This window comes from Benincasa hispida, chromosome 1 (assembly GCF_027475165.1).
Source record: "Benincasa hispida cultivar pf3 chromosome 1, pf3_genome.v1.1, whole genome shotgun sequence".
NCBI classification, from domain to species: Eukaryota; Viridiplantae; Streptophyta; class Magnoliopsida; order Cucurbitales; family Cucurbitaceae; genus Benincasa; species Benincasa hispida.
The window spans coordinates 74,944,660-75,016,748 of record NC_143478.1 but is presented as its reverse complement, the minus strand read 5'-3'; the positions used below and the strand labels follow the sequence as shown (position 1 = coordinate 75,016,748).

Sequence of the window (72,089 nt, the reverse complement as noted above, 5' to 3'; positions counted from 1 at the left end):
TCTCATGACGATAAATAATTGTCAACAATGAACAATTACCGACAATCATAAATTGTCATTGTCAAGCTTACTATGACATGTTATCAATATCATCAATTGGCTCAAAATTGGTTAATTGGTGTAGCATTATGGGTATTGATGATAGTTATAAAATGTCAAAAAAGAATATACTGTGACATTTTTTTTCTTGTCAAGAATGCCTTAACCATGACACTTTTTGTCAAAAATATTTGAACCATGAGAAACACTTTATGATCACAAATGTTATATCACAACACATTTTTATTGTCAAATAATTTCATATTGATTACATTTTATATTGTCAATAAAATAAATGTCTTAATAATTTATTATTTCTTTAAACCTTGTCATTACACACATAATTTCCATCGTCAACTAATATTATTTTAATAGAAAATTGGTACAAACATAAATAAAAACTTTCATATATAAGAATAAAGTCGATAAAGTTTTTATAAAGAAAATATTAAATGTCTCTAAAGAGATCAATACAAGCAAACACAAAAATTTTACAAAGAAACTAAATACTACAAGATATTATCACAAGTAACTACATTTTAACAAATTTTATCACTAACCTACCATCAATCACTTGCTTGGTAGCTTCACCACTTCAGTGGATTTGTGCAAAACCTAGTAAAAACACAACATTAGAAAGAGTTTGAAATGATCTAAGTGAAGCTTGAGCACCAAAAACTAACAAAATAATCTTACAATGTTAAATAATTGAAACCCAATTACCTGAGTTCTTATCTGATAATCCATAGTTCTGTTCCACGTCAACAATAACAAGTGAAATCTGTTATCTCCCAAAAAAATCAAAAAATCAAAATATTATGTTATGAAAAAAAAGGCGTTTAAAATTTGTGTAAAAAGAGAGAGCAAAAATAGACGAATGAGGGCATGAGCTGATTTTTCTATTCTGCGAATTAAGAAGAAGAAACAGAGCAAGAGAGTTAGAATTTGAAAGAACTGATATTGTATTTTGCCTCCATAGATTCTTCTTCCGTTGAAATGAAATTCTTCCCTAGCTGTTTTCAAAGTGGATGTAGGCACTAATGGCCGAACCACTATATTTCTATTGTTTATTTTTCTTCCTCCCTCTTCTTCATTATCATTTTCATCCGATTCTTGGTTACAGTTCTATTCTCGATTGATTTATGAAGAAATCGCTTGAGAACTTGAAGTATCTTCATCATGGTTTTGCATGTTACAGAACAAAGAAAGTAAAGCAAGAAGGAAGTTTGCCTTTACAAGTGCTCTGATGAAGCACCACGTGGAGTGAATTGTTGTCATCTATCAGATACTATCCTTACCGCACAAAAGGAATTGAAAGCTTTGGAGGATCCAAAAATCTTGCCTACTACAATTACTGATGAAGAGAAACAGTCAATGGATGAAATTGCTACTACAACATTGATCCTCAACATTTCAGATATTGTGCTCAGACAGGTAATCAATGAAACTTCAACCTTTGAAATTTGGAAGAAACTACAATCACTGTTCGATAAGAAAGATTTACCCAATAAGCTTTACATTCGAGAGAGATTATTTTCTTTCAAAATCAGTCCTGTGAAATTGTTAAAAGAAAATCTAGATGAATTTAAGAAACTTACAAATAGTTTCAATCAATCTGGAGAAAAGTTGGGGACTGAAAAGTGAGGTTGCTATGTTGATTAACTTGATTCATGACTCCTACAAAGAAGTAAAATCAGCAATGAAGTATGGTAGGGAGAATGTCACAGTAGATACAGTAATAAATGCACTTAGATGCAAGGAACTAGAACTAAAAATGAGCAGAAAGGTTCTGAAAATGGCGAATTACTCTATTCTAAAACAAAGAACTCATCTAAAAGAAATAGATCCTCTAGAGGACAGAGACAAACCAGGGAGAGAAGTGTTTTAAAATGCTTCTAAAGAAGGACATTTCAAGAGAAATTGTCTAGAGAAGGGAAAACCTTATAACAAAGACCAAAGAAGGTATAGAGACCAGAAGAGAGCGTAGCAATAATGATTTTAATAAGTACCAAAGCAATGGAAGAGAAGATCCAAGGAAGAATAGAGATTATGGTAGAGGAGATGCCACTGTTGGGGTGGATATGTATGAATTCATTGAAGTTCTCACAGCCTTAAGTCACAAAACCATGGAATCTAAAACTGAGGAAAAGGAAGACTCGGTCTTGGACTCAGCATGTACGTACCATATGGCTTCCCAAAAGAAATGATTTATAGACTACAAACCATGGGAATGAGGCTCAGTTTACATGGGAGATGACCGTGACTGTAAAGTTATGGGGATAGGACAAATGAGGCTAAAGCTCCAAGACAACGGAGAAGTGATTCTTACAGAAGTGAATGTTTCTAAGCTGAGAAGGAACTTAATTTCCCCGGGGATGCTAGCTGATCGGGGATGTGTGTTCATTAAGAATGAAAACAATGTTCAAATATGAAAGTTTAAGGAAACACACAGTTGAAGAAAACAAGATCATAAAACATTCTAATTCATCAATTTTGGGTTTGAATTAAGCATGTTCATGAGATATAAAGAGGGTTTCACACATACCTTTGAAGATCTTCTTCAAACTTGAAATTTAGCTGTAATTCTCGCTTCTTCTGGCTGTAGACCACCACTAGAGCTTCCTTATTATTCTCTAGAGCCTTAGATTGAGTCGTGAGACTCAAAACAAGCTGGAATAAAGAGAATCAAAGAGAAAAGTACTATTTTTTTAAGCTGGTTTAAGAACTTTTTTTCAACTTCAAACCTGAGGTAATCCACTAGTTTACATCATTTATCAGCTGAAAACTTTGTGTGTTTTATGTTGGTACATTATGCAATCAAATTGCCTCAACAAAACACAGCTTCTGCTTCAAATTTGAGGTGGAATTGGTTAATGAAAGATGACTAAGTAGCTCGCTTGAAAGTGGAAAAATCCCACTTTTTGGGTTTTTCCAATTTCCTTTTTAATTTTGAAAACAATTTTCAAAATTAAAACAAATTTCAGTTTTAATTCTTTTAATAAAACTGAAATTTTATTAATTTTTTACAAATTACTTCAATAATTATTTTTCTAATAAAATTAATAATTAATTAAACAATTTAATTAATTCTAATTAATTTAATATCAAATATTAAATTAATTTAACACCAATTCCACTATCATGAATCTATTCATGAAATTAAAATTTAAATCATATCTAAATATTTAATTGATTCTCCGATTTTGTTTAATTTCAAAATTAAACGTGTAATTATATCACATATAATTACTAATTCTCTTAATTCAAATTTGAATGTTTCAAATCAACTTATCATGCTATTCTAAGGCTTATTTCGTTTGTGAGCTAGTAGAGAAACCTAATGGACATACAGATCATGGGCTAACAATCCGAGATTAATTGGCTAAACTCTTTAAATAGAATTAACCCCAATTCGTTAACTACCGGGTCACTCCACTAAAACCTAGTAGTTGCACTCCTCTCTCTATAGATATATTGTGTCCACTCGATATAATCATGATTAGTACGTTAACATTTCACAGGCCAATGAGAGGGTGGGCCCTTGTTTAAGACCTAGACTCAGCATTTAAGGGAACGACCTCTCTACTATCCCTAAAAGCAGGTAGGAGTGAATTTTTTCTTACACCCTATGTCCCCAGTTATCTACCCGGTCTTACCCGTGAAATGGGAGGTTTATTAAGCTGGCGCTGTTGAGTCAATCCTCACCTATGCAAATCTAAGGATAATCCCGAATAAACAGGAGTTCATAGTTAGCTAGGTCATCATTATGAAATAGACAATCTTAAATAGTAAACAACATTATAAAGTAAGAGTGACTTATTTCTTGGTCCGATCTTATGCAAACTCATTGCACAGGACACTTCTACTCCTTATGTCACCACATGAACGAATCAGGATCACTTCGTTTGTAGCACTTTACAACTTCTTGTAACAACTACAGAGCGGGCTGCATCCAATAGTATTACCAGAATAAGGTATCCAACCTTATTCGTATATTACAGATCATTTTGACTATTTACTCGAACATGATCCACTCTTATGTCTCCACATAAAGTTCAAGTACTCATATAATAATCATGGATATTTTAGTTTATTGGATTTAGTCTTTACAATTGTAATTCAACTTTATCGAATAAATGTTGAATAACACCTTTATTAATAATAAAAAAATGTTTAACTTTACAAACTGCGAGTTTTAGGACATACAACCCAACAAAATCAACAAAGAAGGAAGAATCATTATGATAAGTGACAAAGCACATGGCTTATACCTCCTGAAAAATGTTGAACTTCCAAAATTTACTCTACTGTATTAGTCTAGAAAAGAAGAAGATATTGAAGTTTGGCATAGAAGGCTGTCTTACAAAAGTGAAAGAGGACTTTGTGAATTAATAAAACAAGGGCTCATTCAATCTAGAGGCACCAAGAGGCTTAACTTCTGCGAACATCTTGTCTATAAATTCTCAAAGGGAGAACATACTTCGAAGGAGATACTCAACTATATACATGCTGACCTTTGAGGTTCCTCAAGAACACCTTTATGAAGTGGTTCAGGTATTTTCTTTCTTTGTGGGATGATTATTCAAAGAAAGATTGAAATTATTTTCTTTTGAAAAAAAGATCAAACACGAGATAAATTTAGAGAATGGAAGAATAAAGTAGAAACTCAAACAAGAAGAAAAGTAAAATATTTGAGATCTGACAATGGAATTGAATTTCTTTCAAGTTCCTTTAACTCTTTTTGTGTTGAGTAAGGAATAACTAGGCACAAGATAGTCACCTACACCTCCTAACAAAATGGAATAGTAAAGAGAATAAACAGAACCTTTAAGGAAAGAGTTAGATGTATGATTTTCAAAGCAAATCTGAATGAAATCTTTTAGGCAGAGGCTCTGGCTACAACAACCTTCATAGTAAATAGAAGTCCTTGCACATCTATTAATCTAACCCCTGAAGAACTATGGACGAGTTTTGGAGCCCATGATCTGTAGGTCCGCTAGGCCTCCCTATTAGCTCGTAAATGGACGAGTTTTGGAGCCCATGATCTGTAGGTCCGCTAGGCCTCCCTATTAGCTCGTAAATGGACGAGTTTTGGAGCCCATGATCTGTAGGTCCGTTAGGCCTCTCTATTAGCTCGTAAATGGATTAGCTTTAGAGTAATGTGATAAGTTAATTTGAAACGTTTAAATTAGAATTAAAAGAATTAGTAATTATATGAAATATAATTACACGTATAATTTTAAGAATTAAACGGAATAGGAGAATTAATATTTAAATATGATTTAAATATATGAAGGTAGACTTGTGTAAAATTAATTTAATATTTGATATTGAATTAATTCAAATTAATTCAAATTATTTATTTAATTAATTATTATTAATTTTATTAGAAAAATTAATTATTGAATTAATTTTGTAAAATTAATAAAGATTTCATTTTTGAAAAGAAAATTAATTTTGGAAATTAATTTTGAAAATCAAATTTGAAAAAGAATAGAAAATGGAAAATCCCAAAAAGTGGGATTTTTCCACTTTCTATTCAAGTAGTATATTCATGGTTCCACCATGAATTTGAGTCAATCTTCCAAGCATGAGCTACAATACATGTAGCAATGGTGTTTGCATGATAGTCATGCAATAAATTAAAAAGATTGGGCTGAGAATCAGTGATGCCATTGATAGTTTTTTTTACTGAAAAAGCTTGAGGTTGAAGAAGGTCTTTAACTATGGTGATGCAATAACCTAATCTCCAAATTCCCTAAATCCAAGCTTATTTTGAGTCCCACAACTCAATCTAAAGTTCCAAGAGAATAGTGGAAAAAATCTTGAGGTGGCCCACAACAAGATTTGGAGAAGTTTATAGCTAAGAATCAAAATTTAAAGAAGTTCTACAAAGGTATGGCTTGAAACCCTCTTGTTATTGTATGAACATGCTTTAGTTACTGCCAAAGTTAGTGAATTAGAGCGCTTATTGATCCTTGTTTCTTCCGCTGCTTGCTGATATACTCCAAAAATTAGTATCAGAGCATTATTTATGCATTCAATTTGGTTTAATTTTGGTATGGTGGGCGTATTTCATGAGTTATATGAAAATGATGCACTTATATGGTTTTTTAAGTTTTTGCATTTAATTTCTCTTTGATTTCTTGATTAAATTTGTAATTGGCTCTTGATTGACGAGCTTATATATTTCTTAAGAGTTTGTAATTTATTTGGAGTCATTAGAGTTAAAATTAAGATGTAATTAAAGAAACAAGTGAAGAAGGCCGAGTTGCAGTTTCCAGTTCTTCAGCCTCTGCTCAAATCTCGTCGTTGAAGTGTTATGCGTTAGACGATCATGTAGCTACGAGTGCTGAACAATGTGAAGAGGTGCTAGAAGATCATGTAGCTACGAGTGCTGAATGATGTGAAGAGGTGCTAGACGATGCACTACATGATCGGTATAAATGCTAGGTGATCGTGTAGCTTCATGCGGACGCTGAATGATATGAAAAGGTGTTAGATGATAGCACTACAAGATCGGTATAAATGCTAGGCGATCGTGTAGCTTCATGCGGGCGCTGAACGATGTGAAGAGGTACTATATTATAGCACTACACGATCAATATAAATGCTAGGCGATCTTGTAGCTTCATGTGGGTGCTGAACGATGTGAATAGGCGCTAGACGATAGCACTACAGGATCGGTATAAATGCTAGGCAATCGTGTAGCTTTGTGTGACACTGAATGATGTGCAGAGGTATTAGATGATGGCACTACACGATAGTTGGAAGACGCAAGGGATGGTGCTACACGATAGTTGGAAGACGCTAGACGATCGCGCTAGACGATAGACATCAGCGCTACACGATGAACATGGAGCTGGCGAGAGTTGAACCAAACGACACCAGAGCTAGCGAGATCAGTTTTCTTGAGGTCTTGTCCGGTTCAGCCTCAAAAGGTTTTTGGCTAGTTCGGTTCAAGCTATTCTGGTTCGGTTCAAGTTTTTTGGGTTCGGTTTGGAGCGGTTTTGAAGCTGTTACTGGTTGTTTTGTAATAATTAGGCTTTTGTTTACTTGTTTATGCCAAAACTAAAACCATATCAGTTTGTGTTTAATTGTTTATGCATGTGATATATGTAATAATTAAATAAATCTTATATGAGCATACAGTATGCCATGTAGATTTAAAATCCTACCATAGGAAGCATGTTACATGCATTGAAAATATGTTATAATGTATAGAATGCACGTCTAGGGTTTGTGTTATTTAATATAACTGTTATATTAAGTTTGAATGCCTTTAAATGCATGTTGTGGATGTAAAACATGTCTATTTTTTATAGGTTGTTATAAAATTGGATTAGACATTAAAATCCATAACAAAGATAATCTGCATGCTCACGTAGGTCAAATAATTATTTTAATAGTTAAAATAGGTAGCTATCTTATAAATCAAAGTTACAAACTCAACTGGTATATAATCCTATCTAAGGTTGGGGGTATTTAAGTTGACGGTCTATGGAACATCTCTTACATGGGGATTATGGCCAAATAATTGAGTGTTGTTAAACGGTTTTATAAGTGTACGTGAGCGGCGTAAGTTAATAAAACAGTTTAATAAAACACCTAGACATTGTAGGTTAAAATCCAGTTATAAGCGTTATACTTGGATAAACCATTTAGACTTAGGGTTGTCTTGTTTAGCCAAATTGAACCTAAGTTTACCCAATTAATAAAACACTTTAGTGGGAGTTTAATAACTTCTATATGATAAAGTTATTAGAATACTTCAGTGGGAGATTAATAACATATACAATACATTATTCTTAGCTCTCACGTCCCTAAGAGTTCACAATCCAGATTTAAGCGGTACTTCGTGTTACCCTGGGAGTGACCTCCATATGGAAAGTATTTTTTAGCATAAATCTAGATTTCGGTGAATAAGGGAAGTTGTTCAAACATAAATCAATTATATCACATATATAGATTTCAACTGGCACCTCTTCACATAGTTTACACTGTGAGATTCATATGACGCTTCGTGTCACCTTGGGAGTGACCTACATATGGAAATTGTTTGTATGAGTCAATAAAAAGGTGAACGGGGGAGGTTGTTTATAGTAAGTGGGTGAAGGATATGTGTCAACATATCTAACGGTCTCTTTCATTAGTTTGAATCGTGAGATTCCTATGTTGCATCTGCTGGTTTGCTTTAAGCGACCCTTGCTAGTCGTTTAATGACGGCTATCCCCACGGAGGGTTGTAACATAGGATTCGGAACAACTCAAACTCTATAAATGGATAGGATTGAAGGATCTCATACCGAGAGTTCCATGAGCATGTTCGGATCGCTCCGATCCCACCGTGACCGAAATATAACATTATACATTCAACACATACAGTTATGCAATTAAAATTTAATTAACGGAATGCTACGAACAACAAAAACATAAGGAAAAAAGTTCCATACTAGTTAAATACTATCTTCAAACTTCAGAACTCCTACGCAGCGGAAACCTTCAACAGATCTACCAACACCCGACGGGAACGTCGATTGCAGCAGCACGATCAATGCGAACACGAACGTCGCAACGGGGACGACACCACCACTAATGAGCCATGAGTATTCTCGGAGTAAAAACCCAAAAGGTGGGCTTTGGTGAATTTGGTAGAGGACGGAGGAAAAACGAGTCGTGTAGGCGATAAGCAAGTGGGAGGGTGAAGGCGTTATCGCATAGTAGAAGTGCTTATCGCATAGAGGAGCTACATGATCGTGTAGGATTTGCTGAACGATCGTTTAGGAAAAAGTATATGATCGTTTAGCTAAATCGGCACACTATATGATCGTTTAGAGAAGCTATTCGATCGTCTAGGCGACAGTCCAATTATATCATATATAATCAAACTTCCTCTTGTCAATTTGAACATTTCAAATTAACCCAAATACTGGTTCCGAATTTATCCAAGCTACCTAGAGGACCTAATGGACCTGTGGCTCGAAGCTCCAACGGTACATGAATAGTTGACTAAAATCTTTAGCCACGAGATTCACCATCCGTTAACTGTCAGACATTCCACTAAAGACCAACAGTTGAACACTTTTTACCACAGATATATTTCTATGTCCATCGGATATAACCAATCATGAGTACGATGACCTTTTACAGATGCTCGTAAGTACAGCTGGGCCAATTTATCGTTTTGCCTCTGTATACATCTCACTTCTTAAGTACCATTGATTCCTCTAATGAACAATACAACATAGTTCAACTATGTGTGAACACTTCTCGGGCCAGGAGAAGGTATGTGGCGCCACATCGTTCAAACCCTGAAATCAGCCCTTAAGGGAGCCATCTATCTACTTACCCCTGCCTCATAGAAGGAGTGAATTTCATCTTGTGCAGTTGAGTTCCCAGCTCCCAAATCAGACGAATCCCCAAAATGGTAGGTTTGAATTGGCAACCTGGCCACTTGCACCCATACAAATTAAAGGATCACCCTCAATGGTAGGAGTTTCTAACTCACTCAGGATTGAGATCATGTTATCTATGGCCATCCTAGTGAAGTGAAGTCTCTGTCATGAACGGTGTTATATAACGAGACGTTAACACTTCGTGGTCAGGTTTTATACAAACTCTTTGTATAGAACACCCCACTCGCATGTCCCCAACATGAATGATTAGGATCAGATCATCTGTGATAAGTCACAACACTTGTGACCATTCCACAAAGCGAGCCGCATCCGTTGGTTACCAGGATAAGGTTTCCCTCCTATATCCATATACTACAGACCATTTTGGTTATCACTCAAGACATGATCCACTTGTATGTCACCACATATATGCTTAAGTCACATACAGATAACCAGAGATTTTATGTTTATTGGTTTGTGGTAAAACAAATAAAACAAGTAAATGAGCAAAAATTCAAGATGTAAAGTAAATATCATATATTAACAACACAAGTGTTCGTACAAACTGTTTACAAACTACAGGACACGAGACTTTAGGACATCAATCCCAACAATCTCCCACTTGTCCTAAAGCGAAGTGGGGTGTACAAGAAACTAATACAGAACAATAAACTAGCGCATAAAAGTCTAGTACAATAAAATCTCCCACTTGCCCTAGCCCAACCGTGGGCTATCCTGTAGACCCATGCTCCGTAGGTGACCTTCAAACACTGTAGTCGTGAGAGCCTTCGTAAGTGGGTCAACGACATTAAAATGACTTGGGTTAGACTAAATCGTCTCATCTCCTCAACCTCTTGAGGCGTCTTAGGACACATTTCCTTAGACAAAGTGACTCCATGCCTGAACAGCAGTAGGCCCCTCTTGGAGTCCTGCATCGAGTACTTGAGCAACATCTTGTCAATGTAAGATGCCTGAGACAATGCTAGTATTTTGTTCTTACGATCTTGAAAGATCTGTATACCTAGAACAAACTAAGTCTCTCCTAAATCTTTCATTTGGAATTGGGTCACTAGCCAGTTCTTAACTGCAGTTAGTAGACCTACATCATTCCCAATTAGCAGGATATTGTCTACATACAACACTAAGAAGACTACTGAAGCGTTGATGATCATCTTGTAGCCACAAAGTTCATCAATGTTTTGGTCAAAGCCATACGACATTATCGCAGTATCAAATCGTATGTTCCAAGATCGAGACGCTTATTTCAGTCCATAAATGGACTGGTTCAGTTTGCAAACCTTTTGCTCTTGACCTTGGGCTATGAATCCCTCAGGCTGCACCATATAAATGGTCCCTTCAAGATTGCCATTCAGAAAGGCCGTCTTGACGTCCATTTGCCAGATCTCATAATTATAATAAGCTGCAATGGACAGGAGGATGCATATCGACTTTAACATGGCAACAGGAGAGAAAGTCTCCTCATAGTCCACTCCCTCTACCTGGGTATAACCCTTTGCCACAAGTCGAGCCTTGAAGGTCTGTACCTTCTCATCGTTTGCCTTATAGATCCATTTACAACCTATAGGGCGAACCCCATTAGGTTGATCTACAAGATCCCATACTGAGTTGAAGTACATCGACTCCATCTTGAGCCCATGATCTGTAGGTCCGCAGATCCCCCTACTAGCTCGTAAATCGATTAGCTTTAGAGTAGCGTGATAAGTTAATTTGAAACGTTCAAATTAGAATTAAAAGAATTAGTAATTATATGAGATATAATTACATGTTTAATTTTAAAATTAAACGGAATAGGAGAATTAATATTTAAATATGATTTAAATATATGAAGGTGGATTTGTGTAAAATTAATTTAGTATTTGATATTGAATTAATTAGAATTAATAAAATTGTTCAATTAATTATTAATTATTAATTTTATTAGAAAAATTAATTATTGAATTAATTTTGCAAAATTAATAAAGATTTCATTTTTGAAAAGAAAATTAATTTTGGAAATTAATTTTGAAAATCAAATTTGAAAAAAATAGAAAATGAAAAATCCCAAAAAGTGGAATTTTTCCACTTTCTATTCAAGTAGTATATTCATGGTTCCACCATGAATTTGAGTCAATCTTCCAAGCATGAGCTACAATACATGTAGCAATGGTATTTGCATGATAGTCATGCAATAAATTAAGAAGATTGGGCTGAGAATCAGTGATGCCATTGATAGTTTTTTTTACTGAAAAAGCTTGAGGTTGAAGAAGGTCTTTAACTATGGTGATGCAATAACCTAATCTCCAAATTCCCTAATCCAAGCTTATTTTGAGTCCCACAACTCAATCTAAAGTTCCAAGAGAATAGTGGAAAAGATCTTGAGGTGATCTACAGCAAGATTTGGAGAAGTTTACAGCTGAGAATCAAGATTTAAAGAAGTTCTACAAAGGTATGACTTGAAACCCTCTTGTTATTGTATGAGCATGCTTTAGTTACTGCCAAAGTTAATGAATTTGAGTACTTATTGATCCTTGTTTCTTTTGCTGCTTGCTGATATACTTCAACATTACATTGAGATTTTCTCACCTGTTGTAAAATACACCTCCATCAAATTACTCCTAACAATTGTTGCTTGTGAAGATATGGAGCTAGAACATATGAGCGTGACCATAACATTCCTACATAGAACTAGAAGAAGAAATCTATGTGGAACAACTAAGAGGATTTGAAAATAAAAATAAAGTCCTTGTTTGCAAACTTAAACGATCTCTATATGAGCCGAAGCAATCTCAAGGTGTTGTTATAAGCGCTTTGATGATTTTATGAACATAATCAAGTTTAAAAGGAGCCTTTGTGATGCTTGTGTTTACTACAAAGAATCGAAAGATGGGTAGTATAGGTATATTATACTATGCATAGATGATATGCTTATAATAGGAAGAAACAAAAAAGATTTGAAGAATATTAAAGAACTACTCAACTCTAAATCGAGATGAAGGACTTAGGTCCAGCAAGAAGAATCTTAGGAATTGAAACTACAAGAAGAAGATTTGAAAATGAGTTATTTCTAACCTAAGAAGCTTATACTCAAAGAATCCTAGCAAAATTCAATATGAATAATGCAAAATCAGTAAGTATTCCACTTGCTCAACACTTCAAGCTCTCATCCAAAGACTCACCCAAAGATGATACTAAGAAACAACTAATGAGCAAAATCCCCTACTCAAATGCCACAGGTAGTTTGATGTATCTAATGATATGTACTCGTTCAGACTTAGCTCATTGTTCAAGTTTGTTAAGTAGTTATATGGGAAATCTGGGTAAAGCTCATTGGGAAGCTACAAAATGGACCTTCATATAATATAGTTGGCAGTTCTAATCGAAGACTCTTATACAAACCACCAAAACAACCAAAACCTATGCTAAAAGGTTTTGTTGACTTTGATTTCACTAGAGATCTAGACAAAAGAAGGTCTTTAACCAGATACACTTTCATATTTGGAGGAAATAAAATATGTTGGAAATGAAACCTACTGTCAGTCGTTGCTCTCTCAACCATTGAAACCGAATTCATAGTCACTGCAGAAGCTGTCAAGAAGCCTTAAGGCTACATGGAATAACTAGTTAGCTCGAATATCCACAAGAAAATGTTGAATGAATGTGTGATAATTAGAGTACTATACATCTTAAAAAAAAATAGCAAATTCATGTGAGATCCAAACACATTGTATGTAGAGTAACACTTAAGAGACATAGTTGAAAAAGGTAAAGTAAGTTTACAGAAAGTTAAATCTGACAATGTTGCCGATTTCCTAACAAAAGCAATGACTAAAGCTAAATTTGATCATTGCTTAGGTCTACTCGAAGTAGTTGACCAACTGAAGAAAGACTAGAAGAAAGTTGAAGACAACTAAGGTAGATTTGGTTCAAAGAGGGAGGGAGATTTGTTTAATAACTGAAACCAAACTACCTGAGTTCTTACCTGAAAATCCAAGGCTCTGCTTCACATCAACAATATCAAGTGAAATTTGTTATCTTCAAAACAAGCCCCCAAAAAAAAAAAAAAAATGTTATGAAATAAAAGAGTTTAAAATTTGTGTAAAAAAAGAGCTTAGACAAATGAGGGCATGAACTGTTTTTAGTATTTTATGAATTAAGAGGAAGAAATAGAGCGAGAGAGTTAGAAATTGAGAGAACTCATCTTGTATTTGGCCTCCATGGATTCTTCAGCCGTCGAACCACTATATTTCTGTTATTAAGTTTTCTTCCTCCCGTCTTCTTCATTATCATTTTCATCTAATTCTTGGTTACAATTTTGTTCTTGATTGATTTATGAAGAAATCGCCTGAGAACTTGAAGTATCTTCATCAAGGTTTTGCATGTTACATAACAAAGAAAGTAAAGCAAAAGAGAAGTTTTCCTTTACAAGTGCTATGATGAAGCACCACGTAGAGTGAGTTGTTGTCATCTATCAGATATTATTTCATTTTTTGCATACACCTTAATTCAAATGCTCTAATCAATTCCAAACTATAAGGAGAGAGTAAGAGTTGAACAACATACCACATTTGTACTGTGAAAGAAATTTTCACGTCTGAAAATCATATTATAAAGAATACTTGTATTGAAAAATTTAACACAGAAAGCCAAGTTTAATAAATTAGTCTTAAAAGAATGTGAAACAAAACAAAGAATAAGTATATAACACAGTGCAAAAATAGTCTCCTATATTAACATTACACTTGTGACAAACCTTGACAACTTGAAACTTATCAAATCCAAACCCTTAATAGAGCAAACTCATCTTAGAGTTCAACCCAACACATCACAAAAAAGGAGTTTAAAGTAGTTAACAACACAAAACAATCTTAAACCTCAATTCAAACACTTTGAATCAATCTCGAACTACAAACATAGAGAAACTACGATACAACCCTTACTCAGAAATATTACATCAACTCCAATATACTCACTGATAAACAGAGAAAAGGATATTGTTTACTTTCACCTTCATGAAGAAATATTTTCTAAGGTTTTGCATAAGTGCAAGGTGTAAAAAGATAATATGGCTTCATTTTTTAAAACATTCATCACATTGAGTCTTTCTAGAAATCAACAAAAATGATGAAAGAGATTATATCTCAATATTTTTCTAACCCTAGCCAAAAGAAGAGAGAAATCTAATCTACTTCAATAAATGATTAGTGCATAATATATAACTCAATACATCACAACAAAGTAACAAATATAACACACTATATTGAATGTTCAAAACCCTTTTGTTGCACTCAAACAAACATATAGAAGTTTAAAGAACCACGGCATAACATTCTTCACCATCAAATGTCAAGTTCACATGCATGTCATTTTCAAACCAATTTAGCTTGATTAGTTGATGATTTGTTTAATTAACCATCCATACTCATTAAAAAATTCATACTATTATATTAATTACCAAATAAATAGAGTGAACAATCTCAAAATTCTAACTCAGCTAAGTGTAAAATAAGTAAGAAAAACTAGAAATAAACAAAAATGGTATAATCATAAATATGACAAAGTTTACTCGAGGTTCTTACTACCCTAGCCAAAAAAAAAAAAAAAAAGAAAAGATGACATGTTTACTAAGAGACTCCACTGAAGACCAACGTCAGTGGAGAAGGTTACATCAAGAACTTCCTAAAGATATTCAACATCTAAACACATCTCAACTCATATTTTTTTAGCAACCAACAAGCATAGACATACTACGCAGATATTCATTCATAAATGAATCAAGCATTATAATTCAAGAGCCATAATATTCACAGTAAGATAAAATTTACAAATGCGCAAACAAATCAATATAATTAACATCCTTCTCGATGTCATTCTTAAAAATAAAAGTTAAGCACTCACTCAATCTACTATCTAAAAACAACTTAAGTCTACCAAAATAAGTTGAAAACTAATAGCTTACTTATAAATTCTAATAACATAAAACGAAATAATAACAAAGATTCGATAGCCAAACATTAGAAATAAAAGGAAATGGAAAAAATATATAACTTAACAAAGCTAATGATATATTAAAAAAATACATAATACATAAAAGTGCTTAAGCTCTATTTTGACTCTCAACGCCACATAAAATGTTTAAAAGGTGTCTAAGTGACATTTTAAGTATGAAAACAACATAAAATTCTTAAAAAGTATCTAAGATCAACAACTGCACTCTTCGAACTATAAATATATTTCTGAGTCTATTGGATATAATGAATCAATAGTAGTTGACCCTTCACAAATTACTTGTTGGATCAAAATCACCATTTTACTCCTGTAATTATATCTAACTCTTTAAGTACCACTGCCTTTAATCAACAATTACTTATAGTCCAATTATAAACTAGACCCCTCTCTAGGCAGTGAGAGGGTGAGGCGCCTCATTGTTCAAGACTCAGAATCAACCGTTAAGGGAACAATTTATCTACTTACCATAACAACGGGAAGGAATGAATTTCATATTATATAACTGTGTTCCCAGTTCCCCACTCGGACGAATCCCTAAAATGGTAGGCATATTGAGTCGGTGAATCTGATTACTCTCACCCATACAGATCAAAGGACCACCCTTATAGGCAGGAGTTTACAACTCACTCAAGATTAAGGTTAAGTCACCTATGGTCATCTAGTAAAATGTAAGTCTCTTCAAGTAATAGTTAGAGATGTCCACGGGGTGGGCTGGGGACGGGGAAGCCCTCCCCGTCCTCACTCCCGCCCCTTATTCCATTCACCGTCCCCACGAATTTCCCAGCAGGGAATGGGGCGAGGATTCCTCGAGGGAATTTTGCGAGAATCAGGTTCCCTGTGAGAAAAATTTCTCCACCATCTTTTTTCTAACATTTTTTTTATTTCAATTAAATATATACTTTTAACAATTCCTTAAACATATCCAATACAACTTTCATTTAAATAAAATATTATCAATTTTGGTAATAAAAAACAATAATACACGTTCAATTTAAAATGCTAAATTCTCATAATTTTTATAAATTAAAATTTAACAATTATAATATCCTATCTTAAATATTATAACATCTAAGGAATTAAAGTAATAAAGTCTTAAACGTAAATAATTAAACCTCCATAATTATCCTAACAAAGTCTACAATATTAATATATATATATATATATATATATATATATATATATATATTATAAATTTATAATTTATATACAAAAGTCAGGGTGGGGCAAGGACACGAGTAGGGGTCGGGGTCGAAGAATATATTCCCCGTTCTCAACCTTGAATTGCAAACGAGGAAAGAAAATTCCCCACTCGCTCCTGCATTCACTGCCCTCTTTGAGGAGGGTCCCCGCGGGGTCCCGACCCTATGGGTTTTATGGACATCTCTAGTAATAATGTTATAAAGAAAGACTAATAATTTCATGATCCGCTCTTATACAAACTCTTTGTATAGGATATTCCCACTCACATATTTCTATATGAACGATCATGATAAGATCATTTTCAACATGTTACAACAATTGTTACAATTACAAACTGGGTCCGTATCCATAGTGTTAATAGGATAAAGTACCCAGCCTTATCAATCTACTATAGACCATTCAAGTTATTAGTTAAATATGATCCACTTATATATTACCACATACATGTTTAAGCTACATTAAATAATCTTGGATCTTAGTTATTGGTTTTGGGTTGATGCAAACTGAATGTCAAATAAAATAACACTTTATTTTATTAAATAGATGATTTATTGTACAAATAATTTACAAATAACGAAACCACGAGATTTAGGGCATCAACCTCAACAATCTCCCACTTGTTCGAAAGGTATACAAATACAAAATATAAACAAAGTACAGTACACAAAAAATAAACTAACGTATACAATACACCCCCAGTAACATATCTCTCACTTGCCCTCGACTAGATAATGCATGCCTTATAGATGTAGACTCTCTAGCCTCAAACATTTTAGTTGTGAGAGTTTTTGTAAATGGATCAGCAACATTGTGCTCTGAAGTGATCTTCATGACAATCATGTCCCCTCGATGCATAGTCTCATGAGATGATATTTGTGCTTAGTGTGCTTCTCTCTCTTGTGGTTCCTAGGCTCCTTTGCATTAGCCACAACATCACTATTATCACAATAAAGAGTTTTGACATGTCAAGAACTACTTCTAGATTTGTCAAAAATTACTTGAGCCATACAACCTCATTGGAAACTTCACAAGTTACTACATACTCTGCCTCCATGGTAAAATGAGCAATGCAACCTTGCTTTATGCTTCACCAAACTATATTTCCTTCATTAAGAGTGAACACTGATCTTGATATGAATTTTCTAGAATCTTTATCAGTCTGAAAATAAGAGTCAGTGTATCCTATAAGGATCAGATCCTTAGCTTTATACACAAGCATGTAGTTCCCCATTCTCCGAAGATACTTGAGGATGGTCTTAATAGCTGTCCAGTGATCTAATCCTAGATGAGACTGATATCTACTGACAATCCCTACTGCATAGCAAATGTCAGATCTAGTACATAACATTGCATATATAAGGTTTCCAACAGCCAATGCATAGAAGATCCTAAAGGAACTTTAATGATGAGAGAACCTTGAGTGGAAGTGGATTGACCAAATTCCACTTGACCTAAAACTAGTGAAGTGTACAATATAATCAAAATACAAAGTACACAAATAATAAAATAGGGCATAACAACACCTAATACAATATCTCCCACTTACCCTAGTCTAGACATGACCTGTCCCATAGACCCATACTCTGCATGTGACCCTCAAACACTGTAGCCATAAGGGCCTTTGTAAACGAATCAGCAACGTTGTGCTTCGAAGCTATCTACGTGACAATCATGTCCCCTCGATGCACAATCTCTTGGATGAGATGATATTTCCGCGCTATATGCTTGCCGCGCTTGTGACTCCTAGGCTCTCGGCAATTAGCCACAACACCACTATTATCATAATAAAGTGTGAGGGGCTTTGACATGTTTGGAACCACTTCTAGATCAGTCAAGAATTTTCTGAGCCAAACGACTTCCTTAGCAGCTTCACAAGCTACATACTCAGCCTCCATAGTGGAGTCATCGATACACTCTTCCTTGGTGCTTCATCATACTATTGTCCCTCTGTTAAGAGTGAATACTGATCCTGATGTGGATTTTCTAGAATCCTTATCAGTTTGAAAATTAGAGTTCGTGTATCCTGTAAGGATCAAATCCTTAGAACTATATACAAACATGTAGTTCCTTATTCTCTATAAATACATGAGGATGTTTTAAATGATTGTTCAGTGATCTAATCTTGGATTATATTGATATCTATTGACTATCCCTACTGCATAGCAGATGTCAAGTTTAGTATATAACATCGCATACATCAATCTACCCACAACAGATGCATAGGGGATCTGTCTCATCTCCTTAACCTTTTGAGGTGTCTTAGAACACTGTTCCTTAGACAATGTAACTTCGTGCTTGAAAGGCAATAAGCCCCTCTTAGAGTTCTACATTGAATATTTAACAAACATCTTGTTAATATACAATGCCTGAGGTAGTGTTAGCATTTTATTCTTTCAATCTCTAAAGATCTGAATACCCAAAACAAACTGAGTCTCGCCCAAATCTTTCATTTGGAATTAGGTCGCTAGCTAGTTCTTAACTGTAGTCAGTAAACCTATATCATTCCCAATGAGTACAATATAATCTACATATAACACTAGAAAAACTACTGAATTGTTGATGATCTTCTTGTACACACAAGGCTCATCAACATTTTGATCAAAGCCATAAGATTTGATCGCAGTATCAAACCTTATGTTCCAAGATCGAGAAGTTTGTTTCAGTCCATAAATGGATCGATTAAGCTTGCAAACCTTTTGCTCTTGACCTTGGTTTATGAATCCCTTGGGCTACACCATGTAAATGGTCTCCTTAAGATTGTCATTTAAAAAAGCAGTATTGACATCCATTTGCAAAATCTGATAGTCATAATATGAGGCAATGGATAGGAGGATCCGAATAGACTTAAGCATGGCAACAAGCGAGAAAGTCTCCTTATAGTCAATTCCTTCAACTTGGGTATAACCCTTTGCCACCAGTCTAGGCTTGAAAGTTTACACCTTCCCATCAGCACCCCATTTTCTCTTGTAGATCCATTTACAACCTTTGGGTTTAACCCCATAGGTTGATCTACAAGATCCCGTACAGAATCGAAATACATAGACTCCATTTCGAGATCCATCGCTTTGATCCATTCGTCTTTGTCAATATCCTCCATTGCCTTATTGTAAGACAATGGATCCTTAACTTCACCATTAACTACCATAGCCAAGATTTTAGTTAAACCCATATAGCGAATAGGTGGGTTCACAACCCTCCCACTACGTCGAGATTCCCTCAACACTTGAGATAGATTTGACCTACTAGATGGACCTACTTTAACAACTCTTGTTAAGGTACTAGGTTTTTCAACAACTCTTGTTGAAGATTCAGTAGTTTCATTGGAAATGTCATTCAACACAATCCACCTCTCGTTCTTTTGAAGTAGCCTACAAATAGGCACAACCTTTAACGTGGTTCCAATTTCTTAGGATTAACTTCAAGTACATGTGTTGGGAAACCCCCAAATTCTGAAATGACGTAAACTAGCTTTACGACCATTCCATAACTCCAAAGATTTTCTGGCAACACTCTTGGATGGAACACAGTTCAGGATGTATGTTGCAGTTTCTACTGCATAACCCCAAAACGAGCCAGGTAAGGAAGCATAACTCATCATAAACCGAACTATGTCAAATAGAGTTTGATTTCTCATTTCTGATACACCATTTTACTGAGGTGTACCAGGTGCTGAGAGTTGGGATACAATTCCATGATTCATCATATAGTGCTGGAATGTTAAATCCATAAACTCTACACCTCGATCAGATCGAAATGTTTTAATCGTTCTATTTAATGCATTTTCAACTTCAGCCTTGAATTTTTTGAACTTTTCTAAAGATTTAAACTTATGTTGCATTAAATAAAATGCCCATATCTTGAATAATCATCATTAAAAGTGATGAAATATTCATAACCTCCCATAGCTTTTACATTCATCGGACCATAGATGTTTGAATGTACTAGCTCTAAAGATTCTTTGTGTTAGGGTTGATGCCCTAAAGTCTCGTGTCTTGTAGTTTGTAAACTGTTTGTACGAACGCTTGTGTTGTATAATATATGATATTTACTTCACATTTTGATTTTGCTTAGTTGTATGTTTTATTTGCTTTACCACAAACCAATAAACATAAAATCCCTGGTTATCTGTACGTAACTTAAACATGTATGTGGTAACATACAGGTGGATCATGTCTTGAGTGATAACCAAAATGGTCTGTAGTATATGGATATAGAAGAGAAACCTTATCCTAGTAATGCTACGGATGTGGCCCGCGTTGTGGAATGGTCACAATTGTTGTGACTTGTCACAGATAGTCTGATCCTGATTATTCGTGTAGGGGACATGCGAGCGGGGACATCCTATACAAAGAGTTTGTATAAGCCCTGACCACAAAGTGTTAACGTCTCGTTATATAACACCGATCATGACGAAGACTTCACTTTACTAGAATGACTATAGATAACATGACCTCAATCCTAAGTGAGTTGGGAACTCTTGCCATTGAGGGCAATCCTTTGATTTGTATGTGTGCGAGTGGCCAGGTCTCTGATTCAAACCTACCATTTTAGGGATTTGTCTGATTTGGGAGCTTCGAACTTAGTTACACAGGAATTCACTCCTTCCCCGAAGCAGGGATAAGTAGATAGATAGCTCTCTTAAGGGCTGATTCCAGGGCTTGAACGATGTGGCGCCACATATCTTCTCTTAGCCCGAGAGGTGTTCACACATAGTTAGACTATGTTGTATTGTTCATTAGAGGATTCAGTGGTACTTAAGGAGTGAGATGTAACTACATGGGCAAAACGGTAAATTGGCCCAGTTGTACTTACGAGTATCTGTGAAGGGTCATCGTACTCATGATTAGTTATATCCGATGGACACAGAAATATATCTGTGGTAAGAAGAGTTCAGCTGTTGATCTTTACTGGAATGCCTAACAGTTAACGGATGGTTGATCTCGTGGCTAAAGAGTTTAGTCAGCTATTCACGTACCGATGGAGCTTCGAGCTACATGTCTATTAGGTCCCCTGGGTAGCTTGGATAAAATTGAGAATCGATGTTTGGGTTAGATTGAAATGTTCAAATTGACAAGAGGGAGTTCGATTATATATGATATAATTGGACTAGTTAATTATATATGATATAATTGACTAAATGTATGAGATACATTATTTTGGAGAAAATTAGATATAAATATAATTTATATCAAGTGGAGGAGAAATTACTATAGTAGATATGTGATATCAAACTATAGGGTAAGAATATAATATGATTCTATTAATTAATTATTAAATTGGTTAATTATATGATAATTGGCCGAAAACTTCTCTCGATCGTGCGTAGTGGGAGAATCCAAAGTCGGTCATTGTAACCAAAGAATAAAATGAAAATTTGTTTCATTTTGCAAAAAGTTCGGAAAAATTTGCAATCGATGTGAAAACGTAAGATCGCCTAGCTTGAAAGTCTATACGATAGTAGCTCATTGTCTAAATGATCGCACACCAGCGCCTAAACGATCGAACGCCTGCCCCTAAATGATCACTTAACTTTCTTAAATGATAGCATAACGTGTTTTGTTTTCTAAACGATCGTCTACCTTTTATTAAACGATCGCTTAGTAAAATCTACACAATCATGTAGCTTCTTCTAAACGATAAGCATCCTTGCTATACGATAGCTCTTTCTCTCCCATTTGCTGATCGTCTACACGATTTGTCTTTTCTCTGACCTCTACCAAATTCACCAAAGACCACACTTTGGATTCTCACTCCGAGAATACCAAGGGCTCCAATTGATGGTGTCGTCCATGCTGTTTACTTGTTCGTGCTTGTTCGAGTTTCTGTCGTTCGTGTAGACGATCGTGCTGCTATAGCCGACTGGTTTGCTGGGCGATAGAGTTCGCGTAGAGGTGCTTCCGCTGCTTCTAAGTTCGATGTTTGAAGAAAGTCTTCAACTGGTATGAGAACTCTTTCCCTTATATTTTTATTGTCTGAAGCATGCCGTTAATTAGTGTTAATTTGCATAACAATCTATGTTGTATTTCGATCACAATGAAATCGGAAAGATCCGAACGCGCTCATGGATGCTCTTCGTTAAGAGTTCCTTTACTTTGGCCCTGTGACCTTTTCTAGTAAAAGGTCTCTTAGTCATCTTCCCTTTAAGGCATGACTCACATATAGGTAAAGAACTTTCTTCTAACTTGCTTAGAAGTCCATTCTTCACTAACCTCTCAATCCTATTGAGATTGATGTTTCCTAGTCTTAGGTGCCAAAGTTGGACATTTTCCTTAGGAGAAATTTTAAGTCTTTTATGTGAGTTACTGCAGTTTTAAACAACTCAGTGTTATGGAGGCATTTGTTGCTATCGGTCTTAGCACATACAAATTATTTTCTAGTTATGCAGAACAAATATCAATCCCATTCTTAGTAATAAACACTTTATTGGCAAGAAAGTTGATATTATAAAAATGTTCAAACAAACACTTTACAGAAACTAAGTTCCTTTTTAAGTCAGGAACTACATATACATCTTTTAATACAAGAAATCTATTATGTAAAGTCAATCGGAGACCTCCCACTGCCACAGCTGAGACAACATGGCCCCAACTCATATCATCATCTCACCAACATCTAGTTATCGCCAGGAACTAATTCCCTAAAATGAAGAACAAACATGGTTAGTGGCCTCAGAGTCAATAATCCAGGCAGAATCATCATTCTCCACTAAACAAATTTCCAATACAAGCAAATCATATTTACCTTGTTTGGCCTTCTTTCTTTCTGCCAATTATTTGGGGTAGTTCTTCTTTCAGTGCCTATCTTGGTTGCAATGGATACATTTTCCTTTGTCAGCCTTGACGGGTTGTCTACCTCTACTTGCAACAACTATGGAGTTAGCCTTTCTCTTTCCACCCTTCTTCTTCTTCCACTTTTTGGTGCCAGAGGAAGAAGGTACAGACTTAATTCTAGAGGTCGAACCTTTGTGGAACGTTTTAGAAGATGAAGCAACATTTGCTTCACCCTTCTCCTCCTTGCTTTTCAACAAAGATTGGAAGTCTGTAGCTCGTTAAGCAAGGTGGTCAGGTTGTAATCAATCCTATTCAAAACAGAATTGTTACGAAAATGTAGGAAACTTTCAGGTAAAGATTTCAGTATGATGCTAACCTGACTGGCTTCATTGATGCTTGATCCATTCATCTCCGCCACATTGAAGTGGATCATTATGTTGAGAACATGTTCTCGAACAGATGCCCTTTCTTGCATACGGGCATTGAAGATGTATTCTAGAGTGTCATGCTTGAGCTGAGCAGACGGTTGTTCGAACATTCCCTTCGAGGACTCCATGATCTCACGTGCTGTGAGCATGGGCTCATGCTTCTTGGCCAAGATTTCATTAAGGCTTGCCAAGATATACGCTCGAGCCTTTTCGTTTGCCCTTGTCCAACGCTCATATGCTTCCCGAACATTTCGAGGAGCATTGGCAGGTGGAATGGGAGGACGATCCTCCATCAGGACAAATCGAAGATTATAATAGTATTGATTGTGTTTTTCCAACTAGTGTAGTTTTTTCCCATTAACTTATCGGCGACTAGTAAACTTAAAGTTGCGGTAGCCATTTTAATGATTTTGCTGAAAAAGAAAAAACTATTTTAGTCTACTCTAATTAAATCACTTAAGAAAACCAATCAGTAGCAAAATAGTCTAATGTACCCTAAGTGACATCTATTTTGCAATGATGTTTCAGTTAGGCAGGACAAAAGTCACCGTAGGGTGATCAAGTGCCCCTTCACTGAAATGAGACATTCTCAACCATTAGACAGAAACAATACCTTGTCACTGTAACTAACAATCACCATTGTTCGGTCCAAAATTTCTTAACATCCTTAACAATTATGTGGAAGTATAACCCCTTATTTTAGGTTCTAGAGTTCTGCCTTAATGAGTCAACCGTAGGAAAAAATCGATTGGGACATGAAACTAAAGCAATCCTATCCATTTTTAAAGATCAAATGAAGCGTCATACAATACAACCATCCTTTATGGGGACACTTGTGATGCCACGAGGTGATGCATGAAACTTTATTTAACCTAATGAGAGAGAGCGAAGGATGTGCTGTCACACGTCCCACTCCCACTTACTATAAACACTCTCTCCATTCACCTTGTTATTGACCTACCCAAATGCCACCGATATGGGGACACCCATAGTACCTCGTGGTCGAGAGTACATCTCATGGTGTGAACTTTTAAGGAGAAATGTATAGAGGCTAAAATGAAGTATTAATACTCCATTTTCCTCTCACTGAGTGTTTTACCTAGGGTTAATTAACTTAGGAAAAATCCGGCTACTGATTTTATCTAAGTGTTTGTTTAATTTGCTAAAAAATAACTTTTGTCTTTGATGATTAAACAATTTTGATTGAAGTCTCATTAAACTCTTTAATAGACTTTGATCAAACTTGCATGCATGTAATAAATCTATCTAATTCACCTTTCCAGATAGGTTCCCAGGTATGGGTGTGACGTTTCCATCGATTTAAGTAACCCAACCTAGCCAAAACCCGCCTTAGACAAAATGTCTCTTATAGATACATTTGTTACATATTTAATATTTTATCAAGAATCAATTTAATCCTATTAAATCGATTAAAAGGTTAAACTTAAATTTTTAATCTCATTAGGATTGTGATCTTAGGTCTATCTCAATCATATTTTAAAATAATTTTAAAAAATGATTATAGCCTAAGGTTTGCATGCAACTCTTAATTATTGATTTTAATTCTAATTTCATTTAGTTATAACAATTATAAATAAATAAAACAATTAAAAACAACCATTGCATGCTAGACATACTTTAGTTAATTATAACATTTATAAATTAACCTAAGGTAATGTCATGCTTCATGTCATACTCATTCATTACTAATATATAATAATTATATAACTAAGTAATGAATCGTGCTATAACATACTTTCCATACATACATTCAACCATATATTATAATAATTATAATATAAATGATGCATGGATATGCTATAATGCATGTATACATATACTATAACATTTATACTATATGATGCATGAGCATGCTAAGTGCAATCTAAATCATGCATATTCATATGTTATAATATAAAATGATGCATGAATATAAATGCATAACCTATGGTGGGTTTAAAACTATATGACATACATTATCACATATAATATAAATCATACATCACATGTATAATTACACTAATAGTTGATGGACGAAGAAAGGACCTCTAAAAAGAAAAAAATAAAATAAAAGGCTATCTATTACAAAACTTGAGTCAACAAGTTCGAAACAGTTGAATCGGGCCTTGAACCGATCAAACTGAATCGCCCTTCAATGAACCACCTTGCAATTGATCGTGTAGCAAGTGAACTATGCGATCTTGTAGAAAAGGCTGCACGATCGCGTAACAAGCAACTATGCGATAAGCATCGATGCGATCTTGTATGAAAAAACAGCGTGATTGTGTAGTAAGCAACTATACGCTATACGATTGTGTAGCAAAAGCTACATGATCCCATAGGAAGAGCTACACGATCGTGTAGCTGTTGTAACACGATTTCGAATATCTGCTTCGACTTCTCCATCAAAATTGTGCTCTATAACACTTCTTTAAAGCTTCCCGGGAACAACATGAGTGACTCAAACTTATAAATTACAGACTCGATTCCAAGATTAATGCCTAAAAATGCAAGGGCCTTTACAAACCAAATTTGTAAATTAAGAAAGCCTTAAAACAGAGCGTTCTATCCCAAAATATCCATAAAAAAAATTACATCCACAACCATTCATCGCATGAAACAGAATATAGATTATAAAACCCACTATTACGTAGAACGATTTAAACAAATGAAATTTGGAATCAGAAACCTACAACCTGGCTCCGATACCAATTGAAGGAACTCTAATGGAGAGAACGTTGAGCGGAAGCGGATCGACCAAATTTCATTTTCGTTGAATATAAATTTTACAGTAAACAATAAATAAGATATGCATTTAATTCTAAATCACAACATGCTTTAGAAAGGGTTTCAAGAAACCTCACCTTTGAAGACCTTTCTTCACGTTTTTCCTCGAACAGTTCATGAAAACTTGAAGACTTTCTTCAAGATTAACCTCGAATAAAATCGAACACTACCACGAATGATACCTTGGTATTCTCAGGGTGAGAATCTAGAAGTTGTGGGCTCTGGCTATTTTGGACTTTGAGGGAAAACTTAATGGAGAGGGAAGGATTGAGAATTTTCTCAAAAAACACAGAACACTTCTGTTGTTTTCTCACACTGTCAAAATCGATTAACCAACCAACCAAGAAGAAGAAGAAGAAACATTTTTCTTTTATTCTCCTTGCCAAAAATAACCACCACCCACGAGAGAAAAGTATGGGAAAGGAGTTGTAACTCCCATCCTTATTATTAAATAATAACAATAATATAAATATAAATATGATAACTAACTTATCATATTATTATATATATATATTAAATTATATGTTATATCAAATATAACATATAACCTATAGTTTTAATATTGTATCACATACAATATAAACTATAGTTTCTTTTCTCTTTTATATGACATTTAATATAAATCAATATTAAATTTAACAACTATGAATTTAATTCGTAGAAACTATATTTGAATCTCATTCAAATATTTATTTCCTCCCATTAAGCTACAATGTATTAAATACATTATGACAATTATATCACATATAATTGAAATAACTTAATTATATCATATATAATTAAATTTCTCTATTAATTTGAACAATTCAAATTAATCCAAAAACTGATTCTCAATTAATCTTATTAAGCTACCAAAGGGATCTCATGGACCTATAGCTCAAAGCTCCAACTGTACATGAATAATTAATTAAACTCTTTAATTACATTATTCACCATCCGCTAACTGTCGGGCACTCCACTAAAGACTGACAGCTACACTCTTTGCACTACAAATATATTTTTATATCCATTGGATATAACAAAGCAACAGTACGATGACCCTTCACAAATTGCTCGTAAGTATAGCTAGGAAAAATTACCGTTTTGCCCTATAGTTACATCCAACTCCTTATGTACCATTGATCTCTCTAATGAACAATAGATCATAGTCCAATTATGACTAAAGCTCTCTTGGACCAGGAGAGGGTGTGGCGCCACATTGTTCAAGACCCAAAATCAACCCTCAAGGGAGCAATTTATCTATTTACCCCTGCCTCGGGGAAGAAGTGAATTCCATCTTGTGTAGCTGTGTTCCTAGCTCCTCAATCAAACGAATCCCTAAAATGGTAGGCTTATTGAGTCGGCGATTTGGCCACTCTTACCCATTCAAATCAAAGGGCCGTCCTCATAGGCAGGAGTTCACGACTCACTCAAAATTCAGATCATGTTACCTATGGTCATCCTGGTGAAATGTAAGTCTCTGTTATGAATGTTGTTATATAATGAGACTTGTGGTCCGGTCTTATACAAACTCCTTTATATAGAATATCCCCGTTCGCATGTCTATACATGAATGATCAGGATCAGATTATTTGTAGCACTTTACAACAATTGTAACACCTACAAAGCGGGCCATACTCGTAGTGTCACCAGGATAAGGTACCCAGCCTTATCCATCTACTACAAACCATTTAGGTTACCACTTAAACATGATCCATCCCTATGTCTCTACAAACATGTTTAAGTTACAAAGATAACCTTGGATGTTAGTTTATTGGTTTGTGGTTAATGCAACTAAAATATCATATATTTTATAGACAATGAATAAAATATCATATATTTTATTAAATACATAATAAGTTTGTTCAATAATGTTTACAAACTATAGGACCCTACAAGATTTAGGGCATCAACCCTAACAGATCAATCTCATTATGTCTTGAGATGTCTTAGGACACTATTCATTAGACAATACGATTCCATGCCTAAAAGGTAATAAACCCTTTTTGAAATTGTGCATCGAATATTTGACAAGAATTTTGTTAATATATGATGCTTGAGTCAAAACTAGCATTTTGTTCTTACAATCCCTGATGATCTGAATCCCTATAACAAATTGCGCCTCTCCCAAATCTTTCATTTGGAATTGGGTTGCTAATCACTTTTAACATTTGTCAGTAGGGCTACATCATTCCCAATGAGTAGAATATCGTTCACATACAACACTAAGTAAGCTACTGAACTCTTGATTATTTTCTTATAGACACAAGCCTCATCAAAATTTTTGTCAAAGCTATAACATTTGGTTGCAGTGTCAAATCTTATATTGCAAGATCGAGACGTCTGTTTCAATCCATAAATGGGTCGGTTCTTGACCTTGTTTAAGGAACCACTCTAGTTACTGTATATAGATGGTCTCCTCAAGATTACCATTTAGAAAGGTAGTATTGACATCCATTTATCATATCTCATAGTTCTAATATGTGGCAATGGACAGAAGAACTTAGATAGACTTAAGCATGGCAACAAGTGAGAAAGTTTCTTCATAGTCCATTCCCTCAACCTGGGTATAACTCTTTGCCACCAATCTAGCCTTAAGAGTCTGTGCCTTCCCATCTATACATCATTTTCTCTTGTAGATCCATTTGCAATCTGTAGGTTATACCCCATCAGGTTGATCTATAAGTTCTCATACTAAATTGTAGCATATAGACTCCATTTTGAGACCCATAGCCTTAACCTATTCATCATTGTCCATATCATTAGAACAATGGATTCTCAACTTTGCCATCTGATATGACGATCAGGATTTTTGTTAAACCCATATAACGAGCAGGTGAGTCTAGAATCTATTGGTTTACAGAAACATGTAGCAGAAGAAAATAGGATAATTAAGCATTCCAATTCCCCAATTTTGACATCAAAATAAGCATGTTCATGGGGTATCAAAAGGGTTTTGTTACATACCTTTGAAGATCTTTTTCTTCAATGAAATACAACTGCAATCTTCTCCAATTCAGGTCGTGAACCACCATTAGAGCTTTCCTACTATTCTCTAGGAGTCTTAGATTGATTTGTGGGACTCAAAACAAGCTTGAACTTGGGAAAATTGGAGGAAAGGTTTTCTGGTTTTTCAGCTTGTTGAAAAACAACTTCTTCAACTTTCAAAAACTCAACAATTTAGCAAATTGCTTGTCCTTTTCCACTAAATCAAGAGTGATTATATTACATGACTCTCATGCAAACTGATCACTTGAAGTGATTCCAGCTACTCCTTGAATTTGGTGGTGAAATTATGTGTAAGAAGGTGACTAACCTTCTTGCTTGAAAGTGGGAAAATCCCACATTAAATTTTTTCTCAAATTTCAATTTTCCTTTTGATTTTGAAAATTGACTTTTAAAATAAAAGCTTTTTCAAATTTTAATTCTTTAATTAAAATTGAAATTTTATTAATTTTACAAAAGTTAATTCAATAATCAATTTTTCTAATAAAATTAATAATTAATAATAAATTAAATAATTTAATTAATTATATTAATTTAATATAAAATATTAAATTAATTTGTCACCAATTTCATTACCATAAATCCCTAAGCATGAAATTAATATTTAAATCATATTTATTTATTAATTGATTCTCCAATTATGTTTAATTCCAAAATTAAACATGTAATTATATCACATACAATTACTAATTCCCTTAATTCGAATTTGAACGTTTCAAATCAACTTATCACGCTATTCGAAGACTAATCCGTTTATGAGCTAGTAGGGGGACCTAGTGGACCTACAGATCATGGGCTCCAACGATCCGAGATTCATTGGCTAAAATCTTTACACCGAGTTAACCCCCATTCGTTATTTATTGAGTCGCTCCACTAAAGTCCAATAGTTCCCTTCACTATAGATATATTATGTCCACTCAATATAACCATAGTTAGTAAGTTAACCATTCACGGGTTGTTTGTAATAACGGTTGAGTCAAATGACTGTTTTACGTCCGAGATTTCCTCTCGCTCCTTAAGTTCCACTGATCCTCTAATGAATAATTTGTTTTTTATTCAATCAACAAACAGAATTTCTCTCGGGCCAATGAGAGGGTGGGACCCTTTGTTCAAGACCCAGAGTCAACACTTAAGGGAATAACCTCTCTACTATCTATAAAAACGGGTTAGGAGTAAATTTTATCTTACACCCTATGTCCCTAGCTATCTACCCGGTCTTACTCCTGAAATGAGAGGCTTATTGAGCCGGCGTTGTTGAGCCAACCCTCACCTATGAAAATCTAAGGATAATCCCGAATAAACAAGAGTTCATAGTTAGCTCAGGATTAAGGTTAAGTTATCTAGATCGTCTTTATGAAATAGTTAGTCTTAAACAGTAAATAACGTTATAAAGTAAAAGTGACTTATTTCTTGGTCCGATCTTATACAAACTCATTGCACAGGATGCCCCCACTTCTCATGTCACCACATGAACGAATCAAAATGACTTTATTTGTAGCATTTTACAACTCCTTGTAACAACTATAGAGTGGGTTGCATCCAATAGTGTTACCAGAATAAGGCACCCAAACTTATCGTATACTATAGATCATTTTGACTATTTACTCAAACCTGATCCACTCTTATGTCTCCATATAAAGTTCAAGTACTCATATAATAGTCATGGATTTTTTTAGTTTATTGGAATTTCTAAAACGAAATAAGAAATTCATATATTCAATAAAAACTTTATCGATTTATAGAATGAGTTTATTATTTACAAACCACGAGTTTCAGGACATAAAACCCAACAAACTCCCACTTGGACTAGAACTCCAGTGGTAACATATATATGAATACATAATGTTGAGTTTTCGAGTTTTACAGAGAAATACAAGAAACTAGAGCATCACATACCCATGGTTTAATTTTAGGTATCAAATACTTATGGGTTTTTCTCCCACTTGCCCTAGGTTATATAACCCGTAGTCCTAGTCTCACTTGGTGATCCTCAAACACTTTAGTTGAGAGGATCACTGTAAATATATTAGTATACAGTGGACTTCGATTCAAAACAATATAGGGAATGCATCTTATTTTCACAACTTTTTGTTTCTCGATACTGTCTCCCACTATGTTGAGACTTCCTTAACTATTGAGGTGGATGTGCCTGACTAGATGAATCATCATCAACAACTCTTGTTGATGTACTAGCCTCTTTAATAACTCTTGTTGAAGTGTTAGTAGTTTCATTGAAAAGTTCATCACACAATCTTACTATAGAGTTTATGCTCTCTGATGTGGTTCTCTTATAAAAAAGAAGCATTTGTCGATACAGATACTTTATTTTCTTTTGGATCATAGAAGTAACCACCCCTCGTTCCCTTGGGATAGCCTACAAATAGGCACAATTTAGAACAAGATTCCAATTTTTTAGTATTTACCTCAAGCATATATGCTGGGCAACTCCAAATTCTGAAGTCATGTAAACTACTTTTATAACCATTCTATAGTTCCAAAGGTGTTTTAGAAATACTTATAGATGGAATATAGTTCAAAATATATGCTACAGTCATCACTGCATAATCCTAAACTGAATCAAGTAAATAAGCATAACTCATCATAGCCCACTCCTTCAACTTGGGTATAACCCTTTGCCACTAGTTTATCTTTAAAGGTCTGTACCTTCCCATCTACATATTTTTTCTCTTGTAGATCGATTTGTAACCTATAGGTTCTACCCCATCAGGTTGATCTACAAGGTTCCAGACTTAATTGAAGTACATAGACTTCATTTCAAGATCTATAGCCTTAACCATTCATCTCTGTCCACATCATCTACTGCTTGTTTATAGGACAATGAATCCTCGACTTTGTCATCTGATATGATGGTCAGGGTTTATGTTAAACCCATAAAACGAACAGATGGATTTAGAACTCTCCCACTATGTCGAGGCTTCCTCGACTATTAAGGTGGATTTGTCTGACGAGATGAATCAACATCAACAACTCTTGTTAATGTACTAGCCTTTTCAAGTTGAAGTGTCAGTAGTTTCATTGGAAAGTTCATTCAACACAATCTTACTTCTAGGTTTATGCTCCCTGATGTGGTTCTCTTCTAAAAAAAAGTAGCATTTTTCGATACAAATACTTTATTCTTTTTTGGATCATAGAAGTAACCACCCCTCTTTCCCTTGGGATAGCCTACAAATAGGCACAATTTTGAACAAGGTTCCAATTTCTTAAGATTTTCCTTAAGCACATATATTAGGCAATCCCAAATTATGAAGTGGCATAACTTACCTTTACAACCATTCCATAATTCCAAAGGTGTTTCAAAAACACTTTTGGATGAAACATAATTCAAAATATAAGCTGTAATCATCACTACATAACCCCAAAACGAATAAGGTAAATGAGCATAACTCATCATAGACCAAACCATGTCCAACAAGGTCTTAATTCTACTTTCCATACACCATTCTGCTAAGGTGTACCAGGTGTCGAGAGTTGGGATGTGATTCTATGTTCTATCATATAGTCCTAGAATCTTAAATCCATATACTTACCACCTCGATTTGATTGATGTTGGGTTTTATATCCTAAAACTCACAGTTTGTAAAAGTTAAACATATTCTATAGTAAAAAAACTTATTATTGATTCTATAAATTGTATACGTAAAGTCTAAATCCATGGCTATTATATGAATACTTGAACTTTATGTATAGACATGAAGATGGATCAAGTTCGAGTAAATAACCAAAATGGTCTATAGTATATAATTAAGATTGGATACCTTATTCTGGTAACACTATTGGATGCGGTCTACTCTGTAGCTCTTACAAGTGGTTGTAAAGATACTACAAACAAAGTGATCCAAATTCATTCATGTACTGACATGAGAAGTGGGGGCATCCTATGTAATGAGTTTGCATAAGATCGGACTAAAAAATAAGTCACTCTTACTGTATAACGCTGTTTATTGTTTAAGACTGACTATTTCGCTTAGATGACCTAGGTAACTCGATCTTAATCCTGAGCTCACTATGAACTCATGTTTATTCGAGATTATCCTTGGATTTGCATTGGTGACAGTTGGCTCAATAACGCCAACTCAATAAGTTTCCCATTTCACGGGTAAGGCCGGGTAGATAGCTGGAAACATAGAGTGCAAGACGAAATTCACGCCTACCCGATTGAGAGATAGGAGAAAGGTTGTTTTCTTAAGTACTGAATCTAGGTCTTGAACAAGGGGCCCCACCCTCTCACTGGTTCGAGAGGGATCCAATTTAGTGATTGAATCATAAATCAATTGTTCATTAGAGGATCAATTGGAACTTAAGGAACAAGACTTAAATTGAGAGTAAAACAATACATTGACCCAGTTAGTATTACGAATAACCTGTGAAGGGTTGAGTTACTAGTTACGGTTAAATCATGTGGACCCAAATATATCTACAGTGAGAAGAGTGCAACTATCGAGCTATAGTGGTGTGACTTGATAGTTAATGAATACTGATTAATTTGGGCTAAAGAGTTTTAGCTAATTAATCTTAATCATGAGAGCTCATGATCTGTAAGTCCATAAGGTCCCTCTACTAACTCGTAAAACGTGAACACCTTGAATTATTATATTGAGTGAATTTGGAATGATATCAATTTGAATTGTTCAAATTGAATAAAGGTTTGAATTTGAATAAGTTCAAAATCAAATTAGGGTTTGTTTAATTATATTCGATGTAATTAATGTTTTGTTTATTGAAATTAAACAAAATTGGAGAGTTTATAATATTTAAATACTGATTTAAATATTAATTGCATGAATAGGATTCATGTTTAAAATTAATTGTGTGATTAATTTAATATTTGATATTAAATTAATTAATTAATTAATTAAAAATAAAATTAATTTCCAACTTTAAATTCAATTTAAGAAATTGGATTCTATATTTTTAGATTTTATTAACTGAGAATTAATTAAATCAAATATTAAAATGAGTTGTAGAATTAACTAAAACAAATTAGAAATTTTGAGAAAATGGGTTTTTTCCCACTTTTCTCAAGCATGAGGTGCTTCTCAAGCATAAACACATAAATCCCACTTGAATTGGGAAGTAACTGTTGGCCATCAATGAGATTGAAGATGCTTGCATGTTGAAGAAATATAAAAACTCTCACAATTTGCTTAATTGGAGGGGCTAAGAAGTGGTTCTCGAGCTGGGAAAAAGTTTTCTGCTACTTCATCTTCTTCCTCACAAGAACTCTCAATTCCCTTCACTAAATTCACTCAAATTCGAGTTCCACCACTCAAATTCAAGGCTGAGAATATTAGAGAAGATCTCATGGTGGTTCACTAACAATTTGGAGCTGAATTAACGTGAAGTGCAACTTGGATTTGGTAGAAATCATCAAAGGTATGTTCATCTTGAAACCCTCTTCAATTTTTCTGTTGAAACATGCTTTAGAACTCAAACTAAATGTAATTAGAGTGCTTATTGATTCTGTTTGCTTCTATTTCATGCTTGTGTATTCCATCAATTGAAGTGTTTCAACCTCAGCCTTATACTCTTTGAACTTTTCAAGAGTTTTAGACTTATTTGCATTAGGTAAACATACCCATAGCTAGAATAATTGTCTATAAAAGAGATGAAGTATTCAAACCCTCCTCTTGCCTTAATATTCATATGACCACAGAGATCTGAATGTACAAGTTCCAAGGGTTATTTGGCTCTATGACTCTTTCTAGTAAAAGGTCTTTTTATCATTTTTCTTTCAAGACATGACTCATATACTGGTAAAAAGTTTTTTTCTAACTAGCTTAGATATACATTCTTAACCAATCTTTCAATTCTATTGAGATTTATGTGTCCTAATCTTAGGTGCCAAAGATGATCATTTTCTTTAGGAAAATCTTTTTATCTTATATTTTGAGTTGCAGTTCTGAACATTTTAGTATTAAGAATCGCTTAAATGTTAACGACCTTAGCACATGAAGATTACTTTCTAAGTTTGCAAAAAAAAATTTGAATACCATTGTTTTAAATAAACACTTTTTCTATATTGAAATTAAGATAATAATGTTGTTTAAGCAAACACTTTACAAAAATCAAGTTCCTTTTCAAACCAGGAACTACATAAACATTGTTCAACAATAAAAAGGATTTCTGTAAAAGTAATCTAATGTCTCCCACTGCCACTACTGGGACGATTTGTCTAGTTCTGACCCGCATCATCATCTCGCCAGTCCTGAGTTGCTATCAGGAACTACTCCCCTGAAAAGAAGAACAAACATGATTAGTGACCCCTGAATCAATTCTCCAGACTGAATCATCATTCTTCACTAAAGAGGTTTCACAAACTAGTAAATCATATTTATCTTGTTTGGCCTTCTTTTTCTCCGTCAAATACTTAGGACAGTTTCGTTTCTAGTGTCCTTTCTAGTTGCAGTGAAAACACTTTCCTTTGGCAACCGTAGCCTTCCTGCCCCTCTATGCCACAACAAGGTTAACTTTATTTCCCTGACCTCCCTCATTCTTCTTCTTAATGCCAAATGAAGAAGCCATAGACTTTGTTCCAAAGGTCGAACCTCTATAAAACTTCTCGAAGGTAGTGACAACATTTTTCTCTCCCTTCAGTTCCTTGACTTTGTTTATATGATGCATGAGCATGCTATATTAATTAAATCATGCAATTATATATATTATAACACTTATAATATAAATGATGTATGAAATTAAATGCATAACCTATGGTGGATTTTTTTTTACTATATGACATACATTATGACATATAATAATAAAAATAAATCATACATCAAATTCATAATTAAAAAAAATTATTGGACCGGAATTGGACATCTAAACAACTAATTAAATTAATATAACACTTATATTAATTTAATATACCAAAGTAATTATCTATTACAAGATAAATGCCATTCGGTTCAAAACAGGTGAACCAAGCCTTGAACCTCTCGAATCAAATCGCCCACCAATGATCTCTCAGCAGCGATCTCATAGCAAATATTGGCAGATCTCGTAGAAAACGTTGGCAGATCTTGTAGCAAACACTACCAGATCTTGTAGCAAACGTTGGCAGATCTTGCAGCAAACGCTACACGATCTCATAGCAAAAGCTAGTAGATCTTGTAGCAAACACTGGCAGATCTCATAGCAAAAGCTATGCGATCTCATATGAAAAACTACATGATCTCTTAGCAAAAGCTTTCTTCCTCATCATAGCATTTCTTTGAATTTCCTCCGAAACTCACAGAAAACAACATGAGCGACTCAAAACTTTAAATTACAGACTCGATCACAAACAAAAAGCCCAAAACAGGGGTCCTTACAAATAAATTTGTAAATCGAAATCAGTAAACTAATAGTGCCAATCCCATAAATTATCCAATAATTTCAAACATCCACATTCTTAAACATTCATCACATGAAGAATTATAGAATGCTTAAATCTAACCAAAACTATAAATATTAATATGAAATTTTGAAAAAAAATTGGGCCAGAAACGTCGCTCTAATACCAATTGAAGGATCTCTGTGAAGGAACTGCAACGGAAGTGGATCGTCCCAATTCTAAAAAATTTACAGTATGCAATTTTACAGAGAAACAGAATAGATCATGCATTAAATTAAACAAAATATACAACATGCTTAAGAAACTAAGAAGAGAAAAAGGAATAGAAGTCTTTCCAGCTTGAGCTAATGCCTTATCCTTTCGAATTTAGAGTGTATCCGGATCGGATGACAAATCCTCGGACACACTTAAAGCTCTCTTGACTTTCCCAAACAATGCTTAGGATCTCGCTGAAGTATCTTTGTTAGAAGCGCACAAGCAAGTCCCCCCGAAACCTCGTCGAGACTTCTTCGCCCCCTGAGATGCCTGATCCTCAAGCTCATCACCCTGGTACCGCTGCTCATCCTCTAGTTTCAAGAAAAAAGAGTTTTGGTCGGGTAAAAACTGTCGAAGAAAAGGATTCAATCTTTATTCGGTGGGGCAAAAAAAGAGACTATTGGCACTACATGCTAAGAAACTTGCCTTACACTTGAAGAATATAATCTTCACTCTCTTCACTATGAAAAACACGAACACAAAAAAGGGCACTACCACAAAAGCAACCTTGGTATTCTCTGGATGAGAATCCAGGAGGAGTGGGCTCGGACTATTTTGGTGAGGGAAGGGATTGTGAGAGGAGAAGAAAAGAAAAGCAAGGGAAAGCCTGAAATATTAGAATACCAAAAAAGGTTTCTTTTTGTTTCTTTTCTTCACTACACAGAAAAGAAGAAAGTCTAACCAACCTACATACACGATCTAGAGTGAAAGAGGGGGGAGGAAGTCCTTCTAAATAACATAATTCAAAAATAAATAAATAAAATAAAATTGATTAATTAATTTAATAAAATATTTAATATATATTCATATAATAACTACCTTATCATATAATATATATTAAACTATATGTTATATCAAATATAACATACCTTTATCTTACCAATGACTTTTAATATAAATCACATTTATATTAATTTTAACCATATGAATCCAATTCATATAATTAATATTTGAATCATATTCAAATATTTATTTCCTCTCATAAATACTGATTATATCATATATGTAACGACCCGATCCCCTAGGACTTAGGTTAGGTCGTTACTAAAATAAATGCATGCATAGAATTTAAAACGACGCCTAGTTATGTTGAAATAAATGCTAATTAAACAAGAGAAGTTCAAATGACATTTATCAAATGCAATTGTTAGAACAAGAATAGGGTACCCATAACTCGTAAAGATTATTAAAGGTATATAAAAGAAATAATCCTTAATAATAAGTTTAAAACGATAAAACTAAATATTAAGGGAAAAATAAGGACTCTAAATGTCATGATGTGGAAGCATAAAAACTAGTCCCAGTGGCTCGATCATGAATTCCGCTGTGCCATCTCCGGTGCATCTCTACCCTTACCTGAAACATCAACATAAGAAAGAATGAGTATAAAATACTCAGTAAGTAACCCCACCACTAGGGTCAGACTAGGCATCTGTATCCTCTAGATACCCACATACGGCACATAAATACATGTAACATATAAGAGACTGAGTCTTATCCTATTGTTGTTAAGTATGCCCACAAAACTGGTGAATCCCGAAGGAAACACAAACTGGTGAATCCCAAAGGAAACACAAAACTGGTGAATCCCGAAGGAAACACAAACTGGTGAATCCCGAAGGAAACACAAAACTGGTGAATCCCGAAGGAAACAAAAACTGGTGAATCCCGAAGGAAACAAAAACTGGTGAATCCCGAAGGAAACATAAACTGGTGAGCATCTAACTGATCAATGAGAATATTCACAGTCTTAACATGCTAAGATTCAGCATTGTATGGTTCTAAAGCATACATAAAAATCCTTAATACCATGGCTGCATCACATACCCATAATTCTTAACAACATATTATACATCATCCATGTATAACTTATATCATAAAGCCACAATATACAAGTATGCCTCAACGGTAGCAGATCAGACATCGACATATGAAAACACATACTATCACATACTAACGATCAAGCCCTTAGGTATGTATGTAAACAAATTAGAATTTGTGCTAGACTATACTTTGATTCAAGTCATACTGTCAATCAACATGCTAACAGTTGCCATAACATACACTTATCATGCTAGCACACAACTAGAGCCTGGCCCGTGGGCGGTTTCAGTGATAAGATTACTTGCCTTAATAAAAAATCCACAGATAAACTCAAACAATCAAACGGTGGCTGCGGCTTGAAGAAACAACCCTACCATATGAATACAACCATTAAGTTTCAGTCCAAAAAAATAATTGCGACAACTCAGATTCAAAACCACAATACCCAATAGCTTACCCAAGGAACTTGGTTAACAACCACTCTAAAATCTCCTTCCAACAAATTTTAACTCCCCAAAGGACGATAACTTGGAACCTTAAGGATACAAGGGTTAAGTCAAACCTAGTATAGAAATCAGAGTGTGCCCACAAACCAACAATAAAGACTATGATCCTTACCAAAACTCTTGTCAAACGATCTCGAACCCGCTGGACAGCCACTCCAAAAGTTTCCTCGATTCAAAACTAAGGCCAAAATTAATTCGAATAAGTTAATCTTCATTCCAAAATTAATAGGGCCCAAACTCCCACCCAACTTCACAAAAGGCTTACCTAAAACTACCAGATCTGGTGAACCCAAAGGTGACAGCAGTGGCAGACAGTGAACAGAGGGTGGCAGCGGGGCGGTGGATGCGCAGATCTGGTGGCTGGGCTCCAACCTGGGCGAAAACGGGAGCGGCGGCAATCCGGCTCGTGCGGCGAAGGGAGGCGCGACGGCGAGCGGCATGGTCTGACTGGCGAGATCTGGTCGGCCGAAACCCACGAATGGCGAGCAACGTAGTTGGAGGGAGGTCGACCGCTGGGCGAATGGTGGCAGTGGTGTGACCGGTTGAAAGCGAACGTGCGGCGCTTCGAGGTCGACGAACGACGGTCGGTTGGAGGCGCACGACGACTTGGGTGCGGCAGCTGGGCGTGCGGCAAGGAAGAAGAAATCGGGGAGGGGGGGCTTTTTATAAAAATATAATAATAAATAATAAATAATAATAAAATAATAATAATAATAATAAAAGGAAAATAGTATAACTTTAATTATATTTTTTCCTTAACCGACTTTATATTATTTAATTTCTTTCATTTTTCCAAAAATAATTAATTCCTGCCATAACTTTTTCCAAATTGAAATTTTTTTGAATAAATTTCATGACAACACTTAAATCCTTGCATTTATACTTTAAATTCAGAATTCCAAATATGTACTCCAACTAAGGACAATTACTGAGAAGGGAAAAGTTTTACACAAAAAAATAAATAAATAAAAAGGTGTGGGATGTTACATTCTTCCCCCCTTAACGAACTTTCGTCCTCGAAAGTTCATCCTTGAAAAAGCTCTGGGTACTGGGCTTCATCTCAACCTCTCGCTCCCAGGTGGCTTCCCTGAATTGGTGGTTCTGCCACAGAACTTTCACAAAAGCAATTTTCCGATGGCGCAATGTCTTTACTTCTCTGACAAGAATCTCTATGGGCTTCTCCTTGTAGCTCAAGTTATCATTCAATTGTAAGGGCTCGTAGTCAACTACATGGGATGGGTCTGCCACATACTTCCTTAGCATCAAAACATGGAAGACATTATGAACCGAAGACAATGTTGGGGGCAAGGCCAAACGGTAAGCTACAAGGCCAACTCGTTCCAGGACCTCGAAAGGTCTAATGAATCTCGGACTCAACTTTCCTTTCCTGCCAAACCTTAGAATACCCTTCATGGGTGCCACCTTTAAGAACACTTTCACCCCAGTCTCAAATTCCAGGTCCTTACGTCTTACATCGACATAGCTCTTCTATCTGCTCTGGGTTGTCTGCATACGAGCCCTGATCTTCTGTGTGGCCTTATTTGTGGTCTACACCAATTCAGGTCCTAACAATCTCCTTTCTCCTACCTCATCCCAACACACAGGGGACCTATAACTCTTCCCATATAAGGCCTCAAAGGGTGACATCCCAATAGTGGACTAGTAGTTGTTATTGTACGTAAACTCCATTAAGTGCAAGTGAGCATCCCAGCTTCCGGAAAACTCTATTGCATAGGCACGCAACATGTCTTCCAGTATCTGATTCAATCTCTCTGTCTGCTCATTAGTCTGAGGGTGGAACGCTGTACTGAAGTTTAATCGGGTCCCCAATGCCGCCTGGAGACTCTTTCAGAAGTTAGACGTGAATCGAGGGTCTCTGTCCGACACAATGGACACGGGTACTCCATACAATCTTACCACTTCCTTCATGTATATCTATGCCCACTTATTCACTGAAAAGGTGAACTTTCCAGGTATGAAATGTGCTAGCTTCGTAAGCCTGTCTACAACGACCCATATCACAGTGAAACCTTTAACTGTTCGAGGCAACCCCACGATGAATTCCATAAACACATGCTCCCACTTCCATTCTGGTACATTTAATGGTAGTAACAAGCCTGCTGACCTTTGCCTTGGGGCTTTCACCTACTGGCACACCAAACACTTACTAACGAACTCCGCAACCTCTTTTTTCATATCATTCCACCAGTAGTAACATTTCAGATCCTGGTACATCTAGGTGCTACTGGGGTGAATCGAGAATAGGGAACTATAAGCCTCTGACAACAGCTCCTCCTTAATGTCACTAACCACCGACACGCACAGACGCCCCTGATAAAGGAGGCCACCTTCTGCTGACACAAAGAATTCGCTATCCTGGCCTGACTTCTCTCTACGAACCCTCTCCTCCAAATAAGGGTCGTCTCGCTGCGCATCAATAATCTTCTGCCTTAGGCTTGGTTGCATCGAGATCTGTGCCAACTGTGTCGCGACCTTCCCCACGACTACTGCAATCTCTGCCTTCTTCAGTTCCCTGCATAGGTGAGTCTGTCCGGTAATGAGAGCTACGGAATGGGCCACCTTCCTGCTTAAAGCATCTACCACTACATTTACCTTCCCCGGGTGGTACAAAATTTCACAGTCATAATCCTTTACTAGTTCCAACCATCTTCTTTGCCTCATGTTTAGCTCATTCTGAGTGAAAAAGTACTTCAAACTCTTGTGGTCGGTGAAGATCTGTATCTTTTCCCCATACAAGTAATGTCTCCAGATCTTGAGAGCAAAAACCACCGCTGCTAACTCCAAGTCATGCGTGGGATAATTCTGTTCGTGCTTCTTCAGCTGACGTGAAGCATAAGCAACTACTCTACCCTGCTGCATCAATACGCATCCCAACCCCTTATTGGATGCATCACTGAAAATGACGAAACCACCTGATCCGTCTGGTACTGTGAGAACTGGGGCTGAAACCAGCCTTTGCTTGAGGTCCTTGAAACTGCTTTCACAAGCCTCATTCCAAACAAATGCTGCCCCCTTCCGGGTCAACTGAGTTAATGGGGCGGCTATGCGAGAGAAATCCTTCACGAACCGTCTGTAGTAGCCTGCTAACCACAGGAAATTGCACACCTCACTGACCGTGGTTGGACGAGCCCAACCCGTAACTACCTCCACCTTTGCAGGATCCACTGAGACACCTTACTTGGATACCACATGCCCTAGAAAGGACACCTGCTTCAACCAAAATTCACATTTAGAAAACTTAGCATATAGCTTATTGGCCCTCAATGTCTCTAAAACTCTCTGCAAATGCTCCCCATGCTCGGCCTCTGTCTTGGAATAAATCAAAATATCATAAATAAAATCAATCACGAAGGTGTCGAGGAATTCCTTGAACACCTATTCATTAGATCCATGAACACTACTGGTGCATTCGTTAGGCCGAATGACATCACTATGAACTCATAATGTCCATACTTTGAACGAAAGGCTGTCTTGGATATGTCACTGTCTTTTATCCTCAGCTGGTGGTACCCTGACCGGAGGTCAATCTTAGAGAATACCGTAGCTCCTTGTAACTGGTCAAACAAATCATTGATCCTGGGAAGGGGATATATTTTCTTGACGGTCACCTTGTTCAACTCTCTGTAGTCAATGCACAGACGTAACGATCCATCCTTCTTTTTCACAAGAAAAACGGGTGCACCCTATGGTGACACACTAGGGTGAATGAAACCCTTGTCCAACATCTCCTGCAATTAGACCTTCATTTCCTTCAACTCTGTTGAGGCCATCTTGTACGGGGCCCTCGAAATAGAGGTTGTGCCTGGCTCCAATTCAATGGCAAAATCTATCTCCTGTTGCAGGGGCAATTTGGGAAGGTTTTCTGGAAACACATCTGGAAAATCCCTCACTACTGGCTCTGAAGTCAAGGTAACTTCGTTCTCCCTGGTGTCTACCACACTGGCCATAAAGCCTAAGGCTCCTTGGTCGAATAGCCTATGGCCTTCAATGCGGATATCACCTTGGGTAGAATTACGGTTCCAAGCCCTTTAAACTTAAAACTAGCTCCTGTAGTAGGATTAAAGATAACCTCCTTACGAGAGCAATCTATGCTGGCATGGTTAGCAGCTCAATGGATGACAACCACAGTTCTGCCTTGGTGGGGACTCCCAATGATCCATCAAAGGGACGAGGGTCATACTTCCGGAAATCCCTTAAATGCTTGGCCTTGAGAGACAGGCTCTGCGTGTCCTTGTCCTGCGGACGGGTTTGTCATAACGGCTCGGGTGGCACTGGTTCCTTCTGAGCCTGAGTCTAGGCAGGCTGTCCTGCCATCGTGCTACGGATCAGTTCTTGCAGCTTCCCCATCAGAGCGGTTGCAACAGCTTCACTCATTTGGGCTTCCATTGCCTTTTCATCCACTTGAGTCGGAGGCGGAATTGGCGCCGCCAGAACAGTTTGATTACTCCCTGCCCTCTCTGCTGGTATTTCTTTTCTAACTGTTTTCCTTGTTTTACGTTTAGGTGCCATGTTCTGTCATAAATTCGTACGTTAGCTAACTATTTCTAGGTCTCTCTCAGACATCATGTGTTTAAAACACTACACACTGTCCTCATATACACATGGAAACTTTCGTTAGTAGAACGTACCTGGCGATGACAAGGAATTCGTTACTAGCCACAGGGTCTACCTAGACTTACATAGTAAGTCAGTCTACATAACCCAAAACATGGGCTCTGATACCAACTGTAACGACCCGACCCCCTAGGATTTAGGTTAGGTCGTTACTAAAATAAATGCATGCATAGAATTTAAAACGGCGCCCAGTTATGTTGAAATAAATGCTAATTAAACAAGAGAAGTTCAAAAGACATTTATTAAATGCAATTGTTAGAACAATAATAGGGTACCCATAACTTGTAAAGACTATTAAAGGTATATAAAAGAAATAATCCTTAATAATAAGTTTAAAACGATAAAACTAAACATTAAGGGAAAAATAAGGACTCTAAATGTTATGATGCGGAAGCGTAAAAACTAGTCCCAGTGGCTCGATCATGAATTCCACTGCGCCATCGCTGGTGCATCTCTACTCTTACCTGAAACATCAACATAAGAAAGAATGAGTATAAAATACCCAGTAAGTAACCCCACCACTGGGGTCAGGCTAGGCATCTGTGTCCTCTAGATACCCACATATGGCACATAAATACATGTAACATATAAGAGACCGAGTCCTATCCTATTATAGTTAAGTATGCCCACAAAATTGGTGAATCCCGAAGGAAACACAAACTGGTGAATCTCGAAGAAAACACAAAACTGGTGAATCCCGAAGGAAACATAAACTGGCAAGCATCAAACTAATCAATGAGGATATTCACACAGTCTTAACATGCTAAGATTCAACAATGTATGAGTCTAAAGCATACATAAAAATCCTTAATACCATGGCTGCATCATATACCCATAATTCTTAACAACATATTATACATCATCCATGTATAACTTATATCATAAAGCCATAACATACAAGTATGCCTCAATGCCAGCAGATCAGACATCGACATATGAAAACACATACTATCACATACTAACGATCAAGCACTTAGGTATGTATGTAAACAAATCAGAATTTGTGCTAGAATATACTTTGATTCAAGTCATATTGTCAATCAACATGCTAATAGTTAGCATAACATACACTTATCATGCTAGCATACAACTAGAGCCTGACCCGTGGGCGGTTCCAGTGATAAGATTACTTACCTTAATTGAAAATCCATAGATAAACTCAAACAATCAAACGGTGGCTGCGGCTTGAAGAAACGACCCTACCATATGAATACAACCATTAAGTTTCAGTCCAAAAAAATAATTGCGACAACTCAGATTCAAAACCACAATACCCAATAGCTTACCCAAGGAACTTGGTTAACAACCACTCCAAAATCTCCTTCCAACAGATTTTAACTCCCCAAAGGACAACAACTTGGAACCTTAAGGATACAAGGGTTAAGTCAAACCTAGTTTAGAAATTAGAGCGTGCCCACAAACCAACAATAAGGACTATTATCCTTACCAAAACTCTTGTCGAACGATCTCGAACCCGCTGGACAGCCACTCCAAAAGTTTCCTCGATTCAAAACTAAGGCCAAAAATAATTCGAATTAGTTAACCTTCATTCCAAACTTAATAGGGCCCAAACTCCCACCCAACTTCACAAAAGACTTACCTAAAATTGCCAGATCCGGCGAACCCAAAGGTGACAGCGGTGGTAGACGGCGAACGGAGGGCGGCAGCGAGGCGGTGGACGCACAGATCCGGTGGCTGGGCTCTGACCTGGGCAAAAATGGCACAGGGCGATGGTCCAAAACGGGAGCGGCGGCAGTCCGGCTCGTGCGGCGAAGGAAGGCACGACGGCGTGCGGCGTGGTCTGACCGGCGAGATCTGGTCGGCCGAAACCTACGACGGTGAGCAACGCAGTTGAAGGGAGGTCGACAGCTGGGCGAATGGTGGCAGTGGTGCGACCGGTTGAAAGCGCACTTGTAGCGCTTCAAGGTCGACGAACAGCGGTCGGTTGGAGGCGCATGGCGACTTGGGTGTGGCGGCTGGGCGTGCGGAAGGAAGTAGAAATCGGGGGGGGGGGGGGGGGGGGGGGGGGTGGCTCGCGTGGGTGAGGGAGAAGGTCAGGGGGAGGGGGTGCTTTTTATAAAAATATAATAAAATAAAAAAATGATAATAATAATAAAAGGAAAATAGTATAACTTTAATTAGATTTTTTCCTTAACCCACTTTATATTATTTAATTCCTTTCCTTTTTCCAAAAATAATTAATTCCTACCATAACTTTTTCCAAATTGAAAAATTTTTGAATAAATTCCACGACAACACTTAAATCCTCGCATTTATACTTTAAATTCAGAATTCCAAACATGTCCTTCAACTAAGGACAATTATTGAAAAGGGAAAAGTTTTACACAAAAAATAAATAAATAAAAAGGTGTGGGATGTTACAATATATAATTAAATTAAATTAATTATTTCACATATAATTAATTTCTTAAATTAGTTTGAACAATTCAAATTAATCCAAAAATTTATTCTCATTAAATCCCGTTGAGCTATTAAGGGGACCTTATGGACCTATAGCTTGAAGCTCTAACGGTATGTGAATAATTAGTTAAACCCTTTAATTTAAATTATTCACCATCTGTTAATGGACAGATACTTCACTAAAGACTGTCTGCACTCTTCACACTACAAATACATTTCTGTGTCTATTGGATATAACCAATCAACAGTACGATGACCCTTCACAAATTGCTCGTAAGTACAACTAGATCAAAATTACCGTTTTGCCTCTGTAGTTACATCTAACTCTTTAAGTACCACTGATCCCTCTAATGAACAATAAATCATAGTCCAACTATGACCAAATCCCTCTCGGTCCAAGAGAGGGTATGGCACCACATTGTTCAAGCCCTGTAATCAACCCTTAAGGGAGCAATTTATCTACTTACCCCGACGTTGGGAAAGGAGTGAATTCCTTATAGTTCCCAGGTCCCAAATCAGAAGAATCTCTAAAATGGTAGGCTTGTTAAGTCAGTGATCTATCCACTCTCACTTATACAAATCAAAGGACCGCCTTCATAGGCAAGAGTTCATAACTCACTCATGATTCAGGTCGTGTTACCTATAGTCATCCTAATAAAATGTAGGTCTCCATTATGAACGACGTTATATAATGAGACTCGTGGTCTGGTCTTATACAAACTCCTTTGTATAGAATATTCCCACTCACAAGTCTCCACATGAATGATCAGGATCAAATCATTTATAGCACTTTATAACAATTATAACATTTATAAAATGGACATACTCGTAGTGTCACCAGGATAAGGTATCCAGCCGTATTCATCTACTACAGATCATTTAGGTTATCACTTAAACATGATCCACCCATATATCTCTACATAGATGTTTAAGCTAGAAGATAACATTGGATGTTAGTTTATTGGTTTGTGGTTAATGTAACTAATTTTGAAATAAAACATCAAATATTTTATTTCATAAATAAAATGTTTGTACATTACAATTACAAACTATAGAACCCTATGAGATTTAAAGCATAAACCATGAGGAATTCTGAGCTCAAATTTGAAAGTAAGCATGTTAAGACAATTTTGAACAAGTTTGTAGAAGAAAAATTTCTAAGAAAAGGGCTGGAAAATAAGTTATTTGAATTATAAGTTAAATATGAAAATCTTGAATAAGTAGGTAGCTACTTAGGATGAACAAGTAAGAAAATTAAATAGCCAGGCAGAGGCATTTGTGAGTGTGCACGGGAAGGCTGATTGACGCAAGGTCCTATGCAGGTGAAGGCGTTAAGCTGCGTGCGAGGGTGTGCAGGCTTGCATCAGGCTGAGCGGGCGTATGCGCTGAGTGTTAAGCACAAAGGTTGAGCAGCGTTACGTTGGTGTGCTAGTTTATTTGAGTTGGTCTCACAAAGAAGCCATAAATATTGGCTAAACTCGTTGTTCATGTTCATAGGGTTAATGACAATAGGAGAAGCCTATCAACCCTAGGAGGAACGCACAAGGCTGTGAGTAACTATAAATGTTTTCCAAATATTTTAGTAAATTTATGTTTAGTTGAAAGTTTATTCTCATGCTAGCTTACTCTAAAGCAAGTTTTCCAAACAAACCAAGTTTAGAAAAGATGATTAACGCATGCTAGTTTTAAAAGAAAGTTTCTAAAACATGTTTAAAGTATTGATGTACTTAATTACATGAAGCATGCGTTAGAAGTTATGTTTTATGATACCATGTTTTCAGTAAGCTTATTCAATGGAAATACTTACTTAAAAATTATGATGAGCTCGATACTGAAGTATTTAAAGAAGGTATCTGAGTAGTAGTACCTAGTTGCAGTAATGATCCTTGACACCGAAGTTATGGTAAGGTGGGCAGGATCCAATTTAGCTCTGCGTGCACGTATGAAAGGTTAGTTTTGTAGGTGGGATTGGGCAAAAGGGTTCTTTCCTAATATTGGTTGTAAGGTGATTGAGCAAAAGGGTTCTCACCCCAGCCCAGGCTTATATTTGAGGGATTGAGCAAAAGGTTCTCTCTTAAATAAGGATATTTGACGTTGAAAGATCGAGCAAAAGAGTTCTCTCTCAACTTTAGCTATGTTTTCAGATACGATGGGTTTAAAAGTGTGCATGTTTGCTTGACAGGTTTCCAGTTTTCTAGCTTTCCGTTTAAACATGAGATTTATATTTTTATTAAGTCATTCACTGGGCTAGTAGCTCACCCTATTTTTAAATGTTTTCCTTTCTAGGTAGAGATCATCTCCTCAGCAGATAGTTGCACTGCTGCTCTGCCACTTAAAGTTATAATTGAAGGAAGCCTAGGTGTTTGTTTTGTAAATATTTGTACACATGTGTTGCATACTAGGGACTTGTTTTGAGTGTGTGGGACCCACTAAACCTTGTTTCTGTATGTACATGTTATGAGTTACTAGGTATGGTGACCTAAGTTTGTCTTAAATGTTTGAAGTTCCATTAGTTCTTGAATATTAATTATGTTATTTCAAAGTTCCTAAACAAGTTAGTTAGACAGTAAGTGCCATAAAAGGGTTGGTAATTGCTGCCTTCACATTATTTTCCAAGTTAAGAGGATAATCTGGGAGGGGGGCGGGGTGTGTGACATAACGCTTTTCTCCAAAAACAAAATTCGAACACTTCGAATTCGTACATCACATTATTTTAAGGTTTAGTTTTATATGAGCTAGTAGGGGGACCTCATGGACTTACATCTATGGGCTGCAACGATCCGAGATAACCGGTTAAACTCTTTAACCTAATTAACCACTATTCGTTAACTACAGGGTCACTCCACTAAAGTCCAATAATTGAACTCCTCTCACTGTAGATATTCTGTCCACTCGATATAACCATGTTTAGTAAGTTAACCATTCATAGATTGTTCGTAATAACGGCTGGGTCAGTAGCTATTTTACTCTCAAGATTACATCTTGCTTCTTAAGTCCCACTAATCCTCTAATAAACAATTATTTTGTGATCCAATCACTAAACCGAGCCCCTCTCAGACCAATGAGAGTGTGGGGCCCCTTTTTCAAGACCCGAAGTCAGCACTTAAGAGAACAACATCTCTACTATCCCTAAAAATAGGTAGAAATGAATTCCATCTTGCACCCTATGTCTCATGCTATCTACCCAGTCTTACCCCTGAAATGGGAGGCTTATTAAACTGGCGCTGTTGAGCCAACCCTCACCCTTATTTCTAAGGATAATCTCGAATAAACAAGACTTCATAGTTAGCTCAGAATTAAGGTTAAGTTACCTAGGTCATCGTTTTGAAATAGTCAGTCTTAAACAGTAAACAATGTTGTAAAATAAGAGTGACTCATTTCTTGGTTCGATCTTATGCAAACTCATTGCATAGGACGCCCTCACTTCTCATATCAATATATGAACGAATAAGGATCACTTCATTTGCAGCACTTTACAACAAATTATAACAACTACAGAGTAGGCCACATCCGATAGTGTTACTGTTAGAATATAGAAACATACAGCGGAAGAAAACAAGATAATTAAGCATTCTAATTCCTTAATTTTGACATCAAAATAAGCATGTTCATAGGGTATTAAGAAGGTTTCAACACATACCTTTGAAGATCTTCTTCAAACATGAATTTGAGTTGCAATCTTCTCTAATTTAAGTTGTGGACCACCAAGAGATCTTCTCTACTATTCTCAGCCTTGAATTTGAGTGATTGAACTCACAATTGAACTGAATTTGTGAAGGAATTGGTGTGGATTTTTAGAGAGGGAAAAACAATTTCTGTATAAACTAGTTTTAAGTAGTCTACTGATGCGTTATTTTATGCGGTGAAAATATGGAATGAAATGCTGTGATGGAATTGCGTTGAGTAACAAGTTTTTTCAGTGGAATCCAAGTATAAACCCCACTGAGTTTCCTAGTAAGTCCAGGGTTGAACTCAGGGACTTGGGAAAATGGTATGCGGTGATAATTTTTCACGAAAACTTTGCAGTAACCGGTAACTCAAATATTTGTTTGGTTTGTTGTTTGCGGTAATAAAAATAAACGAATGCGGCGGAGTTTCGAAAAGAGTAGATAAAATGGAAGATGCGATGAGTATGCGGTGAACTGGTTGAGAAGGGTTTCAGCTAACACTTCCTAGGATGCGTTCATGCTATGCGATCATACAACACATATACAATAGTAAACCATCTCTCGATGCGAATGTTACGGCTTCTGAACGCATGCGATATATGCGATAAGTCTATAGGACCTACACATAAGCCTCTATTCTTATTTATGCGATGACAAAATGACACACACAAAAATAAGGTGACCACATAATATCATACCTATCTCTAGGGTGCATGCGATGCAGGTTGACAAACAGAGCTTATCTCTAAGTCACTATCTCTTGTTTATGCAGATCTAATCTCGCTCTCTCGAGTCTAGATTCTAACCTAGCTCTCTCAAGTCTTAGGTTCTTTCTTTAGACTCTCTCTCGAGTAGCTCTAAAGGGGTGTTGGGCACAATATAAAACAAGATAATCGCATGTGATGAAGATCCTAGGTCATGTTAGCTTAGTTCATCTCAACCCATTCGATTAGTTTAACTACTTATGCGTGTTAAGAGAGTGAATAGATATAGAATAAGAACTTTCATTGTATAAATATAAAGTTGAAGTACAAAATAACAATGCAAGAAGAGAATAAAGAGCCTGGTAGTAATCTCTTGCTTCCCAGGCTTTTACACTGTCTTTTCTACTCTTGTTCAAAAGATAGTCTCGCTCTCGCGAGAGTTGGCCCGTTCTTTGCTTTCTACGCCTCCGGGTTCTCTCTCAAGTTGTCCTAAGCAATCTTCCAGCATCTTTTCTCTTCTCTTGCTCTGCCTTAAATTAAAAAGGAAAACTATGGACAAAGTTATTCTAAAGAAAAATTTTCTAAGTATTCAAACTAGCTGAACTAGGATGCCTTCGATATTTATAGAGCCTTTGGGGTGAAAGACGACTTCTCTCTTATGATTGCACAGATGGGATGACTTTAATTCTCTGACTAATGCACCGAATATTTGTCACCGAAAAGCTAAGTGTAGTTGTTATCGTCAGTGGCTTGTCAACTTAATTCGGATTCGACCTCATCAGCTTTTTGTCCCATCGTGATTAATTATGCCTTTCACCCAAATACGCCCACCAAGTTGCGGCGACTCTATGCGGCAATCCTTCTTGAGCAGATGTTTGCGAGCACAAATCACCGCAAAGTCTTACGGTAATGTTGCGCTCGACCGTTTATTTCTTGTGATTGCGCTTTTCGCCTTGTGTCAATGCATATTCTGCATAAAAATACAAAAATTAATTGTTTCTATGCAATGGACACATGCGATCGTAATGTTATGAACTTAATATTTTTTTAACGCAATCTAACATTTTTTATCAACGCAAGCCAGGAAGAATAGGTAATAGACATAAAACCATCTATTTGGGTTAATCCCCGTTTTTTATATATTCATAAAATTGTAACAAAATCACCCCATTGATGAGGTAATGTACCATTGTAATAACATGCATTACTGCACGTTATCATCTACCTTCTTTCAATCTCAAAATTGAAGAGTTTTATCATTCCCTTTCATGCAGACACTCGAGAGACTAGCTTATGCCACTTCAAAATGCATGAAATTAATGGGCAAGGTGTGTTAATTTAGGATAAACACCTCTTTACTACACCAAAATATAGAAAAATCCACTACCAAGTTCAAAAGTCCAATTTCCATTTTCAAACTTTAATTTTCATTAATTCAAAATTAATTAAAATCAAAATTGATATTTCAATTTCTGAAATTGAAATAAAATGAAAATTAATTTTGATTTTTAATTAATTGAACAAATTTTATTAATTAAATAGTAATTTAATTTCAAATATTAAATTAATAACACATCTAATTTTAAATATGAATCATACTCATGTAATTAATATTTAAATCAATATTTAAATATTATAAACTCTCAAATATCGTCTAATTTTGATAAATTAAACGTTAATTAATTATATCAAATAAATTATACAATTTCTAATTTGAATTTGAACAATTCAAATTCAAACCCTAAATTCAATTTGAACACTTCAAATTGATATAATTCCAAATTCACTTAATTTACTAATTCAAGGTGTTCATGTTTTACGAGCTAGTAGAGGGACCTTATGGACCTACAGATCATGAGCTCCAATGATTTGAAATTAATTGGCTAAAACTCTTTAGACCGAATTAATCAATATCTGTTAACTATTGGGTCACACCACTATAGCTTGATAGTTGCACTCTCCCCACTGTAGATTTATTTGTGTCTACTTGATTTAACCATAATCAGTAAGTCAACCTTTCAAATGTTATTCGTAATAACAGCTGGGTCAAATGTTGTTTTACCCTTAAATTTATGTCTTGCTCCTTAAGTTCCACTGATTCTCTATGAACAATTGATCTATGATCCAATCACTAAACCAAATCTCTCTCGGGCTAATGAAAGGTTGGGGCCCCTTGTTCAAGACCTGGATTTAGCACTAAAAAGAATAACTTTTCTCCTATCTCTAGATCGGGTAGGCGTGAATTTCATCTTGCACCCTATGTCCCCAGCTATCTACTTGGTTTTACCTCTGAAATGGGAGATTTATTGAGTCAGCGCTGTTCAGCCAACTCTCACCTATGTAAATCTAAGGATAATCCCGAATAAACAGGAGTTCATAGTTAGCTCAGGATTAAGATTGAGTTACCTAGGTCATCTAAGCGAAATAGTCAGTCTTAAATAGTAAACAACGTGATAAAGTAAGAGTGACTTATTTCTTGGTCCGATCTTACGCAAACTCATTACAAAAAACGTCTCCACTTCTTAGGTTAATACATGAATGAATCAGGATCATTTCGTTTGTAGCACCTTACAACAAATTGTAACAACTATAGAGTGGACTGCATCCGACAGTGTTACTAGAATAAGGCACCCAACCTTATTCGTATACTATAGATCATTTTAACTATTTATTCGAACCTGATCCACTTTTATGTCTTCACATAAAGTTCAAGTATTCATATAATAGTCATGGATCTTAGTTTATTGGATTTAGTCTTTACAAGTGTAATTTATAAATTCAATAACAACTTTATTGAAAAAATGTTGAATAAAATATTTAATCCTACAAACTGTGAGTTTTAGGACATACAACCCAACAATTAATTCTTACTGCTTTTTATTGGACATGTAAATGGGATAGGAAGACCTCCTCTAGTAACCAAAGCATACATGAAGACATAAGGCAGCTTCTTGGAGAGAAACCTGCTTCCTTGATTTGGGCAGCCAGTCAATTCGGCTCCTTGATCCAAAGTAGAGATTAACAGCACTGCACATCCAAGCTCATCGATTGATGAGTCGCTAGACTTGTATTAAATTTGAAAAAATGGTAATGTTTCTTTAGATTATAGCATTGCATCAATAAACTCTTTTTGATGCTTTGTGGAATGTGGCAGATGCAGTAGTAGTAATATCTCATGACGTCGGGTTTGAAGTAACAACGATGAATTTAATAGTATTTTATTCTTTGTTGATTATGGATTTGTTAATGATTTGGGTTCTTCTTTGGATTCTTCTCTTTGTTTGTGCACTCGTTTTATGAAAATAATGGGACTCATGTTCTTTTCTTTAAGCTTCCTACATTTGTTTAAATTCTTAACAGATCTCGAGTAATTGGATTCATATATGTGGAGTTCATGTGCAACATTTTATGTTTCTGGGTTACAAAAGTTGAAATACTTGTTATGATTAGATGGCTTGGAATTGATTGCTTGCAAAATTGTATGCAAATACATGGTTTGTGAAAAGCCATTGGTTTCCTTTTTAAAATGGATTTTGTTCACTTGAATGAATGTATGTGCATGGCTATTCCCTCTTCAATTTTCACTCTCTGCTCTTCTCGAACTGTCCCATCTTCTTCTCTTCTTTTTCTCTCTTCTCTTTCCTTCTTCTTTATTTTTGACTGACTACTTCTTGGTCTTGATTTAGGGCATGAAGCTTCACAAACCATTGCAGATTGGGAAATTTTTGGGTATCAAAGAAGAGAAATTTCATTAACTCACTTTTGAAAACTTTGAGTTGGTAGAGCTTTTTAGACTTGTCGATTAAGGTCGGACTTGCTTCATTTTAAAACCATTTCTCAACTTCATCTCCTTTGATTATTGCACACAGATTGTGTTATGCTGATGGGTTTTTTTTTTTTTTTTCTTTCTTTCTTTTTTTGTGCTCTCTTATAAATTTTTCATCTCGATTAGATAGACTTCAAATGAATTTCGACAATCCGCTCCAGTGGACGACGACTTATATGGCCACAGTCAGTGACTTGTAATGTTGATTTGAGAATCTCATCTCGAACGACCCACATCTCTTAGTACCCACAACCTAGTGAGTTCAGATCTGTGTTTCCCTTTGTTTAATTTAGATTCCCTGCTGGTTTTTTTTGTTTGAAAAGCATGATTCCGTCTGCAATGTTTCTCTAATTTAGCTTAGCTCCAAGTGGCTGAAATTTTCTTTCTTTGTTGTGGAAATGGAAATAGTTTACAGCATAAATGGTGGGGACATATTTCTCGATACTTGCAGGTGGAGAATCAGAGGTTGTGAATTTAAGCAAAGACAAAGTCTTTGATTTCCCAAGGATTTCAATTGTTTGGAGTTTCGTTGTAATAGTCATCGTTTATTCTGTTTGCCAAATATGTAGTGCTCATTTTAACCCTCCATTCACCATAGCTTTTGCCACTACCAAGAGACTTTTCATGAAAAGAGGTAAACCAACTACTCTGCTAATTTCTATTCTTTCTTTCTTGAAGATGTCAATACAATTCAAATTTGCTGAAAATATTTGGTGTTACTTTTTATAGTATGCTTGGACTCCAATTAGCCGTTAGTTTTTTTTTTTTTTTACATATTTTAGGTTGTTTTTAGAGTTTGATACTTTTAGAAACTTTTTACATTGTTTTCCTATTCACCTTTGAATTCTTACAAATTTTTTCTCGATGAAGGTTTGATTGGTTATTCATTTAATATTATATATATATTGGCCAAAGTTGGAATGTTATTTGCCGTGGAACTTCAAGTTCCACCTCTTAGCTTGGTAGAAAAGAATGATACAAGGTTGGGAAAAATGAAAAGGAGATTTTGCTATTTGTGCATCTTAGTCTAAATATTTCTGTATTTGTTTCTCAATGTATAAAAATTTAATTTTTTTTATTATTTATGCTTTCTTAGTTAGAAAAGTTGGACAGGTTGAAGTTAGATGTTAATAGATAAGTTCTACATAAGCCCTTTGAATACATTTGATTTATGTTTTGCTAACAATACTCACTTTGAAAATGTCCATCATTCATAGCATTTGGCAAAGATGTTAGGTTGTATGTCCTAAAATTCGCAGTTTGTAAAGTTAAATATTTTCTATTTATCAATAAAGATGTTATTCGACATTTATTCAATAAAATTATTGTTGAATATGTAGATTGCACTTGTAAAGAATAAATACAATAAACTAAGGCATCAGATACCCATTATTTCTCTCACTTGCCCTAATTCTAACTATCTTGTAGTCTTAGTCTCATTAGATGACCCTCGAACACTTTAGCCAAGAGGGCCTTTGTAAATGGATCTGCCAAGTTGTTTTGTGAGGCTATCTGCGTGACAATCACGTCTCCTCTGTGTACAATCTCTCTAATGAGATGATACTTGTGCTCAATGTGTTTTCCACGCTTATGGCTTTTAGGTTCCTTTGAGTTAACAACCGCTCCACTGTTATTACAATATAAGGTGATCGGCAAGTGCATATTTAGAACTACTTCCAAATTAGTTAAGAACTTTCTGAGCCATACTGCTTCTTTTGCTCCTTCACTTGCAGCTACATACTCAGCTTCCATTATGAAGTTAGTAATACAACTTTGCTTGATACTTCTCTAGACTACTGCTCCTCCATTTATATTGAAAACTGACCCAGAAGTTGATTTCCTTGAATCCATATCGGTCTGGAAGTCAGAATCAGTGTATTTAGTAAGGAACGGATCTTTAGCACCATATACGTGTTGGGATTGGTGTCCTAATTCTCCCGCAGTCTCGTTGTTTTGTAAAGCTACACATTATTCAATGAATAAAATAAGTGTTATTTAATTCTAGCATTTACTCATATCCAATAAACAAAGCACCTTGGTTATCTTATGTGAACTTAAGCATGTATATGTGATATACAAGTGGATCATGCCTTAAGTGATAACCTAAATCGGTCTGTAGTATAAGGATTAAGGTGGGATACCTGATCCTGGTGACACTACGGATATGGCTCACTTTGTAGAGGTTTGCAAGTGTTCTAAACTACTACAGATGATTGATCCTGACCATTCGTGTGGAGACGTGGAGCGGGGGTGTCCTATACAAAGAGTTTGAACGTGACGCCATTGATACTAGAGACTTGCATCTCACCTAAACAACCATAGGTGACACGACCTTAATCCTGAGTGTTTTATGAACTCCTGCCTTTGAGGGCGGTCCTTTGATTAGTATGGGTGAGAGTGGCCAGATTGCCAACTCAACAAGCCTACCTTTTTAGGGACTTGTCTGATCTGAGAGCTAGGAACTCAATCCACAAGATGGAATTCACTCTTTTCCCATAGTAGGGATAAGTAGAGAGATTTCTCCCTTAAGGGCTGATTCTGAGGCTTGAACATAGTGGCCACAGCTTCTCTTTGGAAGAGAAGACTCAGTCATAGTAAGATTGTGACTTATGTTCATTATAGGGATCAGTGATATTTAAGGAGACAGATGTAACTACAGGGCATAACAGTTATTGGCCCAAGTGTACTTACGAGCGATCTGTTAAGGGTTGTCGCACTGCTGATTGGTTAAGATGGACACATAATATATTTGTAGTGAGGAAAGTTCAACTGTTGGTCTTTAGTGAAGTGTCTGGTAGTTAACGAATGGTGGATCCCATGACTAAAGAGTTTAGCCAGTTATTCACGTACCGTTGGAGCTTCGGATCTACACGTCCATGAGGTCCCCTTAGTAGCTTGGATTCTATTAAGGATCAGTTCTTGGTGTTGATTTGAAATTTTCAAATTGACAAGAGGTATTTTGATTATATATGATATAATTGGTATGATGTATAAGATACATTTAGTGGAGGATTGATGTAAATGAGATTTACATTAAGTACCATGGAATAGAAAAAGAACTATGGTTTATATGTTTCATGGGATGAAATATTAAAACTATAGGTTATAAATATAGTATGATAAATTAGTTATCATTTATGTTTATAATAATATTAATTATTAGATAATTAATAATTTTTCTTTTAAATAACCAAAGTAGTGGGTGGTTATTAGATCATGGTAACCATGATTTTAAAAGGAAAGTGGTTTCCTATTTTGAAAAAGGGGTTTTTTATAAAAGATTGAAAAGAATTTTGAGTTTTCTCTCGGTGAAAAGAAACTCATGGTGGTCGTTAAGTAAATACAAATTTACTAAACGACGACTGGGCGAGCTAAATGATCATGCAGGTGCGAGCTAAACGATCGTGTAGAGTCTGTATGCGACAGACCAAGGTAAATGATAGAGCTAAACGATCGCATAGCTTTTGCTAGACGATCACATAGTTTTATCTAAACGATTGGGCATTGACCTATGCGATAGGTCTCCGACTTCTCCCACTTGCCCAGTTGTGTACTTGATCGTTCTTTCCTCCTTTCGTCTGCCTCATACCAAGTCCGAATAGAGCCCACCCTTTGGATTCTCACACCGAGAATACCAAGGTCACCTTGTTAGTGGTGTCAGACTTAACTCGACACCGTTGAGGTTTTCTGGAGGTCGTCTGTGGTGCTATGGAGGTCGTTCATGTTGCTGAGGACGAGCGCGGTGTTCATTCGTGTTGCGGAGGAGATCGTGACCGAGGAGATTGTTGAGGACGAGCGCGAAGTGTTCATGCTGTTTTCGTGCGGTGTTGTGGTCGTGTAGATCAAGTGTTCGTGGTCGCTGTGTTCGATCAGAGTTGCGCATCGGAGCATGGAGACGCTTCTACCGATGTTCGTATAGAGTTTGATCTCTATTCATTTGAGTTTATTCATGCTGTAATTTCTCTATATAATTGTATAACCGTTTGTTTAAAGTCGACTGTAAATGATTTGTTGATTCATGATTGTAATTTGGAATAGTCTTGCTTCTGCTACTCATGAAAATCTCGATTCTGATTTCCTTCAATTGGTATAAGAGCATATAGTCTCTCGTTCTTCAAAGATACTTGGGGATGTTTTTAACGGCAGTCCAATGATAATATCCTAGATTGGACTGAAATCTGCTGACAATTCCAATTGCATAGCATATATCAGGACGAGTGCACAACATTTCATACATTAAACTCCCTACTGCTGATACATATGGAATTTGTTTCATAACCTCAATCTCTTGAGGTGTCTTTAGACATTTTCCTTAAATAGATGAATTCCATGTCTGAATGGTGACATACATTTCTTGGAATTTTGCATTTTATATCTAAACAACATCTTATCTATATAAGATGCTTGAGATAATGTTAAAATTTTGTTCTTGCGGTTTCGAACTATTTGGATCCCAAGAACATACTGCGCTTCTCCCAAATATTTCATTTGGAATTGCATAACAAGCCATCTCTTGACGTCAACAAAAAATTCTACCTCATTTCCTATAAGTAGAATATCATCAACATACAAAACCAGAAAGGCTACAGTTTTGTTGCCAATCTTCGTGTAAACATAAGGTTTGTCAACATTCTGTTAAAGCCATAAGATTTGATCACAGTGTCAAATCTCATATTCTAGGATTGAGATGCTTGTTTCAACCCATAAATGGATCTATTAAGCTTGCAAATCTTTTGCTCTTGACCCTGTTTTATAAACCCTTCTGGTTGAGACATATAAATACTCTTTTCAAGATAGTCATTCAGAAAGGCTATCTTGACATCCATTTGCTAAATTTCATAATCATAAAATATAGCTATGGACAAGAGTATCTTAATAGACTTTATCATGGCAATCAGAGAGAAGGTCTCTTCATAGTCTACCCCAATTCTTTGGGTAAACCATTTTTCCACAAGTCTAGCTTTATAGATCTATACCTTACCAGCTTGGTCTCGTTTTCTCTTATGATCCACTTGCAACCGATGGGTTTTACCCCTTCAAGTTGATCTAAAAGATCCCATACTAAATTGAAGTAAATTGACTCCATTTCAAGGTCCATGGCTTTAATCCACTGGTCCATTGCTTGTTTGAAAGTTAATGGATCATCTAAGCCATCATCTGGTATGATGACTTGAGTTTTAGTTAACCCATGTACCAGTCAGGCTGTTGCACAACCGTCCCACTACATCGACGAAGGATCCCAAATTGAAGTGAATCGTGAGCAGAAGAAAAATCATCCCAAATCCCATTTTTCATTTAATGTAAATTTTACAGTAAATCAAGAACAAGATATGCATTTACATAAATTACAGCATACTATAGAATTAGGTTTTAGAAACCTTACCTTTGAAGAATTTTCTTCAAGAATCCCTCAAACAGTACATGAACGCCTTGAAGACTTTCTTCAAGAAAACCTCGATCAAAAATGAGAACACAACCACAATGGTTTTCTCGGTATTCTCAATTAGAGAACCCAGGAGTGGTGGGCTTTGACTATTTTCGAAAGAGGAAAATTTTAGTAGAGAAGAGGAAGTATTGAAATTGTTCACCAACAAATCCAATAACCCATAGAGTAATGTTTTTTTTCCTCACTCTCAAATTCAATGATCAAAAGCAAGAAGATAAAGTTTTCTTTTTAGAATGCCAAATATAACAACCACCCATTTACGTGGGTGGAGAGAAAAGAAGGGGAAAAGAGTTGTAACTCCCTCCCTCATTTTTATTTTAAATAAAAAAATGACATTTAATATAAATATAAATATGTTAACTAACTTATCATATTATATGTATATTGAATTGTATGTCATATCAAATATAACATATAACCTATAGTTTTAATATCATATGTATCTTTTCTCTCTTATATGACATTTAATATAAATCACATTTATATTAAATTTAACAACTATGAATCTAATTTATATTAATAATATTTGAATCTTATTCAAATATTTATATCCTCTCAAATAATCTATAATGTATCAAATACATTATAATAATTATATCACATATAATTAAAATAACTTGATTATATCATATATAATTAAATTTCTCTATTAATTTGAACAATCCAAATTAATCCAAAAACTGATTCTCATTGATTTCTATTGAGCTACCAAGGAGACCTTATGGACCTGTAGCTTAAAGCTTCAATGGTATATGAATAATTAATCAAACTCTTTAATTAAATTATTCACCATCCGTTAACTGTCGAGCACTCCATTAAAGACTAACAGCTGCACTCTTCACACTACAGATATATTTCTGTGTCCATTGAATACAACCAATCAACAATACGATGACTCTTCACGAATTTCTCGTAAGTACAGTTAGGCCAAAATTACCATTTTGCCTCTGTAGTTACATCTAACTCCTTAAGTACCACTGATCCCTCTATTGAACAATAGATCATAGTCCAACTATGACTAAACCCCTCTCGGGCCAGGAGAGGGTGTGGTGCCACATTGTTCAAGCCCCAGAATCAACCCTTAAGGGAGCAATTTATCTACTTACCCCGACCTCGAGGAAGGAGTAAATTCCTTCTTGTGTAGCTGTGTTCCCAGATCTCCAATCAAACGAATCCCCAAAATGGTAGGTTTGTTAAGTCAGCGATCTGGTCACTCTCACCTATACAAATCAAAGGACCAACAGATAGGAGTTCACAACTCACTCAGGATTCAAACCTATGGTCATCTTGGTTAAATGTAAGTCTCTATTATGAATGGTGTTGTATAATGAGACTAAACAAATGTAAGTCTATACATGAATGATCAAGATCAGATCATTTGTAGCACTTTACAACAATTGTAACACCTACAAAGCGGGCTATACTCGTAGTGTCATCAGGATAAGGTACCCAACTTTATCCATCTACTATAGATCATTTAGGTTATCACTTAAACATGATCCACCTATACGTCTCTACATACATGTTTAAGTTACAAGATAACCTTGGATGTTAAGTTTATTGATTTGGGTTAATGTAACAAAAATATAGAATAAAATATCATATATTTTATTAAATAGATAATGAGTTTATTCAATACATTTACAAACTATAGAATCCTACGAGATTTAGAGCATCAACCCTAACAGTCAAGGTATTCTCAACTTTTGAGAAGGATGTGAAGTACCAGTTTCATCAACAACTCTTGCTTATTCATCTGTAGTCTCTTTGGTCATTTCATTTATTACTAGCTTACTATGAGATCGATGATTTTTAACGTGGTCTTCTTCTAGGAAAGTTGCATTTGTCGATACAAATACTTTATCCTCCTGAGGAACATAAAAGAAACCGCCTTTCGTCTCTTCAGGATAGCCTACAAGTAGGCATACTTTTGAACAACGTTCTAGTTTCTTAGGATTGTGGACTCCTATAGATCATGGGCTCCAACGATCCGAGATTAATTGGTTAAATTCTTTATACTGAATTAACCCTCATTCATTAACTACTGGGTCACTCCACTAAAGCGCAATAGTTGCACTCTCCTCACTATAGATATATTATGTCCACTCGATATAACCATAATTAATAAGTTAACCCTTCACAGGTTGTTTGTAATAACTGTTGGGTCATAAGGCTGTTTTACCCTTGAGATTACCTCTTATTCCTTAAGTTTCACTAATCCTCTAATGAATAATTGGTTTGTGATTCGATCATCAAATTGAGTCCTTTTTTAGCAAATCAGAGGGTAAGGCCCCTTGTTCAAGACCCAAAGTCAAAACTTAAGGGAACAACCTCTCTACTATCCCTAAAAGCAGGTAGGAGTGAATTCCATCTTGCACCCTATGACCTTAGTTATCTACCCGATCATACCCCTGAAATGGGAGGCTTATTGAGCCAACACTGTTGAGCCAATCCTCACCTATACAAATCATAGGATAATCTCAAATAAACAGAAGTTCATAGTTAGCTTAGGATTAAGGTTAAGTTACCTAGGTCATTGGTATGAAATAGACAACCTTAAGTAGTAAACAACGTCATAAAGTAAAAGTGATTTATTTCTTGGTCCGATCTTATGTAAACTCATTGCACAGGACACCTTCACTCCTTATGTCATTACATGAGTGAATCAGGATCACTTCGTTTGTAGCACTTTACAACTCCTTGTAACAACTACAGAGTGGGCTGCATCCGATAGTGTTACCAGAATAAGGCACCTAACTTTATTCATATATTATAAATCATTTTAACTATTTACTTGAACCTGGTTCACTTTTATGTCTCCACATAAAGTTTAAGTACTCATATAATAGTCATGGATCTTTTAGTTTATTGGATTTATTTCTAAAACGAAATGAGCAATTCATATATTCAATAACAACTTTATCGATTTATAGAATGAGTTTATTGTTTACAAACCACAAGTTTTAAGACATAAAACCCAACACTAACAACATATCATATATGTTAATTATGTTGGGGTTGATGCCCTAAAGTCTCGTGTCATGTAGTTTGTAAACAGTTTGTACGAACGCTTATGTTGTTAATATATGATATTTACTTCATATCTTATATTTTTGCACAATTACTTGTTTTATTTGCTTTACCTCAAACTAATAAATATAAAATCCCTGGTTATCTGTATATGACTCAAGCATGTATGTAGTGACATACAAGTGGATCATGTCTTGAGTGATAACAAAAATGGTATGTAGTATATGGATATAGAAAGGAAACCTTATCCTGGTAAAGCTACGGATGCGGCCCGCTTTGTGGAATGATCACAAGTGTTGTGACTTATCACAGATAGTCTGATCCTGATCATTCGTGTTGGGGACATGCGAGTGGGGGCGTCCTATACAAAGAGTTTGTATAAGACCTGACCACGAAGTGTCAACGTCTCAAACTACAGACATACCAATCTTTACTGAAAAGTAAGAAGAGATAGAAGGGTGAGGCAAATGTTGCTTCATCCTCCAAGACATTCCATAAAGGTTCGACCTCAGGAATGAAGTCTGCACCTTCTACTTTTAACTCTGCAAAGGGGAAGAAGAAGAAGGGTGGTAAGGGAAAAGGGAAGGCACCTGCTAACCCACCGCATGTCGCCCTAAGTAGGCGTTCACAAGTTGCTAAGGGAAAGTGTTTCCACTACAACCAAGATGGACACTGGCAGAGGAACTGTCCTCGATATCTGAAAGAGAAGAAAGCAGCCAAGGCTAAGGCCAAGGCGGATAAAGGTAAATGTGTAAAACTGGAACCCTAATTACTTTATGTAAGAGTAAGCAATGTGATGTCTTCTAATGAGTTAAATGAAGCCATGTTTTAGGAGGGATAGAGGATGGAAGCAAGAAGAAATAAGCTCTTGTGTAGCTAAGTGTAAACCCCGAATTCTGAATTTCCTAGACAAGTATGTTTAGGCAAAGAAATTATACATTAAATGTCTAATAAGTGAAAATCCATGTTATTTATAGGAGTTGTAGAGAAAGAAAAAGGAAAATATATTAAATAACGAAGCCTATTTATTGGCTTGGGCTGGAGGCACAAAATATGGGGTGACGTGACGGTTAATCCTTGAACTCGGGAGGCGGCAGGAAGATTAAAAGGCAGAGGAAATTCGAAAGTTTGGTTTCGGCAATCTACATGAGCAAATTTAGTAACATTAGTGCCATTTGAAAGCTGGAAGAATCTAGTTTTCGAGGTTGGTTTGCAGGAGAAAGATTGCAGGAGAAGAAGAACAAAAGTGAGGAATTTGCAAAGGAGGCAGAACTCGGATTAATCAGGGCCCGAGGTGAAGATTGGAATCTTTAGGCCAAATTATAAGGAATTTTTGGCTGAAATTTTAAGGTAAGAAATTTAACTCAATTATAAACATATTTGTAGAAGGAAGTTTTATCAAAAGAGGTATGGATTTTGAGTTATGAATTTTTGAATTTGTAACAGAGAATCTGTGCATAAGCAGACAGCTGTTTGGGAAGAATAAGCAAACAACTCACCGTAGAGAGTTATAGCGAGATATGAAGAATGAGGATCTCGCTTATGAAGGAAATCTCGCTAATTTTGTGGTGAAGATCTCCCTCTAGAAGGAAATCTCGCTAGAAATTGGACTGAATCTCGCTGGTAAGGTGAGTATCGCTAGGATGAAAGTTTGCCAGGAAAAGCTTGATCTCGCTCATGAGGATCTCGCTCATGAGAAGGAATTCACTCATGATGAGTATCTTGCTAGTAAAGCTGTCATTGATGAAGAAATTTCCATTAGTAAATGAACTATTTGAGGTATTTTGCTAAGAATTCTAAGTAGTTTAACCGGGAATTATGTCCTTTTAGGCCAAGAAGAGTTAGAAGAGGCGTATAACCCGTTAAGAGGCCAACGAGCTGTGAGTGACTATGTGATGATTTAATGTTTTAAAGATTTAGAAACCATGATTTCTTTGAAGTTATTTCTCATGCTAAGTGTTTATATGAAATGCCAAGCAACATATGTTTGAAGCTATTTCACATGCTAAGTAAAGCATGTTTTTCATGGAATTGACATGATTTAAATATGTTATCTTGTCCAAATACTTTCAATATGTTTTAGTAACTCCATTTTCATGATGTTTACTAATGTATGGGTTTTCCAAGTATGTTTTCCATGTCTAACGCATGCTAGTGGTTTTTTACAAGCTAGTTCAATATGTTTTAAGCCAACTTATTTCACAAAGTATAAAGCATGCGTTAGGGTTAAAGCTAAGGTTGAATGAAGCTTGATGTACTATGTTTTAAATACCTAAGGTTGTCAAAGTACATGCGTTGGTATTCCTAAATATAATGAAAGGAATACTAAAGGTAGAGAAAGTATCCTAAGAGTTTTTTATACTATATTTGAGAGCTATTTTTTTAATGTTCTTCGAGAACTTGATAGCTTAAGTGAGCCGGATACAGAAGGTAAGGAAGGTATCTGAAGAAATGTACCTAAGCTGTTGATGGTACATAGAAAATTCCATGTGCACGTGTGTAGTACTGAATGAGAGGCCGAAGTATGGGTCTCCTAGGCCATAAACCAGCAAAGAGAGGCCGAATTATGGGTCTCTTGGCCGATAACATAAATGTACCTAAGGTATTGACGGTACATAGAAACTCCATGTGCACGTAGATAGTTAGTAATGAGAGGCCGAAGTATGGGTCTCCTAGGCCATATACTAGTAAAGGGAGGTCGAAGTATGGGTCTCCTAGGCTATATACCAGGAAAGGGAGGCCGAAGTATGGATCTCTTGGCCGATAACAGACATTGGGAGCTAGAGCGATGTATGCTCATTCTCAACTAGGGAATAATGATGTTTAATGGTGTTTAAGAGTAGTTATCAATGTTTATGTTTAGAGGAAGTTGCCTGAGATGCCCTTCGGTACATTTAAAGAGATCGTGGTAGGGATCTCCCCTAGCCATAGTTCAGTATGAACAGGTCGAAGTAAAGGTCTCATCTGGCCATGGCTTGGCGTTGGGAATTAGAGCAATGAATGTTCATTCTCAACTAAGATTCAGGTTTCAGTTACAATGGTTTTAAAGGTTTTATGTACACGTTTGCTTGGTGTATTTTAGTTATAGTATTATGTTTTCAAGCTTTCAGTTTAAGAATGAGATTTATGTTTTTATTAAGTCACTCACGGGGCTTCTAGCTCACGTTTTCAAATGTTTTCCTTTTCAGGTAGTGGTTAGTTCCCAAAAGACTTTTCTGTTGCTGCTCTGCCACTCAAAGAATCAGGTTGAAGGAAACGTAATTGAAGATTTGTATTAGTTAGTACACATGTGTCTGTCTAGTGACTAGTATTCTAGATGGGGCTCACTAAATTATAGTATTCATGTATGGACAATGTTGCGAAACCCTGTAATGTAAATGTGTTAAGTTCTGAGTTAATATGTCTGTATATCAATGATATGTATGTATTTAGGGTTTGAGTAAAATTTAACAAGTTAGATAGGTAGTAAGTGCCAGCAAAAGGGTTGGTAACTGCTGCAGTCACCATTCCATCCAGGTTAAGAGGGGAATCTGGAGCGGAGTGTGACAAAATGTGATTTACTTGTGCTTGAAACTTGTTTAGTGAAGAATGATGATTATGCCTGGATAATTGATTCAGGTGCCACTAATCATGTTTGTTCTTCTTTTCAGGGGATTAAATCTTAGCGACAGTTGAAGGTTGGTGAGATGACGATGCGAGTAGGCACCAGGCACGTCGTTTCAATTGTGGCAGTGGAAGGACTCTAGTTAGCTTTACAGAATAGGTTTCTTGTTTTAAATGATGTATATATTGTTCTCAAACTAAAGAGGAACCTTATTTCTATAAAGTTTTTATTGCAATGTAAATATACTATCTCTTTTAATGTGGATAAAGAGTTTATTCATAAAGATGGTGTTTTTATTTGCACAGCAAATCTGGAATCGAATTTATATGTGCTAAGGTTGTTAGCCATTAATTCCCTCCATAATACTGAATTGTTCAGAACTGTCGTAACTCAATCAAAACGTCGACGAATTTCTCCAAAATAAAATGCCCAACTTTGGCATCTTCGTTTAGGGCACATCAATCTCAATAGGATTGAGAGATTGGTGAAGAATGAACTTCTAAGTGAGTTAGAAGAAAATTCATTACCAGTGTGCGAATATTGCCTTGAGGATAAGATGACTAAACGACCTTTTACTAGAAAAGGTTATAGAGCTAAGGAGCCTCTTGAGTTAGTATATTCTGACCTTTGCGGTCTTATGAATGTGCGAGCCCGTGGTGGCTATGAGTATTTTATCAGTTTTACTGATGATTACTCAAGGTACGAGTATGTTTATCTTATGCAACAGAAGTCTGAATCTTTTGAAAAGTTCAAAGAGTTCAAGGCTAAAGTTGAAAACGCATTAAGGGAGCACAGTTCAGGACTATTTGATAGAACATGGAATCGTTTCCCAACTCTTAGCGCCGGAGGAAGATCATATAAGGGAGCACAGTCCATCAGCAAGAGTTATTGATGAGAGTTCATCCAATAGGCCAGTTCCACCTCAAGAGTTTAGGGAACCTCGACGTAGTGGAAGGGTTGCGAACCCACCCGTTTCCTATTTAGGTTTCACAGAAATCCTTGCTATGGTAGCAGATGGGACGTTGAGGATCCGTTGTCTTATAAGAAGGCAATGGAGGATGTTGACCGAGATGAAAACGTTGATGAACCTTGTGTCTAAAAGAAGATCATCCACGCTTCAGTAGTTTTCTTAGTGTTGTACGTAGATGATATCCTACTCATTAGGAATGATGTAGGTCTACTAACTGCAATTAAGAACTGGCTAGCGACCCAATTCCAAATGAAAGATTTGGGAGAGGCTCAGTTTGTTCTAAGTATATAGATCTTTTGGGATCGTAAGAACAAAGTGCTAGCACTGTCTCAGGCATCGTACATTGACAAGATGTTGCTCAAGTATTCGATGCAGGACTCCAGGAGAGGCCTACTGCCGCTCAGGCATGGAGTCCTAAGACACTTCAAGAGGTTAAGGAGATGAAACGGATCAGTCTAACCCAGGCCATTTTAATGTTGCTGACCCGTTTACGAAGGCTCTTACGGCTACAATGTTTGAGGGCACCTACGGAGCATGGGTTTACAGGATAGCCCGCGGTTGGACAAGGGCAAGTGGGATATTTTCTTGTATTGGGCTTTTATGCCCTAGTTTATTGTTTTGTACTAGTTTTTTTGTACACCCACTTCGCTTTAGGACAAGTGAGAGATTATTAGGATTGATGCTCTAAAGTCTCGTGTCTTGTAGTTTGTAAACAGTTTGTATGAACGCTTGTGTTGTTAATATATGATATTTACTTCACATCTTGTATTTTTGCTCAATTACTTATTTTATTTGCTTTACCTCGAACCAATAAACATAAAATCCCTGGTTATCTGTATATTTGACTCAAGCATGTATGTGGTGACATACAAGTGGATCATGTCTTAAGTGATAACCAAAATGGTCTGTAGTATATGGATATAGGAGGGAAACCTTATCCTGGTAAAGCTATGGATGTGGCCCGCTTTATGGAATGGTCACAAGTGTTGTGACTTGTCACAGATAGTCTGATCCTGATCATTCGTGTAGGGGACATGTGAGTGGGGGCATCCTATACAAAGAGTTTGTATAAGACCTAACCACAAAGTGTCAACATCTCGTTATATAACACTGTTCATGACAGAGACTTCACTTCACTAGGATGACCATAGGTAACATGACCTCAATCTTGAGTGAGTTGATAACTCCTGCCATTTAGGGCGGTCCTTTGATTTGTATGGGTGTGAGCGGGCAGGTCGTCGATTCAAACCTACCATTTTGGGTATTCGTCTGATTTGGGAGCTGGGAACTCAGCTACACAATATAGAATTCACTCCTTCCACGAGGCAGGGGTAAGTAGATAGATAGCTCCCTTAAAGGCTAATTTCGGGGCTTTAATGATGTGGCGCCACACACCTTCTCTTGGCTCGAAAGGTGTTTACACATAGTTGGACTATGTTGTATTGTTCATTACAGGAATCAGTGGTACTTAAGGAGTGAGATGTAACTACAAGGGTATAACGGTAATTTGGCCCAACTGTACTTACGAGCATCTGTGAAGGGTCATTTTACTCATGATTGGTTATATCTAATGAACACAGAAATATATATGTGGTAAGAAGAGTTCAGTTGTTGGTCTTTAGTGGAATACCTAACAGTTAACGGATGGTGGATCTCGTGGCTAAAGAGTTTAGTCAGCTATTCACGAACCGTTAGAGCTTCGAGCCACAGGTCCATTAGGTCCCCTGGGTAACTTGGATAAAGTCGAGAACCAGTATTTGGGTTAATTTGAAAAGTTCAAATTGACAAGAGGAAGTTTGATTATATATTGGACTTGTTAATTATATATGATATAATTGGCTAAATGTATGAGATACATTATTTTGGAGGAAATTAGATATAAATATGATTTATATCAAATAGAGGAGAAAATACTATCGTAGATATGTGATATCAAACTATAGGATAAAAATATAATATGATTATATTTATTAATTAATTAGTTGATTAATTATATGATAATTAATCCAAATTCACGTTCAGACGTGGGTTAGTGGGCAGCGTCGGTTATTGTAACCGAAGAGTTAAAATGAAAATTGTTTTCATTTTTGAGTCGTTCAATCAATCGCCCAAAAAGATTTCGTGAAACGCACGTTGGAGAATTCTAAGCGATTGCTTAAGAAAATAGAGAGACTACACGGTAGCTCTTCTTCGCCTAAACGATCGTCCACCTCGCGCTAAATGATCGCACACTATCGCCTACACGATCGGATAGCTTCTCTAAACGATCGTATAGTGTGCCAGTTTTACTAAGCGATCGTGTACCTTTTCCTAAACGATCGTTCAGTAAATCCTACATGATCGTGTAACTCCTCTTAAACGATAAGCAGTCTGTTATGCGATAGCGTTTTTTTCCCTCCCACTTACTTATCGCCTACACGATTTTTGTTTCCTTCTTCCTCTACCAAATTCACCAAAGCCCACCCTTTGGGTTTTCATTTCGAGAATACCCGTGGCTCTTTAGTGGTGTTATCTTACCATGCCGTTAATTAAGTTTTGTTTGCATAACTGTTTGTATTGAATGTATAATGTGTATTTCGATCACGGTGAGATCGGAATGATCCGAACGCGCTCATGGAACTCTACGATATGAGATCCTTGAAATTAAACTCCCATTGAATTTTTCTAACAACATATCATATATGTCATTAAACTCCCACTGAAGTTTTCTACAAAGTGTTTAGGTATATATTTATATTCATGTTTATTCCGGCTAATTAAATAACCTAAGTCTATATGGTTTATCGAAGTATCACGTTTATAAATGGATTTAACCTACGATGTCTAGGTGGTAAACGTTTTATTACCTCACACTGCTCACACACACTTATAATACCAATTAACAACGCCCAATTATTCGGCCATAATCCCTAGGTAGGAGGTGTTCTATAAACTGTCAACTTAAAAACCTCCAGCCTTAGACAGGATTATATATCGATTGAGTTCGTAACCGTGTTTTATAAGATAAAGACCTATTTTAACTATTAAAACAAGGGTTTAACCTACGTGAGTATACATCTTATCTTTCTTATGGATTTTAATGACTAATCCAATTTTATAACAACTTATAAAATAATAGACATGCTTTGCATCCATAACATTCAACAAAGGTATTCATAATTTAATTTAATACTTATATTAAACACCAGAAACCCTAAACATGCATACTATATATTATAACTTATTTATAACATATATCCAATGTATGTAACATGCTTCCTATAGTGGAATTTTAAATCTACATGGCATACAATATGCACATACTATTGGGCTTGATGTCTTAAATCTTGTAGGGTCCTATAGTTTGTAAACACGTGTATGAACAAACATATGTGATGTAATAATATGAGATATTTTCTTCATTATTGTCTACGAAATATGAGATATTTTAATTGCGTTAACCACAAACCAATAAACTAAGAACCCTGGTTATCATTGTAACTTAAGCATGTATGTGGAGACATACAAGTGGATCGTGCTTTAAGTGATAACTTAAATAGTCTATAGTATATGGATAAAGGAGGGAAACTTTATCCTAGTGACACTACGGATACGACCCGCTTTGTAGATGTTACAATTATTGTAAAGTGCTACAAATGGTCTGATCCTGATCATTCATGTGGAGACATGCGAACGGGGGTATCCTATACAAAGAAGTTTATATAAGACCGAACCACGAAATGTTTAGTCTCGTTATATAACGTCATTTATGATAAAGACTTTCATTTCACTAGGATGACCACAGGTAACATAATCTTAATTCTGAGTGAGTTGGAAACTCCTGCCTATGAGGACGGTCCTTTGATTTTCATAGGTACGAGTCGCAAGATCGCTGACTCAAACCTACCACTTTGGGGATTCGTTTGATTGGGGAACTGGGAATTTAGCTACACAAGACAGAATTCACTCCTTCCCTGAAGCAAGATAAGTAAATAGATTGCTCCCTTAAGGGTTGATTCCGGGCTTAAACAATGTGGCGCCACACCTTCTCATGGCCCGAGAAGTGTTCACTCATAGTAGGACTATGATGTATTGTTCATTAGAGGATTTAATGGTACTTAAGAAGTTAGATATAACTATAAGGGCAAAATAGTAAATTGGCCCAACTGTACTTGCGAGCGATTTGTGAAGGGTCATCGTTCTGTTGATTGGTTATATATAATGGACACAGAAATATATCTGTAGTACGAAGAGTGCGAAT

General features: G+C 36.0%; 1 protein-coding gene and 2 long non-coding RNA genes across 4 annotated transcripts; 1 reads left to right on the top strand and 2 right to left on the bottom strand.

The window, feature by feature from the left end:
- Window positions 1-523: 523 nt before the first annotated feature.
- On the bottom strand, window positions 524-1,725 carry LOC150038722 (uncharacterized). The gene is made up of 3 exons (XR_016529959.1): window positions 1,638-1,725; window positions 763-1,521; window positions 524-654 (listed from the first exon to the last, which is right to left on the bottom strand). It is a non-coding gene; the product is annotated as an uncharacterized LOC150038722 (long non-coding RNA).
- A 40,055-nt stretch (window positions 1,726-41,780) lies between these two features.
- LOC150038721 (uncharacterized) lies at window positions 41,781-43,513 on the bottom strand. The gene is made up of 4 exons (XM_090314253.1): window positions 43,307-43,513; window positions 42,774-42,875; window positions 42,336-42,716; window positions 41,781-42,158 (listed from the first exon to the last, which is right to left on the bottom strand). Exons 1-4 carry the CDS (start codon window positions 43,511-43,513, stop codon window positions 41,781-41,783), a joined length of 1,068 nt encoding a protein of 355 aa, XP_090170379.1.
- Window positions 43,514-53,903: 10,390 nt separating this feature from the next.
- Window positions 53,904-67,108, top strand: LOC120072545 (uncharacterized). 2 transcript variants are annotated; one of them, XR_005480535.2, is made up of 6 exons: window positions 53,904-54,060; window positions 54,660-54,780; window positions 54,926-55,055; window positions 55,251-55,433; window positions 66,464-66,520; window positions 66,926-67,108. It is a non-coding gene; the product is annotated as an uncharacterized LOC120072545 (long non-coding RNA). The 2 variants fall into 2 exon arrangements; XR_016524877.1 differs by having other exon boundaries at window positions 55,208-55,433.
- Window positions 67,109-72,089: the final 4,981 nt, after the last annotated feature.

Bases quoted from the DNA above. Each gene is read 5' to 3' on its own strand.
- LOC150038721 (XM_090314253.1), bottom strand. From the start codon at position 43,513: ATGGCCAGTGTGGTAGACACCAGGGAGAACGAAGTTACCTTGACTTCA. The intron at 42,876-43,306 runs GTCTAATTGCAG...ATTTATTCCAAG, and splicing joins CAGAGTTGAAGGAAATGAAG to ACAGAGGCCGAGCATGGGGA. The intron at 42,717-42,773 runs GTGTCCTTTCTA...GATCCTGCAAAG, and splicing joins GTGAATTTTGGTTGAAGCAG to GTGGAGGTAGTTACGGGTTG.